Genomic DNA, 72,089 nt, shown 5'->3' on the forward strand with positions numbered 1-72,089 from the left:
TGTTACCATCCGATAACGGATATATGACAAATACAAGACACAGTGTAAGTAATTTATTGTACCAACTTAGTTTGTGGGAAAAGGGGGGGTATGTTTTTTTTTTCAATTTGTAATGACATTTCTAATTTTTCAACAATTTTAATTGAATCAAAGAAATATTCAGAAATATTGTCTTTTTTATAGCAATACATTTTTTAAACAGATAATCAGGATACAGTCATATACCCCCCCACCCGACACTATTGTGAGTTACGTGAATGATTTTCAATAGAATATAAGAATTTCTTATTAGTTGATCAACTGATAGAGTAAAACATTTAAAAAGGTAAACATAAATTTAAAAAAGTTAAGAACTGACACGAAGACGAATATAGATACATGTAAGTCACAGCATGATTTCCGTTTCAGTGTGTATCGTCCTCAACATGTAAGAAATATTTCCCACTGGACGTAAAGCACAATCAACCAACAATCATCCTATCGAGTGTGACTCAATAAGATTTCAAAATCTTACACACGAATATTTTAAATCTGGATTTATTTTATGAAAGTCTACATTAAAATTCATCCCACTCATATGAAAATGTTTCTGTATTGTAGCGATCAATTAACAAAACTTCACGTTATATTTGTTTTTAAAATCAAAATGCGGGCAAAGACGTTCCTAAAGCGGTAACAATAAATTATCAGACGAATATAATTTTGATGTAAACTATAGATTGCTTTTTATCAAGGATAATAATCCTCACACATGTCCTTATGTTATGCCTTGGAGCATATTTCATTGAAACATGGTATTGTCCGGGTTGATTCTGAAAAAGAATGGCCTATGGTTCTGAAAGGAAATACATGTAACTTCATATAACTTGGTTTATAACATTAAAATTAAGGTTACATTGACGTTCTAGATTTCGACCTTTACTTTTTCCTCATACATTGTATGCATACAAGATAATGCAATGGGACTTTTTACATTAGGTGTTAAGCCATTTTTGTACTAAATTAATATCAAAGTATATAGAACCATATATTTTTGGAATCAGTGTCAAGTAAACATTCCAATCATACCGGAAGAAACAAATTATCTTCCTTATATGAAAAATGAACCAACAATTGTTTTTTAATTGTAATGTGTATTTTAAGCTTACACATAGATGAATTTTCAATTACATCTAATACAAGCAATGTTGTTTAATACGTTTATGCGCGCTTAACACTCCCATCACATGCGAAAATGGAAGAAATGCACAACATGATAACCTAATAATACCACTTTGGAGGAACGATCAATGTTCGGCTGTTATCTGTTCTATGGTCGGGTTGTTGTCCCTTTGACATATTCCTCAAGTCCATTCTTAATTTTATTTATTGATACATACTGTCGTTCTTCAAATTGTCTTTATGTTTGAGTTGATTACGTCAAAAGGGTTCCCCTTCGATTTGGTTTATTATTAACAGAAGAATTAGGAAACGTTCTATGTATTGAATGTTGTTTTTCGTTTTTGTTTAATTTGTCAAAATATTGAAACGAGTTTTTTTCATTTGTTAATGATATACAAACAAGAAGATGTAGTATGGTTGCTAAGAAGAAAATGCAAGACATGAAACCAAAAAGACATTAATATCGATACGTCACATTTCGGCTTTCAACAAAGTAAAACCATACCTTTCAGGCAGCTATAAAAGGCCCAAAAATGACAAGTGTTAAACTATATTTATGTTCATGACATATTTTTATTATAACATTTCAAGATAGGTAATTATTTTATTCCTGTTGTTATGAACATGTCAAAACAATGTTTTTTCTTTGATCTAGGTGTTTTTTTTCCACTTTGTCAAGAATGAAAAAAGCCGTCGTCATTCTATGATTGGGCACAAGTTCGAATAATTGTTTGTAAAAGATATGGATTCATATGATGGTGATAATGACGCTTTTATTCTGACTTAAATTATTATTTAAACTAGACGTTTATTTATAATGAATTTATCAAAATACGTCTGCTTCATTCCAAATAAATTATGACCGATTACCTCCATGACAATTGTGTTGAAATATTTAAATTAGATTGAATTAAACCAATTTTGTGTTGTTGTATCAACGGTAAAATCAAGATTTTGTGGATTGATAATGTGAATTACAATTAAAATTACTGGTTTAAAGTAAATAAAATAATTTTGTGCACGATACTTGTCATTGACATTACATAATATATGTACAGTTTCGTATGAAATAACGCATATAGTACAGCTGACAGTGTTCTAACAATCCATATAACAAATTACACGATAATTGCCATGGTTTTACGAAAGCGGGCATGAACTGGATATAAGACCGCCATATACCTATCATTGGCGATAAAAGTTAAAGATAAAACACTGACATTCACGGATAAATTGTTAACGGAGCCACATTACAAATAAAGTTAGCAACAACCCAACGCTGCAAGACTGCTATTTGAAACTGAAATGGTATAACAAATATCCCTAAGGCAACGTCTGATCATGCTATATTGGCAATAATTATGTTAGTGAAAGTTTGCATATTATTTTTTGTGAGTACCACTAATATCACTATGCCATTTCCTAACACAGCAACAAGTGAAATAAGTCCATACAGAATTGCCAACAAAAAAAACCACAAAATCCGATGATGCGGATTCTATATTTGTTTTGTTCTTTAGGTTTTGGAATATTTCTTCAATGTTCTCTTCAGAAAAATTGAAATGTTGCTTAAAACTGTCAGAGTCCGAGAAGGCTATTTTCAGTCTTATTTACCAATAGTTACTAACAAAAATCACACAATTACACGTGTTATGCATTATCCAATAGTATTTCAAAGGCCTTCAATCGACATCATGTCTCAGTCTAATACTTTAATAAATCCAATAGAAAACCATATAATCAAGTGCCTTATGTATTACCAAAAGCCTGTTTATCTTATGTCATTAAGAAAACATTTACAAATAATTTCATAGTAGAAGTAGCTCATAGATTGGAATAATTGCAATAATGAGGTGTACAATGTTTGCTTTTAAGGCGAAGTGTACGCAATTAAACTACACAATGGATTTTTTTTAAATTTCACATATGAATTCTCCTCGCAAAATGACACCAGAAAATAAAATAAAAAAGGGGGTAACCGTTTTCGTTTGTTGAGATACGAGCCATTGAAATTAATAGCATGATACGCGAAAAATGCATAGGATATATATAGGGAAAATCATCAAAATTAGCAGATATTTTTACCTTATCAAGATTTTCTAATTTGTTGGTCAACAGAATTTAAAAAAAAATTGATATACGATTCAAAAATAATAGACGAATCCAACGGTAAAAAGAAAGTCCTTAGCAACCGTGCTAGTTTTTACGCTACTTTTGGTGAAGTTTTTTTTTTGGCAGGAACATTAAATTATCGGGCGACGTCATGGTCTACAGTAACGTCGCCACAACTTCTACGTCGTAACTCTATTATACCGTACAATGTCGTAGCAATGTCGTGTGGGTGTATTATCCATCTTCCTATGTATTGCAAATGATCTAGCGTTGTAAATTGATAAGAAAATAAACTAACTAATTTTAAAGAATATTTCTGTCGCCAAAAATTTAATTTACCGCAATTGAAAGAAAGTTCCCGTAGATTTTATTGTTTTCTATATAAGAGTGGTTTCCACACCTTTTTAATGCTTGCATGGATTGTAATTTTTTTATGAATCAAATATCGAGTTTGAATTTGTCCCGGTTAACACAGTGTTGTCAGAATGGATTGATCGGATCAGGATAGGGTATACACCTCGTTTTCCATCAGACTTCTGCATGTTTGTATTTAAAAAAGAAGACCTATTTTCTGCATATATTCATCTTCGTCATTTCTGCATGGTGTTATTCTGAGGATTTGCACACAATATAATTATTTTACATTATAAACCTATTTCATTAGTCATGTTTACACACATGCTCTGCAAAAAAAAATCTCATTTTACAAAATTTTCCGTCGTGATCACTTTCCATTTCCTTTGACTAATGACAAAGAATGATGTAATGTTTGCTGAATGGAGTTTCAGTAACATAAGAAAATATTTGTTTGTTCATTGTTTTATGTGTTAAAAATCCACATACACGGATTTAAACAATAAGCATAATGCATACTATGGCTCTTCAACTATTTCCGATCGGTTCTTATACATCCATGGCTTTCAAATGTTCGGCCTTTATTTTTCTATATCACGGTTAATCCAGAAAAATCTTGCTTTGACCCTTTCTAAAATATAAGCTTTCTATGTGAAGTAAGCAAATGCTCTTTGTTGAATACCATATAAGTTAATTACCTATACTTGCAAACATTAAATATTTTTTTTATGGAGAGTTGTCTGGTCATTAGCTCATTGGCAATCATTCCACATCTTCTTATTTTCAAATGTATATGTACACTAAACATGCTGAAAAGCTAAGAACTTTCATGACATTCAGCATAATTTTTTTTTAAAAGATCAAACTAGATTAGATATAACGGTTGAATAACCTGATAAACATTGTAGCTCGATCATTTTGATTAAGCTACCCATTCATAGATCCTGACTACACATGTACCAACAAGTGAGCAAGTAAACAGTAGGACAGTATTTATTACATGTACATGAATGTAAATGTTCTGAGTGTACATGTAAATGCACACAAAGTACTATGTATGGTTTCTATATTGTTTTATATCTTTTCTTCCATTAACTTTGAATATGGCAATTGAATTTCCAACAATCAGAACACAATTGTGGAAATTATAAGATCTTGGGATACACTGTCAATAAAATTGGCTTACAAAATGATTTTTTTAGCAGGAATTTTCTTATTTTCTCCAAGTGTGATATTTTTATCCTGTTTTTTTGTGACTCAGTTGTTAATCCTGCTTTCTTTACTCAAAACTCTTGCCCTGCTTATTTCTAATTTCATTCTAACCTCCCCCTTTTTTTACAAATCAAATGGTAACTCCATTATTTGGACATCAATGACAAAAAAGATACAACCATTTATGAAAATATAATTATTCCTAAAACTCTGAAATAACCTACCTGATCCTATTGGCAAGAATGTTCCTCCCTGTGAAATCAGAGCGTAGTTGGTTCTGTATGATATCGGTCTATCCCCTTTACTCTTTCCAGTATGGCCAGGAAACACACATGATGTTTTCCTCTTCCAGTTCAACCCCAAAGATGACCGATGATAAGGGCAAACAGTGAAATGTGGCATTAAACGAAATATACCAACACGTAAGCATATAAGAAGACCTTCTGTCAAAATGTTCTCATCGTATGAAATGTTTAATGAACGTAAGTGATTTGATACTGACTTCTTACATTCTTTTAAATGAATTAACTTTGAAGGATTTTCTGAGGTTGAAACAAGTGAACATGGGGTCTTAGAAAAGTGAGAAAGGCTGCATAAATGTGTAGTCTGCTCTGAGATGTCTACTTCCTCAGCCATATTGTTACTATACAACTGTAGGGCAATTGTATTTCTACACTGGAGAGCCACGAAAGGGGAGATAATTTGAAGCTACCATTAGCAACCAATACACTGTTTACTATACAAATTTCTTTAAATTTTAGCAAATTAATTTATTTATTTCCAAATCATTTTTTTTCAAAATTGGATTGTAAAACAATTATCTTTCAGATTTTATAAAGATTTCTAATGAATGTAACCGATAAAAGATTTTATTTCAATTTAAAAATGCAAAATTTATAAAGGAAACAACAGTGCAATTCTTCAAAATACATGTACTGAATGATCTGATAAAAACCAAATCGACCCATATCAGTAGGAATTATTCAGTTTAATGATACTATTATATGTTTTTCTTGATATTACAGCCCTTTTCAGTAAAATATGTGATAATGGGTCTGCCGCTAATTTTTGATTTTGCATGATTCTTAGGCAGACAGCTACTTAAAACGTGTTGATTTCATGTAATCTTCAGAACTTTTTAGGCCGTAATGAGGTTAAAAAGAAGGACTCCCTAATACATTTTAACAAAATAGAAAAGATCAGTGCAATTACGACCGGAACATACTTAGTACTGTTATACAATAACATTGTGTATAGGGAAATGCTTTAGCAATGTATATAGTGTAATGGTTTTGATTAACTGGTGTAAAATTAATGATATAGAAGAATTACCAAAGGTGATCTTATGAGAATATATCATGTTCGATGCTTTGAAAATTTACCTAATAAATTTTATAAGAATTGACTTAGTGTATTTATTCATAATGTACTGCTACACGGGTTTAACTATAGTGTTGTGCCGTACACATATTGTCTCTGCATAATGCAAATGCATAGCTTCCCTACTTATATAATATAAAAAAATAAGGAGATTTGGTATGACTTCCAATGAGACAACTATCCGCCACTGGTTAAATCAAGTCGATGTAAGCAAAAACTATAAACAACCATACTGTTTTCAACAATTGAAGGAAAAAACATATTGTGTATGCCACAAAAGACTCAGCTAACAAAATCAACGGCCTTATATAAAAATATTTACAGAAAGCAAATACCATGTTGTGAAGTAACAGAATTAAACCAAATGGAATTACAACAGACTCTATGTTTTCACCTAGTTCATGATCATACAAGAATTGAATAGCCTGTGGTGTAGTCTTATAATATAACTAAATATGGACTTCATACCATTTACATTCAACGTTTTATCGAAGTTATTTTTAGAGGGGAAAGTGGTGGGGTTCAACCTTGATAATAAAAAAGAAATATTCGATAAAAAAAGTTGAATCTAAATGATATGAACTCCAAAGTCTTATAAATGATAAATCCCGACATTCCGAAGGGGTCAATCTCGAAATCCCGAGTTTAAAAACACCCGATCCCGGAGTCCCGATTAAGGTCTTATCCCCCCTCGTAATACTATATTCTATTCATTCATAATCTTGAATTGAGACTTGTTACTTAAAAACTACATACTATAATTTTGAATGATGCACATAGGAACAATAAAAGAAAGCAGATTTCGCTATATATCTCTTCGAAATTGGAATTTGATAAAGAAGAAATGACATGTTATATTTTATCTTACATGTGTACTTTCAATTTCAATTTGGTTATAAATTTAGATTTAGATTTAGTTTTCCCATCAGTTGCGGACGGAATAGAAGACACCTGTTTCTTTTCTGCACATGTAGAAAAAGTTGAAACTGGGAGTTGAATCACATAGTTTTTACTTATTATAAGATAAAAGTTAGAGTGAGACAACTTTTAAGTTTCTGAGTAATTTTTTGGGCCTAATTTGTTTATTTTTTGTTTGTTTTCCGTCTTTGTTCTTCCGACTTGTAAGTGTTGCACTAGTGGTCAAATTAATCTCTTGGTATTGTCTTATTTTTAATATGAATATAAATCACACAAAATACGAACATGTCGACGTCTTTTTAATTCAACAATCAAATGTACACGTCTTTAGTTAACTATTTGTAACCTGTTATAAAACTTTATTTGGAGTACTGTGTTTTTCATTCAAGACTACGGCTTTTTAAAACGATATTGTTGGGTCAATTCAGATTTTATTTTAAATAATTTGATATCAATATAAGTAAAATTGTTACATGTTTATTTGTTTATTTGTTGATAATTTTGTTGTGATGCGTTTTTTCTTTCTGTTGATATCATAAACACGAAATGCCTTTTCCGGCGCGTCTAAAACAAAACAAAGCAGTGGTTTAAAGTCAGGCTGCACATAAAACAACCTACAGAATGCTTTGATTTCTAACTGGAGATAATTTCTATGAGGTTTTAAGACAGCACAGGCGTGCTTGTTGGATTCATGATAGACCACAAAAAGGAGTTTCTCTTTCGTGCGTCCTTTCTTGGAGTAAGGGAGATAACTTGCGTAACTTACGACGAACGTTTTTATTCCTGTATTCCGCTAGAGGCGTGCAATTATGTACACTTCGTTTTAATATATTATTCGCTGGTGGAATTAAATTCATGTTATTTTAAAATTTTCAACATGTTTATGACTCAAAATGTATACTACTGTCAATATTAGGTATTACAACGGAATTGTGTCACAACGTATAAACCACACATTCTTAAGAACATAACAAACCTACTTTTTTGATTTTGTCATCTGATTAGGGACTTTTCGTTTTGAAATCCCCTTTAGATCACGGTATCTTTTTAATTTCACTTTTTTAGTGGTTTTGAACAGGAGCAGTTTATCTCAAATTATTTACGTGCATATGTATTAAAATCAAGACAGCCGTAGTGTAATGGTTAGGGCATCGGACTACTAACACAAAGGTTCCTGGTTCGATTCCCATTTCATTTTCAGCTCTCCCTTGACACCATTTGCGAGTATGGTCTTGAGGAAACGATGATAGTCCGTCGGAAGGGGACGATAAATGGCTGACCCGTGTTAAGAGATAGCCATATCTCTTGCACGTTAAAGGCGACCTTGTAGATTTCTAAAACGAGCAGGCTGATGCCGCTACAAGGCAGCACTTGCACTCGCAAAGTGGAAAGGGATAAATATAAGTTTCCAAACTTGTTTCCCAATCCACTATAAATAAAAATGTTTAAACTAAACTAAACTAAAATTGATAGTTATTACACTGATTCCGCGCAATACAAGTATACACAAAAATGCTTAGATATCACATGAAAATGTCATTTAACACACATTTTACTGTCTTTCAATATGCTATATGAGCCGAAGCCTTACAGCAAAATATATCTACCCAAGTTTATATCTTTTAAAAAAGACATTTGTTTAATATTATGTTTATCGTGTGAGATATGACCTCATAGGTACATCTAGACTGAATGTCATGTTGTTTTGTTGATGATTATGCAGGATACTTTAATATCTCAGTTATTTACTAAATGAATTGTGTTAAATAATGTGACTATCTATTAATACATGTGTTGCTTGCAAATGGTATATGTTTGAAAGGTACATGTATACTATACTGTTAATTTTTTGCAACAAGATGACACAAGTGGATTTAATAAACCGTATGCATTTCAAAATCTATTATAATTATGTATCATGTGTTTGCTAAAATGAAATAATTATTTTTGAATAAGATGAGTTTGATCATTTGAAAGTTGATTGTACTTAATATTTCAAACATAATCATTTAGGAATATAAACTTTATCGTAAATTAAGTATATGTACTCATTTCATAATGAGGTTTGAATGACATTGAAAATAACACGTGGACAATCAAAATACATTAGTCGATAATATACATCAATTGAACATAAACACTCTACAATTGTCTGCTAATAATAATTTAAAAAAAATGAAACAATTTATACGTAATGGTCATAAAAATCTTATGTAATATTATATAAAGTATAAAACTGGATATCACTAAATGTCAAAAATGCAATCAAGAGGAGATGACTTTTTGGTAACGTTAACGGATGACGAACCCTTATGTATGAGAATAAAGAGGTGGGAAAGTTACAAGAGGGACATACAAAGTCATAAATTGAAGATATATGTAAACGTCATGGCTGAAAACAAAGAGACAAACACACAAACAATAGTTCATAAAATACAACATAGGAAACTAAAGACGAATTAATACACAACCCACCAAAAACTAGCTTCCTTATAACAGATGTAAAATATAACATAGCAACCATAATTCATCTCTTTGGACAAAAAAAAACAAAGACAAATAATAAGTAATAACGCATTTTAGATAACATTTTTTACATTATCATAACTTGTGGTGATAGTTCAAATTAATCTACCCTTTGACGACCATTTTTGATAATAAATAGTTATAATTTATACAGGTAGTCATTTCATGTATACATTAGCTTATTTGTTATCTCATATTTAATTTGAATCGAAAGTCAAGTAGTTAAGCAGAATATAAACATAATAGTAAGCCGAAATGTTTGATTAAAATTGTTAAAATAGGTTATAACAATGTCTAGCAAATTGCCTGCTGGTATATGTATGTTTAAATTACCTCGTTAATTACCACGAATCGTATGTCGTCAAACTGAAACAATATAAATGCAACTTATTGTCAACTTGAAGGCCAACAAGGCTGTTTTAATGAGTTCTTCCAGATATATTTGGCCAGGGTATTGAACTGACAGGAACCGTGTTAACCTAATATTTATTACTCTACAATTCGTTTGATCATTAAAATGTATGATGTAGAACTAAATGATTAATTCTTATTTTAGAATTGTCAGCTAATTAACAGTCATTATCAAATTCCTTTACTAGCAGTTGTACGACATTTATTTTTTTTAAATTACACAACAATGGTTTTTTATAAATGTTTTGGTTTAAAATGACGTGACCATGACAAGAAAATACAGAACAAAACTCACGAAGGGGTCTACTTCAATGCAACTATATTTATGTATACTATGTTAAAACATAATTATTCTTTATTCAAACAACATGAACAAATCACTCATCTGTTGAATCCGTAGACGAACAAGTCGGTAAACATTTCAAACAGATGACGATAATAACATGAATAAGTATTGACAAGAGTTATATTTTATAAGTGGAAAAACTGTTTGACATTTACTTCGAATAGTTTGATTTAATCGTTTTTCTTTAAATTTTTTTGAATTTGTAATTTCAAGTTGTGTAATGATTGATATGTGATACGGGTTTTCTTCATGCATTGATGAAGGGCTTACGGTGACACAAAGTTGCTAACATATTCATACATTTTCACTTATAAAAAGTTTTTAAATTACCAAGTATTTTAATACGTTCAATTATAAAAATGCGTCAATTTACACAATACATTATGTTTATCGCAGGCGGACGTGGAAAATGGGTAATCTACGGTGATAAAGTCTAAATAAAAAATCTTTTTAACTGTACAGAAGAGTTGAGCGCCTTTGTGATTTTTTCCCGCAAAGCGATCGCAATTAATCATATAAACTGCAGTAGTACTGTTTAACTCCAATTATATAGTTCTATCAAAAGTAGGTCAGTAGTTCAGAAAACGTGTATGAGTGTTTGGTAAAAGTCAAATTTTGTTTTCAAATCTACAATTCAAATAAAAAAAAAATCATTTATCGTAATACTTGATATATTGTTAGAACATTTTCGTTATAGATGTCATTTTTAATTTTCATTTAATAAATCAAAGCTACTTGGCAATAGACACTAATTGGACATTTGATTTGATTTTGAATTTTAATAACGTACATGTAGGTTTAATCACAGAAGACATATACGTGTGTTTGGTACTTAATTTTTCTGTGTTCTTCTTTGGCTTATCCACTTTTAATGTCCACAATTCCTAAAAGGCTTTTCGGTAGGATACAAAAACGGTAAAATATGAAAAATACCAAAGTAAAGGCTAAGCTAGCTTTAAAACTAGGTTCATGCCATATTTTCTACCTTAATAAGTGCTTGTACCAACTCAGAAATAGGACAGTTGTTTTCCATTTGTTTGATGTGTTTACACATTTGATTATGTCATTGAATAAGGGACTTTTGTTTGTTAAATATTTTTTTGATTTGGTAATTTTTGTTACTCTCTTTACATCTAAAAAGATTTCTGTGTAACAACTTTAACAGAATAATGGACGGAAAATGGATAGTGTATACAGCATGTACAGTTAGACAGAAAAAAAAACTATTGTCAGCACAACCGGAAAATAAAAAGTAAAAGTAGAACAAAATGAGATTTAAGTCAATGAGATATAATTCGAATCCGAACTGCCTACATTTCGCTTATCAATGAGTAGCAGAAAATTGTAAACTGATTCCTAATAAAAATAGACTAATTATCCGTACTTGACTTACAAATTTATTCATTACATGGGAATTACAATTGTCTTGGTTAAGATGATCATATTATAAAAAATATAGATTTATCATTAACGTCATTACAAAAATTAAAAACGCTTGTAATGTCATGTCATATGAAAGACTAAAATAAATAGAGAAAATCAAGTAAAGTTTTCACACAATATACTTATATTGTGATGACTGAAGGCAGATTTGTTCGGTATTTGATATTCCCACCGAACAAACACCTATATAGTATATCATGCAAAAGAGAAACCCTTATACTATAATGATGTGGCTGTCCTAAGGATCTGATAAAGTCACATTTTTAACTCGAAATCTTAACGACTTTTTTCACTTTTGTCACCGCACCATTACAAGTATGTGTTGATGACAAGCATATTGCATATAAAATGTTATAAAACATGACTTCCTGACTTCAAAGTTGAGACTGTCAGCTGCCATACTTAAATATGAATTATGGTACTTGATACAATAATTAGTGAACACACGATGTACTTCTCACTATTTTCAAGTAGAATCAATTTCGAATATAATGTTTTTGATGTTGATTATTTGCTTGTATAAATTTTTTTCTCATCACATACCAGTGGCAATTTTGTATTATAGTTTATCAAAACATCTCTCAAACAATTTTCTTTTTTTTTCGGTTATAAATGTTCAAGAAAACACTGTTCCTTTCAACTTAGAATGTTTACTGTTATACTGAGGGGTCTTAACGAATTGTGATACCATACGCACATTTCTAGCCACTTTTTGACAAAGAAATGACCATATGCTTTTGCATTCTCTTATCACATAACTGAAAGTTATTTTAACAGTTTTGTCTTGCATCAACAGTTTTCTGTTCATGATCAGAAATTAACATAATGCTGTCACAAACAAAACGCATGCATTTATATCAACATTTCAGTGTATAAAGTTGCATATTGTTCAAATGCATTACTATTTTGATAATATTTGATATACTACATGTAGTTCAATTCGAAAACAAGTTCCCCTCAAATTTAAGAATGTTTAATTCGTAACCTTTATGGTCTGAATACGCTATTAATCTCTTGGATGTTCTGAAGGCATATGAAAAGAAGTCTAGACAAATATAAACTCTTTATTCAACTACCCTTGTATAATTGTAAGCGTGTTTTTTTCTTCATACATTTAATATACACCAAAGCTACTAGAACACAAGAATAAACAATTTGGAAAGGAAGTCAACTCGATTTATATATCCGCCTTTTAATATAACATTGCAAACAATTACTTAGTCAGATGCGAATATATACAAATCATTATTACTACTTTTTCAAATTTGTCTTGCATCTTGACATTTTCATTAAGTTACTGCACAGCGCAACATCAATTATTTATAACGAACACTGGCATAATACATATATACTTTGGTAGTGAAATTCCAGAACTGATATATAATTTAAATTCTTCATAGTTATCCAAATTTGATAACTGATTGTTGAGTATGATCTTGTTAATGCTTAGTGTTGATATATCTAGCAAATGAACTTTTAAAATTAGTGTAACAATTCGGGATTGACTTCCACATGTTACACATGCAATTAGTTATCTATGGTCTTACAAATGATAAAATTAAGTACCTTAAACATCTCAAGTGTCTGTTATGAGTGATATGACTGCTTTATTTCAGATCTTATAACGACATTATAATAACGGGAAATTAATATAGCATAATAAAAATATAGGATATTGCAATTTAATGAAACTCGGATATATTTATTGCTTAATGATAACGGGATATAATTATACATACAAATGCATTGATAAAACGAAATTTTAAAGCAGTTTTTCTTCACATGTAAAACATGTTCTTACATATCTTTGACAACATTCGTTGCACAGTTTTTAATGCGTTTTTGTTTGTCATTTCGTAACCAAGTTAAAGTATAGTCGCCTAGTTACAACTGGAATTTCTATTTTCATAAATGTCATTAGGCAAAAGAAATATATACTGAAACACTTTTAAATGATTTTTTAACAATTACTTCCATTTTAATTTATTTATAGTTTCTTGCTCTATTGAATACTCATTTGTGGCCTTCTGCTGTTGTCTGCATTTTGGTTAGGTTGTTGTCTCTTTGACACATTCCCAATTTCCATTCTCAAATGTTTTACTGTAAGATCATTGCTTTTTAAAATGGAAACAATCAAATTATTTATGATAGAAAAGAATACACAAATATGGAAACATCAACCCATACCGAGTACTAACAGTCGGAAACCAGGTTGAAATAGAACAAAAGAATCGAAGCTCTTTGTTAGAGAAGGCGATAAATGTTTACTGTCTTGTTTACTATAGTGACAAAAGTTTTAAAAGTTAATAGAAACAAACAAAATTGCAATTTTCTTCTCAATTACGAGGTGTTTTATTTTAAAAACACCATTTGCATAAGTTTTCAATTTATCTAGTTCATAGTTAAGCATAACAATTAGATATCAAGTCGACGACATGAGTATCTTTCAAGTTGGATGACAAAAATGCATAACCTGCGATTTTTTTTAAAAATTACCACGGACGGAAACCATATCAATCTATTACTTCAGTAATTTTTGTGTCTGCCCTTCCATTATGTGACTGAAGAAAAAATTAAAAAAATAGGTAATAATTGTATCGAAAAGAGAAAATCGAGTGCACCGTTTTATGTTAGGGCGTGTTTGAGTTGAGTATGTTGTCTTGATATCGTACAAAGCAAGACTATTTCATACATCGTCTCGCTTCAAATTCTGTCATTTTTATACATTAAAGCTACAGGTTGACGTTGTAACACAAAACAATCACAGTACTAAAAGATGAAATATATAGGTCAAGTGAAATACCTATCTAATGAGTCACAAAAACAGAGAAGGTGTGTTCGAATAGCTATTTTTTTTACTGAAAGTACTTGACGACAGTCTTTCAAGTTGGATGATGAGTGATAACTAGACTTTATAGTCTTCATTCACTAAAAAAATATAGTCTGCCCTTCCACGAAAAATGTATTTAGAATTTTTTTAAATGTTTATGAATTTTCAAAAATTCCACCTGACAACCGATCAGACAATAGTTTTAAGTTGAATCAATGCAGACAAGATTATTAACTGATGCTCATTAGCTAGTTGATACATTTGTCTTTAAAAAACAACTGACATATAAGGATCGTAATGGTGCAATATGGATAAATTTATCGGTTTTCAAGAGCAAAATTGGTAGCGCGTCATCCCTATAATGGCTTCCGTTTCTACGATTGTGAAAATGAACTGGCGTAATGGGGAAATAAACGAAGTAGGATCCTGACTGCTAATACATAACACAAGGTTAACATAAGTAGTGTGATGATGGTTATCATTTGTTTGTTTTAAACAGAGTATACATTGTATCCATTCAAGCTTATTGAATTTGTTTATTATATTTTCAAATATTTGTAAAAGAATATAACATTCCTTTCAATTGCTTCCTTCATCAGTTGACACAGGCAGCTGATTTGTTTAATATCGAATTAAATGTTTCTGCGCAAATTTATGAACATACCTTATAGGGACAAATCAACCAAAAGTGTATAAAAAGTAAAATTACATTTGAGACATACATATTGTCAGTCATGGTCGATAAAACACACGCATCATCAACAGACATACAACACATTTGACTAAAAAAGATAACGAAATTCCAGTTCAAAAAATACATTTATGATTAAGATTAAAACAAATATGTCGCTGTAAACTTGTATTTCTATTTCAACTTTAAAAAACTGTTTTCGAAGCGCTTTACTAGATTTATCTTCATTATGAACGCTCAAAGCCTAATACAAATAATTGAAAGCCAAAGATGAATGAGATCCGAAACAGTTGAAGAGCTATATTATCGACAATGACTTAATAAATTGCCTTACAAATCTTCAAAAAGATCATTGATGTAACCTAGCTACATATCAAAACTAACACATATATAAAAAGTGAGAAAAAATTCTATGACATATTTTTGTTTTGTTTTTGATTTGTAGATACTGATATACTAACCACTGAATTAGTCAGGTACACGATATCTCCAAATTGCAGTTTTCTTCTGATATACTATATGATATAGTTGATTAATCAAGTTATGGAAGTCATCCTACCCGAATGACTAATTCCATCTTGAAGCGCATAAGTGTATATCCTATTTTCACTATGGACCTGAGTTTAATATTAACATTGTCTTTATAAAAACTTTGATTTAAATTGCTTTATTCATTTTTCTAACGTTTTATATACAATATATGCATGTTTTTCTTATTTTGTAGATGCTATTGGATTCAAGTTAAGGAGGCTCGAGGGTATAAAAATTTCAGAAAAAAATCAAACAATTGTTTTTCATTACAAATTCTATTTATTTCCTTTTGTAGTTGTTACTTTATCATATGGTACAAAAATCATTCAAAACAATCAATTCGTGTTGGCCCCAGATGACTTTCAAAATGTATACATCATTGAAAAAGTTCCAAATTATCTCCCTTTGGTGCAAAAATGCAATTTTTTGGCTCTAAAATTGAAATATCTTTTTCAACTCATCGGTGACCTATCTTTTTTAATATAATTTCCATATAAGCTGAACTTAAATTAAACTATTGTGAAATTTTAGCGATTTTCTGTAATACATTCTTTTTTTTTCTCTCGATATTACCTTTATCCCTCCTATTACTTCAACAGAAAAAAAAACGCCTTTACAAAAATGTATGCTGCTTTCGAAGGCAAATTGTGAGCGCAAATGAACGGTGACCCCACTTTTTTATTTTATTTTTCTATTAACTATAAGATAAAGTTCATTTATAGAAAACTATAGAGAAATCCTATATAAATGATTTAGACCCGCGAACCCCCTTAATAACATATTTATTGTTCACTCTCCTTTTTAATGTTATATCGACTTGTAAATAACGCTCCTTAATTTCCTTAGGGTTTCCATTAATTAGCTACATTATTGCAATCTTTTGACTATTGTTATAACCGGAAACCATTCCTATCATCAGTTTGTGATTTAAAGTAAATGAGTCGAAAGATTACAAATCCCTTTAAGATATATATATTAGGCTGCTTTGTTTTGTCATGGTTTCTTCTCAAAAGAAAACAATATAGACGTGATAAATACATTTATTTGAATATGACAGATGACATTACAAATATCTCTTTAGAGGTTTTCATGTCTCAATTTCAGTTTAAAAATCATTTTTTCTGGAAAGAAGGGCAAATAAGAAGGGAACAAAAATCATGACTGAAATTGGGATAACTTCAATGAACTGAGTCATTGACCATATCAAACATTATCCAAGAAAAGATTGTCAAGATGGTCGCCTAATTTTATTATGATAAATTACTTGTCCAAATTTGAGTGGTATATTTAATAGCTGCGTATTCAGAATGACAAATGTGATAGACATGGTATTCATTTTAACAGCAATAGTGCAATAAATCAGATTTTAGATTAAAAAAAAAGTGGTGATTGTGACCCTTTTTCGGGGATGTTATCTTTCTTTATATACATCATATAATCCCTCTGAATTTGTTTGCACTTGTTCCAAGTCAGGAACCCGTTGTTCAGTGTTGTCTGTTGATGTGGTTTAAAAGTGTTTTCCATATCTTGTTTGTCATATATAAAAGGTAGCTACCATTTTATTTTTATGGGAGTAGTGGATAATTTAAAAGAAAAGGCAAGTCAGGAGTTTTGAGTTAAAATAAATTGATAGGATGCGACACTTGGTAAAAACAAAAATGCAGGATGACAATATAAATATACAAAAAAGATATAGGAAGGACAGAATAGAGGGAAAAATGAAAAGACAGGACAGGGATTACAACTTTAAAATAATTAAGGACAAATTGCTTTCGGTTGTTTTGAAGTAAACTAGCCATTATATGATTTACAATGACTATATTTGATTTTAATCGTGCGTTTTAAATACTGCTAGTTGACAGTTGGCAGCCTATGCTATAGGATGACATTTCGGTGTTGACATGAATATCAATAAAGTGTGGTCATTGTTATGAATTTCCTGTTTACAAAACTTTGAATTTTACGAAAAACTACGGATTTTCTTATCCCAGGCATAGATTACCTTAACCGTATTTGGCACCACGTTTTGGAATTTTGGATCCTCAATGCTTTTCAACTTTTTACTTGTTTGGCTTTATAAATATTTTAATATGAGCGTCACTGATGAGTCTTATGTAGACGAAACCCGCGTCTGGCGTAGAAAATTATTATCCTGGTACCTTTGATAGCTATTTGCACCACTGGGTCGATGCAACTGCTAGTGGACGTTTCGTTCCCGAGGGTATCACCAGCCCTGTAGTTAACATTTCGGTGTTGACATGAATATCAATAATGTTGTCATTTTTATAAATTTTCTGTTTACAAAACTTTGAATTTTACAAAAATCTAAAACTTTTCTTATCCCAGGCATAAATTACCTTCGCCGTATTTGGCACCACGTTTTGGAATTTTGGATCCTCAATGCTTTTCAACTTTGTACTTGTTTGGCTTTATAAATATTTTTATATGAGCGTCACTGATGAGTCTTATGTAGACGAACGCGCGTCTGGCGTACAAAACTACAATCCTGGCACCTTTGATAACTTTTTACACCACTGGGTCGATGCCACTGCTGGTGGACGTTTTGTCCCCGAGGGTATCACCAGCCCAGTAGTCAACATTTCGGTGTTGACATGAATATCAATAATGTTGTCATTTTTATTAATTTCCTGTTTGCAAAACTTTGAATTTTACCATATTCGAGTATATTCTAATATAAGAAATCAGATGATGATTGATGTTGAAACTTCAAAATTGATTTTGTACATCAGAACAATCTCGTTCGTGTTAGATCCTAGTTTAAAGTTTTCCATCATTTTTGTTATTAAGTTTCCTTTCTAAATTCCCAGCACAGTGTTATTTTCAAGTTCAGGTACTTGACATTATCTATTGAGTTGTATACCATTATTTTTGTAATTATGAATTTGCTATTTGATAACTGTTCTGTTGAATATTATATATACATATATGTTGGATAAAAAATAAAAATATAAAAACTATTCATAAATGTCAATATATGGAAAACGATACATGGACTTTCTTCAACATCGAAATTATTTTACATCAGTGGCTTTTATCAGAAAACAAAAATGTATGTATATAGATAAAATTATATTTTGTCTACAACGTTGGTATGCTGTATGAATATATAGATAGATTAATAATATGATAGTTCATTATAGGAGCTTTTTGTCACTCGTTTGCATTTCTCCAACAAATGAGATTAAATTATAATGAGGGAACCATCTCGTTGGTGCAATGGACAATTTTAGGTTAACGTATCTCGTGAATATTAAAAAAAATGGTTTTGAATTGGAAAAAAATTACAATTTTGATATGAAGCAGTTTATTTATAGATATAAAAAGATATGGTATGAGTGCCAATGACGCATCTCTCCAGTTAAGTCACAATTTATAAAAGCAAATGATTATAGTTCAAAGTACGATATGGGCTCACACCGAACAGCAAACTACACAGGGCCCGAATATGAAAGGGTAAAAGCATTCAAACGGGAAAACCAATGGTGTAATCTATAAAACAAACAGAAAATCTTATAAAGCACATCAACAAACGATTACTATTGGACATGCTATATTTCAAGATCGCTGGATTATATAACATAAAGGCACTATGACTGTCATACAAGTCAGAGGTGAAGCTAGCTATAAATCCAGGTTTAATCCACCATTTTCTACCTAAGAAAAAAAAGCATGTACCAAGTCAGGAACATGACAGCTGTTGTTTATTCTTTTGATGTGTTTGAGCTTTTGATTTAGCCCTTTGATTATGGACTTTCCGTTTCGAATTTTCCTTAGAATTCACTGTTTTTTCGGTTTTTCTTTTTTTACAGCTGTTCTGTTCTTTGGTCGGGTTGATGTCTTATTTACACATTTCTGATTTCAACTCGCAGTTTTAACTTTTACTCATTAATATCATCTCAATCAAGAATGATGCATTTGCATCAGAGCCATTTGTAATTGATTCCCGTATGTCATTCAATGTCAAATGAGTTAAAAAGAGTCAAAATATTAAAACGCATAAGTTGAAAATAAACCGATAACGCCATGGCAAAAGACGAAAAATACTCCCAGATAAACAACTGAACACAAAACACCAAAACACAACATAGAAACCAAAGGCTGAGCAACACAAACGTCACCAATTAAATGTGTAATATATTTCATCGGCTTTTCAAATTGTTTATATACGTTATACTCGATAGCCATAGCTGAACCAAGCAAGGCCAACAGTTTAAGATCCGTACCTTTTTTCAAATTCCCTTCTTTTTTAAACATAGAACGTCATGAATGTTGTGATTTGGATAATTTGTGATGGTCCTATTATTGCTATTTATAATATACAATGTTGTGTTTGCAAGGGTACTTTGTAGTTTTTGAAAACTATATATTCTTGGTTCAAATGAAAAAAATGTTATGAGATCTACTAACAATAGAAATATGAAATATGACTGGTGCAACACGTGAAGCAAGATCTGCTAACCTTTTCAAGACACCTCACATCAAACCCTTTTAAGTCTTTAGTTATCTTTGTTGTATATTGTATGTAGTTATTTTTCAGGTTTTTTTAAGCTATAACGTTGTCATTTTATTTTCGACTTATAAGTTGGAACGTCCATCTGATATCTTTCGCCTCCCTTTAAAATGAATTAGATACAATGAAGTGCCTGATTATTGTATATGAGTTTGCTCTTTGGTGATATTTGATATCAGTGTTTAATTTCTTGAAGCTGTCACTGGAATCTGTTTGCACTTCTAATTGTCGTTATTTTGTTGCAGATAAGCAATTGTTACGGTCATGCAGTTTTTAACATCCTCTCAATTGATAAACTAGACGTGACAATGTGGACGTTTGTGATCCCTGTCATCGACTGTTTTGAACTTTATTACAATTGTAAAATAAATTACATTGACACGATCTCATTTTTGACAATTGAATCATCTTTATTCTTGTCACCTCCGAGATTGAATGTTTTGTTGCAGATAAGCAATTTTTACGGTCATGCAGTTTTTAACATCCTTTCAATTGATAAACTAGACGTGACAATGTTGACGTTTGTGATCCCTGTCATCGACTGTTTTGAACTTTATTACAATTGTAAAATAAATTACATTGACACGATCTCATTGTTGACAATTGAATCATCTTTATTCTTGTCACCTCCGAGATTGATGTTAGTGGTTTGCACACTCACTTATTACTTATATAACATTTAAACTAATTATTTTTTATTGGAAGTTATCTCTCTCATGATACAAAAGGAATTTCATGTAAAGAAATGCTTGGCCTGTGTTACAAATGTAATTTAGAAATGAAATTGAAAATATTTAACAAAAGACACGAATTGGTTAGGAGATAGTCGAATTTAACGATAGTTGAAAATTGGCACACGCAGTACTCCATATCTAAAAAACAGAGACGATTCCGAAGTAAACATTTGTTCCTTGTAGTGTTTTAATTAAATGATTGATTGATTGATATGTGTTTCCAACCACTTTTATAATTTTTTTCCAAAACAATATTTTAGATTATAATAGTGTGACTAAAATTCCATATCAAAAGCATAGAAACCATAACCTTAAATGACTCCAGTACGGCATATTGGAAAGCATTGGACGCCGACATGCAAATTAAAAACTTGGTTTTTGTACGGCGTCTTTCTATATATTGAAATATGAATATTACATCAATAGATATATATATAAACGTTAGGGGGATATGACATACATAGCAATGCGTTACCGGATTACATACTAGTGATTGCGAAAAAAAACTATCCTTTAATATTTTGACCTTATCATCAATAATACATTCGTATGTCTATATGCTACTTACAGCTGCTGTCTTATTTTTAAGACGAATTTCCGAAGTTCAATATAACACCGACCATTCATCTTTAGTTAAGGGGAAGTGGACGAATGGTCTAAGTAGTTTCTCTTGTAAAATGTGTTATCACAAGCCAGTCAAAACTGAGATTGTGAGTTTAAATCCCGCTGGTGTGGATGCGCTTGACTAAGGTTGTCAATTTCTCACTCCGGCTGCTTCTACCATGACTGGCCTCCACGAAACATCCCCTTGGTGGCGCTTAAAAGTGGCGTTTGAACACCAAAAATTAATCAATCTTTAGTGGGAAAGTTTCTTTACATATATAATGATTACTTTTAAACGTCTTGCATTTATAATTTGTTCATTTATCATGTTTAGAAGACTATTGATAAAACACTTTATTTGCATTGAAAGTTTGTGGGTAGGGGGAAGTTATTACTCATTGCGATTTGTTATGATTTCAAATTACTGTTTGTTATCGAGAGAAACAAAGAATCAATCGTGTCCATTAGCCCTATTAAAAAGTTGAATCAAATGGTCTGTTCATCCCTTAATACACGTTTTAAGCTTGACCTATATATATAAGATTTATTTAACCCCCTGACATATTAAAACTTTGAATCTTTAGCTAGTCTTATGTTATAAGAAGAAAGACGTGAAGGCTGTACACAATCTACTTTTTCACGATAATACATTACCGATTTAAAAATCCTATTCAACCTGTATCCAATAAACTCATCATAGATACCAGGACTAAATTTTGTATATACGCCAGACGTCTACAAAAGACTCATCAGTGACGCTCGAATCCAAAAAAGTTAAAAAGGCCAAATAAAGTACCAAGTTGAAGTGCATTGAGGACCAAAATTCCTAAAAGTTTTGCCAAATCCAGCTAAGTTAACCTATGCCTGAGGTAGAAAAGCCTTAGTATTTCAAAACTTTCAAATTTTGTAAGTAGTTAATTAATTTATAAATATAACCATATCGATGATAATTCATGTCAGCACAAAAAGTGCTGACTACTGGGCTGGTGATACTCTCGGGGAAATAAATGTCCACCAGCAGTGGCATTGACCCAGTGGTTGTGAATAAACTCATCATGGATACCAGGACTAAACTTTGTATATACGCCAGACGCGCGCAGGGCAGATATTTAAATCAACGGGGGGCAAACTCGTTGGCAAAGTGGTTTAAAAAGTCGACCTTATAAATCACTGGACTGACTGAAAACACTGTGTTAGTAAATTTTGTGACAAGTTTTTGATATTGAAAATGACATGTATGGTGTAATAGTTTTCAGTAATACATATATTTCGTTCGTCAAAATTAACACTGTAACACACACAAGCAGATCGAACAGGTTGAGAAAAAACACGGACAATTAACAATAGCAAATGGAAAGTCATTCTTTTTGCCGTACATTTTGTTATTAATATTCCCGTTAAAACTTAGATGTCAGCATCCGTGTTTATAGCTTGTATTATCTATAATACAGTCTGTTCAGCAGGATTGACATCTTCATTCTCGCGTTGAAACCAATGCAATGTCTGACGGAAAAGTCCTCAATCAAATATCATGATAAGAAGCTTAAACACTTTAAACAAAAAGAAACAAACTGTCCTGACTTGGTACTGGTATTTCCATATATAGAAACATTTTCTTAGGTGTTCAAAAATGACTATGGAGAACTTTATTTCACTCAAATAATATCTTAGAACTATGTTTAAATCGGTCAAATAACAAAATAAGGTCGTACTGACCATGGATGAAATAATATTTTTCTTAATGGTTCGATAATGACCACGAAGAAATCATGTTACTAAACGAAATGGGGTAATAATACGTTAGAACTATTGCAATCGGTCAAATCACAAAACAAGCATGAAATATTAGCCCTTGGAGATTAAACAATCAATAATAAATCAATCATGCACACAACACGGTCCATATATGGCATACACTACACCATGTCGTAAACACAGGCACACGCTTAACAAAGAGTTAACCATGGTAATTAAAAGACATGACATCTATAACTATTTTGTAAAGTTTGTTTAACTTTACAGAGTAATCTAATGCACCTTTGTTTGATTTATTGCCAATTGATTAATTGTGTTCACTGCTGAAAATTGTACGATAACATATTTCATTAAGACTGGTAGCTTCAGAGGTAATCAACTTATTTCTTTGACGTCATACCAATTCCGACCAATCTCACACCATAAATATTTGCACGCACATTCATTTAAAAATTTCAATCTAGAAATTAGTCTTTATATATGTTATATCTTGGTGTTTTGGTATTATGAAATACTTTTTTTTTCGGGCTTATTTCAATGACTTTAATTGAATAAATACAATAGGATTATGTAATACCCCATATGTAGGTTTCGCGATTAAATATGTTCTTTCTGCAGAAAGCAAGTATGTTTGTTATGTAGAATTTATACTTTATTTCAAATTTAAAATATATTTAATTGAATTTCGGTATATTGCTGTATCATGAGAATAGGTTCGTTATAGGTGCTGTTTCAAATTTGCTTTTTACCCGAATGTAATAGAACATTAATCAGAACTACAAGGTATTTTCAAAAGTACTTGATCAAATTATATAATTACATGTACTCAGATTTTGGTTGATTAATGTTAACAATTGCAATTACCCCAACCTGTTTTGGGATTTTCAGTAATGAAATCATTAACCTATCATTGAACTGGATTTTGAACTTTCATCTTGGAGGATTTATCATTGAAGACATCTACATGTGATTGTTAAAACACATCTTTTGTTCCATTTTTTTGTGCTGTTCTCGATGAAATCAAATCAAAATAGACGTTTCAGAAGCTTTAACATGTCAATGGTTAATTACAGTATTTGAGTCATTGACAGGGTAAACATACACACGGTGTCCATAACAGGGAAAACCATCTGTCGCTGGAACAAATATTATTTTTACCAAACTTTTGCGTTTATGTTTTAAAACGTGACCTACTGGTGCCCATTTTTTCGACTAATATAAGGTATACCTGTAGTGTGAATTAATTGCAAGTTACTATTTCATCTCATTAAAAACCTTTTACTAATACATCGTTGAGTTACTAGGTGTATTCTACGGGGAAAATCTAAGCGTATTAGTTTTACAAGGGGAACTCAACACTGAAATGTACGACAAAAGAAACGATTTTTCTTTCCCATTTTTGTTTAAGTGTTGTTTCTTTTGGCACTTTCTTGCGTTATTTATATAGCATAACTCGTTTGTTGTGACATGCCAGTGTCTGTTGTGACGTTTTTGATTTCAATGAACGTAATTCGTGTGATACTGGTAAATTATATTATATCATATTAGTTATAATTTATTACCACAGATAATAGCGTAAATATAAAAATAGAAAGATTAGAAAATGTGGTATGATTGTCAATTAAACAACTGACACATAATATAAAAAACGATACCGGATGGTCACAGACTCACCGTATGGCTTTCAACAATGAGAATAGTACATAACACGGATCCATAAGTAGTGTTTTTGTCGTGGGAATGTATAAGTAAATTTTCACGTCCACTCTGTGTTTTAAAGGTGAATTTCTGCATTGTATCAAGTTAAACCATTTTCGACTTACATATAGTTTGTCTTATGTTGTAATGTTACTGTCCAGGTAAGTTGAAGGTAGGCGTGTCGTCAAACAAGATCAACTTCGCCACATATTGAATGTGCCTCTCTCAATTCTGAAGCCTTTAACTCATCGGTTGTCGTTTGTTGCTGTACATGTATGCTATATTTTTTCGTTCATTAATTTTTGATTGAATCAAGCCGTTATTTTTCTCGTTTGAATAGTTTTTACATTTGACATTGCGGAACCTTTTATAACGAATTACTCTTAGCATTATGTGTTGATTCTGCTTATTGATGAAGACCGATCCGTGATCTATTATTGGTAATTTCCGAATCATCTTGAAGAGGGTTGTCTCAATAGCAATCATACCACATCTTTTTATTCTTATATTATGAATGGTTGAAAAGAAGAAAAACATAAAATATTGGAATACGGATTGAAGTGTCACTCGATATCCCCTCTCCCGGAGTATAAGTGATAACAAGATTTTTTATTCGTATATTTTGTCCGCATATATCCTTTTAAAATTTAGTTGTTTGTCTGAGCACAATTTTTTTATAAATCTACGGTATATTTAGATTAGGATAATATCTGTTGTGTTTGAATTTCATCTGTTATAAAAATGGCTTATCTTTCTTGATTTGCTAATTCTGAGTTTTGAATTTTGAATTATGAATGATACTTTTCAGCTTTCGTACATACAATTGCCTGCTTTCATACAAACTAAGGCAATATTTCAAATGCCTATTAATGTTGTGAGTGCAATTTAAATTTTACAACTCTTACTATTAAAAATGTACAAATGTAGTTTATATATTTCGCCATTTAGTTATGCATTGTTTATTTCTCTGTTATGCATAGTAATTTTTGTCATCTTTATGTTGTTATACTTCGATATATTGGCATCGTCCTATTTACTGTTCTGCATTGTGTCAACGTCCAACGTCCTGTTGACAAGTCCACTTTAATGTATTGCGCCGGTTTTTTTACCTTCTACTCGTCACTGACCAGTAGTTCTTTTGTTTTTACTTTATATATACGTGTATAACATGTTGGTTGGCATGGGTGCATAATAAGTACACGTACTTATTCGTGTTATTGGTGTACCGATTGTTTGGTTGGATTATCTTTTCACCTAATAGTATTATATTGTCTGTGGAGCATTTGCTGTACCCCTTTTTTGGACAATTTTACCTATTATATCTGTTTTATTTTAATAAGTTAGATGAAGCATTAGCTTATAGTTCTAATGTTTGAGATATTCTCTTACTTTTATAGAATGAAGCAAAAACCATCAATGATAAAAATAGAGAAAAATAAATAGATTGTGAATTCGAATGTATTGAACAGTTGAACGCAAATGTTTTGTATGTAAGGTCCAGAAAGGGTACAAGTAGTAAAGCAGAAAGTAAAAGTCAACTTGAAGGACGTATTTGCACTACCTGTTTTTTACCAGCAACCTGACATAGATTTTGGACATTATTTTCGAAGACAATTTTTCATTTGATGTTTTTTTTTTTGGTATCCTAAAACATTTACAGACATATGCATCTTTGGTGTACGTTCCCTTTTACACTGGTGAGAGGTTCAATTTAAATATGATACATTGTTTACTTCATTATTGAAATGCACTGCTGACTAATTATTAGCTGCTGTCAATTGCCTAATGTTTCCACCAATCAAAAATTTTCATTTAATGGCAATTGTTATCACCTGCATGCATTTCTATCATCATTTTGTGTTATACAGTTTTCTTACTAAATGTTGTTAAGTAATTAAGTTGAAAGAAAATAATTCCCGCTTGTATATTTATCGGTTTATTGTATTGTAGTATGGATTCTTAACAAATAAAAAACAATGTGTTGATGTATTAACTACAATAATTTCATCGACAGATTCAGTTACAAACATCTCATGAGAGCATTCATGTCTCAGCCTGAGTAAAACAATTTTTTCTGGAAATGATTTAAGACACTTATTTGCGGAAATAACATATATTTAGGATTGGTGATGAATAGAGAAGATTGAGTTACTTAAACGTCGGTTATGCATTACAACATGACTAGTTTTATATAAACAATGTCAATTGGATTTTAGGACTGGCATACACTTAAAAAATAATATATGTCCTGGGATACATAATATATCCATGAGTAAGAAGGAAGTATTTGTAGTCCAAAGTATTATAAAATTGCCGGTCATTGTCAAGACAATTGTCAATAAATTACAATACTTTTTCTGTAATACATACTATTAAAAGGGACCCTTTGTAGCTTTATGTTCGCTAAGAGCCTAGGTTCCGTGTTGAAAACCGTACCTCGACCTATAATGGTTTACTTTTATAAATTGTGACTTGGATGGAAAGTTGTCTCATTGGCACTCATACCACCTCTTCCTTTATCTATATACCCATATGTTAGAAGGAAGTATTTAAAACATAACTTAAAAATGTCCGTTGTCTGAAGCAAGTTTATGCATTAGTTACTGTTATTGCTTCATTATTTCAAGCGATGAAATATAAAATTTCTATGAAAATGATCTATAAATTTAAATATTTTCTGTTTGACAACATCAAATATCATGTCACGCCTAACAAGCTTACAATAATCATTGCAATGAACAGATGCGCCTCCGGGTCACCTGAGTTTTCAACATTCATGTATTTATTTGTGATGATTCTGTTATAATTTCGGTTTGATAATGTGGTTTGTCTTATAATTGGTAGTCCAATGTATCATAAAATTGCATTTTAAAAGAATCTTTGTCATTAACATTATTTGGATTGGTATTCTGAAAATAAATGTAAAAAGTTCGAGGTGCGTCACTGCGTTCTTTGTCTTGTGGTGTCGTTGATGGACGATGTTCGTTGTTCGGTTTGCATGTTGTTTCGACTATCATATATTATTTGTTGTTACGTTACCATGTGATGAATGTTCTTGCGTGTTTGTGTGAGTTGTATTTCTGTCAAGGTTAGGGTTAGGGTAAAAATGATTTACTATACGACTATAAAGATTCACATAATAAAGTGCAAATATGGTCAGTTTTGATAAACGAGTCAGCCTGAAGTATCAACACTACTGATTTTATTTTTATGATTCAATATAAATCAGAATAAAAAGAGGACATGCTGGAACTAAAAATTTATGCAGACAACATTTTGCAATAATTTTTATTATACAATCGATCCTGACATAGACATATTAACGATTCAGTATGAGGCTATATAGATTTACATACTAAAGTGATAATATGATCCAAATTGTCCTGTAATATTTGAGTCAGTGCGAGATGTGAAAACTGCTGTATTTTGAATTTATTATTTGAATTAAGAAGGAGATGCTTGAACTGTTTATTTGTTCAGAGGAAGAATATACTATGTTCAATTTTCATTGATTATAGGGTATTAATAATATTAACAAATCGTCAATATGTCCCTTATCATTTGTTTTGTAAGGTCAGTGTAACCACGATGACAAGCTGCGTTAACGCGTGTTTACTACAAACAGTAAACGTGCGTTTACTGTTTACATTTGTACCAAAACAGAGCGAAAGTAAACCCCCATTTACTCTTTACTCTTAACAAAATAAGAAGACACAACATTTTGCGTTAACTCGGAGGTAATCACGAATGTAAACGACAGTTTTCATTTCTACTGAAATTTCTGAGTTAACGCACATTTAACGAGGGGTTTACAGGAAGGGCACGCTAATAATCACCGCGTTAAATTTTTCGGCCTATCTACATGTAATGCTTGTTCTTTACCCAACTGTAGTGTTATCATTTTAGCGATAGATATTTTTTTTAACATTTTCATATATGCAAGAGGTTTGGCTAACCATGAAAATTAGTCCAATCCACCCTTGTTTTACCATGTTGTGTACCAGGTTATGCAGTTCTTTGTTAATGTTGTCTCTTTGTTTTCCTCTTTCATTTGATGTGCTTTCACCGGTTTAATCATATAACACGAATGTGGATGTGTGATCTCTCAATCATTGTTTTTTTACTTTTGAACACCGATATGGTACTGTTTTATTTACTTATTCATCCAACATTTTTGTGTTGATCAGTCTTTAATTTCTAATGGTGTACTTTGTAAATTGTCTCAAATTTTTGTTTTTGGTTTGTAATCGTTTTTTGCAGTGGTATTGTCAGATTGTTTTCTATCTAGATATTTGCTTGTTTTATACAAACATCAGAACGATCAGTCTTATATTGTTTGTTTTCATCTTCGATTTCGCTGTTCATGAAGGTGTTATATTTCAAATATTGTATTAAGAACGGTTTGATTTTCAGGAAGGGAAACAAATATTTAGTCAACCATCAAGGAAAGTTATTCTTGTGTTCATTATATTTCCTTACGTCAAGTGTATGAACTATCTTGGAAATAATTCAATAGCGTGCAAAATCTTCACATTGAAATAGAGTCGTAGTGGAGTAGTGAGCGCATCAGACAAGTTTCCTTGTGCGATCATCGTTCTTGGGAAAAAAGTTCAGGAAATGTATTTTTGGCTCTCCCTTGACCCCATTTGCGAGTATGGTCTTGAGAAACGATGATAGTCCGTCGGAAGGGAACGATAAATGGCTGACCCACGTTAAGAGAGAGACTTATCTCTTGCACGTAAAAGACAGCCTTGTAGATTTCTAAAAAGAGCAAGCTAATGCTGCTACATAGCAGCACTCACACCCTTAGTTAAAAGGATTAATATATGTTGCAATAACTTGTTTCCAAATCTACTATAAATAGATATGTAAAAATTTATCAGTTTTTATCCTCGATAACTTAAATATTCGGGGAAAAAATTCGCTAACCATAAAATTCAACTATAAAGGTTCTTTTATCTCTATCATCAGTTGCAAATCAGAAGCATCAGTTATGTACCAATTTTTACATTACATCTATCAAATCATGACAGGCACACTTGAAACCAGCATCGGAAGTGACCATTTACATTTATATAAACAGTCAAGCGTCATTAATATAACAGTAAAATATTCTGTTCGAGAAAAAATGTTCATTCACTTTAACTTACAACTAAATAAATCTTGTATCCATATTTTGTTATGTAGCAGTCATAACACCATTATTTTATTTCAGATGTACAGTGAACATGATTCGGTTGTTTTTTTGTTGTGTTTTTACACTACGTTTTAGCACCGCAGTTATACTATTCAATAGTTTTTAATAGTGGAGGAGGCCGGAGTGCCCGGAAAAAAACACCGACCTTCGATAGGAAAACAGACAATCTTAGTCAATTAAGATTAGAGTCGAGTGCACCCACACGAGCGGTGTTCGAACTCACAACCTCAGTGTTGACTTGCTAGTAATTACAACAATATCTACTTCTACAACTCGGCCAATGAGACCCCAGTACGAACATGATTTGTGCTGATGTTAAAATGAATTTGAACTATCACGTAAGTTCTCCTGTTTAATAAGCAATCAATTTGCCTTGCTTAATCAAAACAAAATGTAACAAGTTGTGATATTTTCTTAAGTTTATTACTTGATTAAATGTGATATATCCACGTTACAATCATTAACAAATATAACACGATTGGTGATGATTACTTTATAAAAAAAATATAGAACTCGTCATAATTACTGGTTGTAAACTTATCGGCTAGAAATATGCTTCACCGATGAATATGTTAGCAAAAAGATGACGGTTACAGTGATAATAATGATGATAATTATACAATGTTATATGATAACGAAGATTAATGAAATTATCAAAAGGTTGAAACAACATACCTGGGTTTATACATAATTATACATAAAGGAATCGAAAAAAATAATATATATCGGAAAATAATGTTTTCCTGATTATCATATTAACATAGTTTATATCTGGACAAAACGTTTATGTCTGGGAAATAGTATTTAGCTAAGACTTCTTGAACTATTTCCTCGAATTGCCATTTCTGTGTAACAACTTCGTTGTCCAATTGAATTCTTTCGATACTGCTTACAACAACATGCACATGTTGTCAACAAATTCTTGAACTCCTTTTTAAACTTCTCCTGCAAAAGAAAAAAAGTCATATAAACCCGTAAATCTATTCAAAATTGTAAGCCCCCTTTTAGTTCTTCACTATATTTTAATGCATCTGTTATATGTATGTTTAGGGGCCAGCTGAAGGACGCCTCCGGGTGCAGGAATTTCTCGCTACATTGAAGACCTTTTAGTGACCTTCTGCTGTTGTTATTTCTATGGTCGGATTGTTGTCTCTTTGACACATTCCTCATTTCCATTCTCAATTCTATGTAGTTAACGTGTTTTAACAAAGTGAGTATGTTATCCATTAAATTTACTCAAAAACGATTTTTTTTTATGTTTCACTCCAATGTGATCCATGAGATTTTTTGAAAGCTGTTCGACAAGACAGTATAAACAACCCATGAAAAGCGATGTGTAAAAATGTTGAGTTAAGTTATTATGAAAAATAAGTCAACCTTTTACCAAGGGTAAAACGAAGTTAAATAAGAAATATCAACATGATTAAAGAAGTTTCATCGTTCTTATTACGCCGTAGCTGGTATTGACGTTCACAAATATTAGAGTATATATATCGTTCCCATTACGTCTAGTTTGCAATGACATCCACAAATGTAAGGATAAGACATATCGTTCTTATTACGCCCTAGTGTCAATATTTTAGGTCTAGTTTTAATGTCTAGTTTTACGCGTTCTAATCTTGACCTAGATTTACAAGAAAAGGGGCATATAATATTTGTAAATGTCTTTAAAAATCATTTATATTGGAAGCCTTTCACGTCCGTTATCATTTGTTTTTCTTTTCTTTCAGCTATGAAACATAACAGGTATCATGTCACTGCTGAAGAAACATTTATGTTATCATTATTTTATTTAGCGATAGATATCTTTTACAATACTAGAAAACCAATTGGGAAATTGACTTCGATGATTGTCTTAATGCGCACAATTATTGTGTACTAAACTAGTCACACCAAGGTGACTCGTCATACACGTATTGCTATAAATGCACAATAACTGAAATTATTTGGAGATATATAACTTTTAATTTACTATTATTTGTCTGTTTGTCTTTAACTTTTTTTTTAATTTCCCTCTGGTATCTTTCGACCCTCTTTTGGAATACTTAAAAACCACCAAAAGGTTCACTTCGATGATTATTTTAATGCACACAATTATTGTGAACTAAACTAGTCATCTCAAGGTGTCATTTTATGCACGTATTGCAATAAATGTGCAATAAGTGAAATTACCTAATGACATGTTGGTGCAGATATCAGTAATAAACATGATTATTCCTTTGATGATAACATTAATTTTCAATTATAGACGTAATTATACCTGTATATCAATAATGATTTAATTTCGAGAAGACTATTTAAGGAATATCACAGGAAGACCGAAATGATAAATTAGTGATTATACAATTCCATATTCTTTCTTACTATTATATTTTGAAAAACGTTTATTTCCATTTTCTGTTAAAATACTACTCCACCTTATAGAAGTACCATCTAACCATTATTTAACATAGATACATATAAGTTTATTCATAATTGCACCCTTTCCAATTTCAAAACGTTTTATATTTGTATCTATGTTGGTGGAATGAAATTTATAAATAATGTTTAAAGGTGTGATCATTTTTGCAAAAACTCGGTCTTTCCCTATACAAATTTGTGCGATTCCATTCATTTTTGTGGGTAACCTGTATTCCTCTGATTTGATTAAAGCATATAAGAATCGGTATCAACTGTGACCTATATCAATTCTTACAAAATATATAGCCCTCACAGCTAGATTTGTGAATAACTGAAACCGACACACATTATTTTTGAATTTTTGAATGATTGACCGATATGATCATGATGATATGTCTGTGTTTCAAAATATATTTGGAAACCCAAAATGTTGTGTAATTGGAACTGGAATCTATGACCAAATGGTCTAAAAGTAAGGTAACAAAAATACTGAAAATTGAGGAAAACTCAAAACGAAATGTCCGTAATCAAATCGTTCTAGCTTTTGTATCATTCGCATTCCAAGAGGTTCTGAGTTTGAATCTCAAAATTATCGGGTAAACGGACTCCGAACTCAAATATATAGGACTATCAGTTTTCGAACCGAATGTCAAAGATTCTCTCTAGCCACTTTTGCTTCCGCAAACAACGAAGACTGATTATAACAGTGCTGGCTTTGAATACAATTAGTATATAGACCAATTCAAATAGAAAGTTACAATTTGTGTCTTATTGCCAATTTTGATATTTTTACTAAGAAAGGATTCGCATGTTTGGAGCTCGTTTGGATCCCTCAGTTTCTTTGAATTGATAAGTTTGGGAGAGCAGTGCGGAATGTCATAGTTATTATTGAAAAACAATTGCAAATGTCGCCTACAATATATCATTATAACATCACCGCTCGTGGAGAAACGTTCTGCGAGTTTTTATAATTAGTTAAAGATAGTAAATGTAATAGATATGTGATTACAAACAATATAGTGTTTTGTAATTACATAGTTTACCCCTTGATCTTTTCACTTTTGGCCCTTAAAGTAAATGATCTTTGTGTATGCACTTGGTTAGGTTACTCCGAAGATATGAAAGTAATGTGAGAGCTTTCATCATTACATATTTTTCTGTTTATAACAATTTAATTGGTCGTCATGTCAGTCATTGATTGAAGGGCACTGTCCATTACAGTTAAACTGAAGAGGAAGTAATCCTTTATAAACCTCCGCACGGCATCAAACGATCAAAAACATACTGATAAGTCGGAATTAAAGGGTCCAGTCATGAACAATATTAAACAAATCATTTAAGAAAATAGACTTTTTATTTATATCAAAACAGTTTATAAAAAAACAATAATGATAGATCTAGACACGAACAACCGCAAACCACTGACCTACAGGCTACTGGCTTTGGTCAAGCTCATACAGGATATGTGTTTGTTAGAGTTCAGTTATTCTCTAACCTCGGACAGTTGTACATCAGCATAACATAAGAACATGAAGAACAAACTATAAAAATCTGTTGAAAGAGGCGTAACTTATCAGATTGACACTAAGGGAAAAAAAAAGGAAAATATCAAAAATACAGAACTCCGTGAAAAAATTAAAACAGAAAGTCAGTAATCAAATAGCAAAGTTAAAAGCTTAAACATGTCAAACGAATGTAATCGTTGATAATCAAAACACATATAGAACATGTCAGTGTATTTACCGATCCTTAATGTCTAACATAAAAAAGACACTAAGTACATATCTGTGAGTATTCAAATGAATTGACGTGATCAAAATAACGGTTTCTGTTGTTTAATTTATCAATTAAATGGAAATAAGCCGGTTATATACTGAGTGTTGCCATGCAATGTAATTCACAACAGCACAGAATAAGTCTGTTATTATAGCGACTCAATTGGTAGACAAAGAAGTTTCTCTAATTTTTGTGCTATTTTTACATTTCCTGACTGGTGTGAGAAAAATATTTCTCCTCACTAGTGAAAAATCTGTTCTCGGCAAATGATTAGTCGAAATTGGATTATGACGTCAAAATGTTTTGTTTTCTTCTCAATTTTCCTATTGTAACGTCATGAAAAAAGGCGACCTTGCCTGATGACGTTGCATATAAAGAACACAAGTTTCTGAAAACCTTTGAAAAAGAATGATTAAAGTCATCAGAGAAATAGATTCCGACACTCTAACTCGTGTATTACGATATTTCTCCACTCTCGACAGTTAAATTTAATTATTTAAAATGCTCGGCAAGCCTCGCGCTTTAAATAATAAAATTAAACTGTCTCGAGTGGAGAAATATCGTAATACACTTGTTGCAGTGTAGGAATCTATATATCTACAACATGTACAACCTGTCGATACATTATCTTGCTAAAACGTTCAAATCAAACGGTTTAGAAACACCACACGAATCAACTTCGTGTCCTTTACTTTCAATATTTGGTCTATGATTAAAGTCCTTGCAACTCGTTACCTCAAGATGCTTTTATGTATGGCAGATATAACAGATAAGACATTTTTGATAATGCAATATCAATATATCCAACAAATAATAACGCCGTTGAATAGCCTGTCAAATAACAAGAAAACCACAACAAACAAGACTCAACAGAATTGAACCAAATGTTTCCAAAATTAAGCTTTAAACTAAATGAAATTGAGAATCGCAATAAAGAAAGTGTCAAAAGGACAACAACACGATAAAGAGAAGAAAACAGCACAAGGCCATCAATAGATCTTCAACACAGACGTAGGTTGGTTTTATGATGGTAGTTCCGTCTCAACTTTTAACTTCCGTCGGGCTTTCCTTTTTGATAGACCAATCGTCTTATGATCAACGCATACCAGTAATTAATCACCAAGATATTTGCAATGAACGTCTGCTGAACTTTGCATACAACAACGGAATATTGGAAAAAACATACTTGTTCAAATGTATAAAGTAAAAAAAAAACACTCACGTTTAGTAATCCGTAAATGAATGGATTATAACAAGCATTGCTCATCGCTAGCCAATTAAAGCACAACCAAATGATGTTGATATATTCAAATCTACAAAATAAAACATTACACCTCATGGTTATTAGAAGCATTTTCTTATATGAAAGTTATGTTCAATTCACTTTTGAGATTTATTCATAAAATGTTTCCATTAGAAGTACTAGTATGTGCGTAGAAATAGTTGTTACATTTTTTAATGACATATCTAAAATCACTCTGATTCAAACCCAAAATTGTCTGAAACTGACATTATCAAGATGCTTGATTTGTTCATTAACATATTTGTTACGTTTGCAGGAGGTGTTTTTTTACAGACTGTCGGAATTCCAATGGGAATCAATTGTGCCACTCTTCTTGGAGATAAAGGAAATTACAGATACAGCTAAGTCTGCCTCATATCTTAACTTAAATCTAGAAACTGACAATGAGGGTTGGTTGAAAACAATACTTTACGACAAAAGAGATAATTTCAGCTTCCCAATTGTAAAAGTTGAAATCATCCCTTCGTAAACTTTACGGACGCCATCACGAGTTAGTTGACCGTTATGAAATAACCGTTTCACAGATGATATCGAATATGTTCCTTATGTCGTAACTACGATACTCTTTACCTTGACCTACCGAAATATACTATCTACCGGATTTGTAATAACATAAGCAACACAACGGGTGCAACATGTGGAACAGGATCTTCTTACCCTTCCGAGGCACCTGATATCACCCCCAGTTTATGTAGGGGTTCGTGCTGCTTAGTCTTTAGTTTTCTATGTTGTGTTTTCTGTACTATCATTTGTATGTTTGTCGTTTTTTTTTGCCATGGCGTTATCAGTTTATTTTCTATCTATGTGTTTAACTGTCCCTCATGTATCTTTCGTCACTCTCTTATCTAATCTATGGGTCTGAAATCAAATTGTGATTATACTTTTTAACATGTACATGTACATATGCCATACTTACTTGTTAACTTTGTCTTTGTATATAACTAACAGTAAGTTGTAGATCTGAACAGGTAGCCAACAAAACGCAAATAAACATACCACTATAATAAGCATCTTTACGACCTACAAGAAATATGTAAGTTATGTCTTTATTATTAAAATATAAATAACAAAATCTGGTTTTGCCAATTAACAATTTTTATTGTTATAGTTATGATCGTTTTATTCACTTTTTTAGTTATGTATCAATTTTGTTAAATTATTGAACATTTATTGTTAAAAGGCAATTGTTGAGTTATCTATCACAGCGTTCTTGTCATTATATGTCAAGTACATATCTTGCAAATAATAATTAATCTTCAAAATATTACAACGATTCTATTTTTCGACATATTACAAGAAAATCGATTCATTTATTCTTATTGTCAGATTATATAGGGATATTAGCATGCATTTACTGAACACCAAATTATTTATCCAGATGCTTAACATAGTGCGTATGCCTTTGTGTGGTTTAACAAAGTCTAAATTAACCAGTTTTCGGTTAACACTTGAACTCATAGTATAAGTTATAGCTGGCATCATTGATTACTTTTTATTAAAGCTTAAAAATTGAATGTTTAGCAAAAGGTTGCAGCATTTGTTTTGCGTTGATGAATAATTGAATATACGTGTATCTAAAATAATTTCGTCTCCTTGACATATTTATGTCAAACGATTTGAAACAAGAGAGCTACTTGTGTGATGAATAGTTTAATAAAAAAAAACAGGATGGTAATCAAGCTCTATGATAAACTTAGCATTAATCAACAATCTTATTTTGATTGCATTTTTTTTTTCAATTACGGGGTTTAAGACCTTAAAGGGGTACTAGCTACGAGATATATAAAAAATCTAAAGTATGATTTGTTTTGTTCAATCATTAATGAAAGTGAAATAGTGAAATAATAATTCGCTTTTAGCAGCTAAAATGGTTCAATTTTGTCAAATTAAGCTAATAACAATTGAAAATGAATTATTCACTTGCAAGTGAATATTTTGACCTCATTAAATCCTTATTCATGTGACCTCCAATTTAACCCAGTTAAAAGATAGAATAACGCATGCATTGTTCGTGTACGGTCATTTAAAGAAAAAGAATATCAACATTGAAAGTGAAACAAAGGTAAGTAATTTGATTGACTGATTCGATCCACAAAAAGATCATTTTTACGAAGGAAAATAAACGACGATGAACCAATTTTTAATCTTTAATACAAAATCTAACAGACATATAAAAATCCAATTGCATAAGTTGCTTAATCTATTTATAACGATGATTATGTTAACATCGCTAATTAGACTATTAACCGGATTTGTAATCACATAAGCAACACGACGGGTGCCACATGTGAAGCAGGATCTGCTTACCCTTCCGGAGCACCTGAGATCACCTCTAGTTTTTGGTGGGGTTCGTGTTGTTTATTCTTTAGTTTTCTATGTTGTGTTATGTGTACTATTGTTTTTCTGTTTGTCTTTTTTCATTTTTAGCCATGGCGTTGTCAGTTTGTTTTAGATTTATGAGTTTGACTGTCCCTTTGGTATCTTTCGTCCCTCTTTCATATGGTCATAGAAGGTCAACTCGAAAGTTAATAAGTGGCGTCTAGGCTAAAATTCACACGAAACAAAGCTAAATCTTACTGAGACCATGGCCTGTAAATTGTTTTTTTTATACTTTTGATAGTTTGGAAAAATGTTTTACATTGTTATAAATAAAATATGAGAATTTGAGTCAAATTGGTGAACATGAATTTAACAGCTAGTGCCCATTTAAGACCTGTGTGCCAATTGAATGATTGATTAGACACGTATATCAATGATGTTATCCCAAACTAAAAGATTGACAATTTTATCATTTTCAACATTTTTGTAAATGAATTTTAGTGTGAATGGCCATTTTGTACTTAAAAGTAAAGATTACAGAGAGTGACAAACATAAACAAAGTATAGACTGTTATTTTATTTGTTCTTGGTCAAAAACTTGGTAAATGATTGAAACATCCCTATATATTTATAGGGTAAAGGGATTTAAGAAAATATTTATTATATCGAACATATTTGCAGAGATATTTACGCTTTGAAAGCTTTGAATGAGGTTATTGCTCGTATTCACAGGCCAGGAGGGTATTGCTTTTATTCACTAGCCAGGAGGCTATTGCTCGTATTCACTGATCAGGTGGGGATTACTCGTATTTACTGACCATAGGAATTTTGCTTGTATTCACGGTCAGAGGGGTATAGCTCGAATTGAATAGCCAGTTCCTAATATTCACTGACCTGGAGGCTATTGATTGTATTCACTGGCCAGGTGATTATTACTTGTATTCATTGGCGAGGAGGCTATTGCTCGTATTCACTGGTCATAAGGGTATTGGTATTGATTGTTGTCGTTGGCCAAGATGCTATTGCTCGTATTCACTGGCTAGTAGCTAATTGCTCGTATTCACTGACCAGGAGGCTATTGATTGTATTCACTGACCAGGAAGCTATTGATTGTATTAACTGGCCAGGAGGCTATTGATTGTATGCACTTGCCAGGTGGTTATTACTCGGATTCATTGGCCAGGAGGATATTGCTCGTATTCACTGGCCATGAAGCTATTGATCGTATTCATTAGCCAGAAGGGTATCGATTGTTTTCATTGGCCACGAGGCTTTTGTTCTATTTTTCACTGGCCAGGACGTAATTGTTTGTATTCACTGGCCGTGAGGATATTATTCGTATTCACTGGCAAGTAGGTTATTGCTTTTTTTTCACTGCATGCTTATATTGTGTCAAATCAAAATGATTGCATGTATTCATTTGTCATGAGATCATTGGTCGTATTCACGAGCCAGGAGATCATTCCATCAAATATTTATTATAATTTGTTACCACATTTAGGGATTGCCCAGAAAAAATATTGATGGTCTCAGATTCAAATATATTATCATACAAAAAGAAATCGTCACTTCACGTACTTTGGATATAGAATTTCTACAATGCTTTTTGAAATGAAAAGTTTTCTTTTTCCATTAGTACAGTGATCTCATTTGGGAATAAGTGGGTTATTAAATGAAACCCGTTTGCATAGACTAAGCATAAAAACAAACGACAGGAACAGGAAAAAAATAGTTTCCAGTATTATGTTACTAATGACAGCTTAATGCTATACGGATATTCGTTTTCAGAGAGTTCTAAGATACATTTAATTTTCACAATGAGTTGTATTGAATAACGGAACCCTGATGTGGTTTTTGAAGTCTGAATCAATTAGTATGGTTAAAATGATTAGTTTCAGTATATATTTTCTGTTGATGTGCATATGGGGATGACGCCACAAACATTATACAAATTGCTATCTGGTATAAGTTACACGCACTGAATTACAGTTACATAAATTTTAACACACGACTTTAATCAGTTTTTTTTTTAATGTATTTGGGATAAAAAAAAAAGATATGAAGTTATTCACGACAGCCTGGTTTAAATAATAGTTCAAGTCAGAACAAAATTGACATACTCAACACTATATAAATCTATATTTTATTCAAACAACTAATTGAAATATTTCCTCAATCAAAGAACAACGAATATTTATATTCTTAACTGAGTTCAACATTTTCAGCAGAACTAGATCAAATTAAAACACATTGTTTTAACATGTTTATAACAACAGGAATAAACAAAAATGCTTATCTTGGAATGTTATCACGCAGAATAATGTTAAATTTATCATGAACTATAATATATATTAATATTTGGCTTTTATAGCTGACTTAGCGCTTTGGGGACAGTACTTGCAACCATATGCATTGTAGTTTGACGTAAACATTGACTAAAAGGTGAATGATCGGTGACCACTGATTGATCGCTGAAATAGTTACGACTTAGGTTGCAAGTACCGTATACATTAACATAATACATCTTCATAAATACTAACACTCGTTTCAATATATTGACCCAGGAAAATAACAACATTCAACAACAGATATTTTCTAATTAATCTATAAATATAAAATCAAACCGAATTGGAGTAATCAACTCACATAAAGACGTTACAAAAAAACACCCCCTCAAGAACAAACGACAATATCAACAAAACATTGATAGTCCTCCCCAATTAATTATAGTTTGTTATCATGTTGTGTGTTTCTAACATATGATGGGACTGTTAAGTGCTCATAAACAGCATTTCCTGTAAAAGGTCTAATTAATAACTCATCGTTGTTTAAGCTTGTAAAACACATTACTATTAGTAACATGAACATTTATATATATTCAGCAGCATTTAAGGAATATAACTAGTCAATTTGTTATATGTCTGCTTCATCCCAAATAAATTATAACCAATTACCTCCATGAATAGTGTTGTTAAAATATTTAAATTAGATTGAATTAAACTCATTTATTTTGTTGTATCAACAGTAAAACCAAGATTTTGGATTGATAGTATGAATTTACAATTTAAATAACCAGTATAAAGTAAATACAAAAATTTTGTGCCAGATGCTTGTTATTCCCTATATATAACTTAATATGTAGTTTTTATTTATAAACTTGTAAACCAGGACCAACACATGCAATATATTTGAAGAATTTGCAAATGAAAATTAACTCAACATAGATACTAGGACTGAATATTTGTAAAAGACGCATCAGTGTTGCTCGAATAAGAAAAGTTAAAAAAGGCGAACAACTATGAAGTTGAAGAGCATGAAATGTAAGAACTTATTTAGGCAAAATTTATAGTAAGTGTGCATTCGAAAATTTTACATACCCCATCACGAGTTGATTGAATGTTATGGAATATCAGTTTCACAGATGATAGGGGTTGTTTTCCTAATGTCGTAACTGAAAAACCGTCTCTTCGTTTACGAATGTGACCTATTGAATGAGACGTATTACAAGGTTCGTATTTTATATTCATTAGGACGAGTTCCACACGTGGAGCAAGATAGGCCTACCCTCCTAGAGCACCTAAAAGCATCCCCCCCCCCAGTTTTAGATGCGGTTCGATTTGCTAATTTTTTTAGTTTACTATGTTGTATTTGTGTATTTTAGTTCAAAATTTTGTATATTTTTCTTTGTTAGCTTTGGCGTTGTCAGTTTGTATTTAACTTATGATTTTAAATGTAACTTTGGTGTCTTCGGTCTCTCTTTTTACAGTTAAATGGTCAGATTTTTGTTTTACTATGTGTATAGCTCAAGCATGTGAAACGTAAAAATAAAAATCGACAAAAATACGTTTTTCTTATGTTGGTCTTGAATACAAAAGGAAAAAAGAAAGGTAGGGAGAACACTTGCACAAAAATCGTCCAATTTCTTTAATTTGTCAAAACATCAACACTGTAAGGCTATTGACACATAATTGCTGTTAAATACATAAAAATAAAAACAAACCTGTAATTTGGAATACATATTATTCGAATAACTAAAATTATTAAAGAGCTTATTTCTTAAGTGATGTATACGAAAGAGAAAACAGTTTTTACCTTCAAGATAAAACATTTACTTGTACTATGATTGCTTGCATAATAGCTTGATGTTGACTTATGGCTTTGACCTACATTCCAAATGTATCTTTATCGAATTTAATCAAACATCCTTTTTCCTTTGTGTTCTGCCTGGATTAGAATGCTACTATGATACTCTACGTTATTGAAACGGTTATTATTCTGACACAAACATAGCAAAACTAAACGATAATAACATTGACAGTTATTTTATTTCACTTCTCACGATAAGAAAATGTTACAACGTTCTGAAGTATCAGATTATAAAAATAATGTTATGCATAATCTTTAAAGTTGATGTAAGATCATTATGTTTTTTCTGTGGAAATTGATTTATTCCACTTAAACAGAAGATTAATATGATACAGCAGGGTGAAGGGTTTCGGTTTTATTTTAAGTGGAGACCTCATAAAACAATTACAAATCATTTATATTCAAAAAGAAAGATGGAAATAAAAAACAATGCGATACAATCTCTTCTCATTTACACGATAACAACCACCTTGACGAAAACCACAAAATGACATCCCTGACTTTTCGTTTTTTTCTTCATTTTTCTTTTGAGCGCAACATACTAAATAAGTTTCAAATAGTAAGCAAGTACGTAAGTAAATTGTTTGTAATAGTGACATGTGTAAATCAGCATAAAACATAAATTTGTACAAAATATAATTACATATAAAATACACCCAGCCAAATGGACCAATAAGTCACCTTTTACTTTTATATTATATATATAATTAGAAGCTTGTGTTCACAGTCTGGGTTGCGCCTTTTACTACATACATGTACGTTTGATTATTAAGGTATTAGCTCAAACTGTTTAAAATCTATATGAAAAATATGTTAGCACGCTGCAATCGGGATTTAGTAGTATTATCTTTTTAGGAAGAAACGGGAAACTATCGTTCAAATAAAATCTAAGTTGTAGACAAGACTCTCAATTTATAATAAATTGAGGGTTAAAGCAGATATCAGTTTTTGATTATAGATTATTCTTTTTTTTAAGGAATAAAAGGGGAATTATTGTTCAAATAAAATCTAAGTTGTAGACAATACTCTCATTTTATTATAAATGGAGGTTTTAAGCAGATAGCAGTTTTTGATTATAGGTTATTCTTCAATATTTTTTTTGTGTCAACTACACGTACCAAAAATGATTGCCTACCTTTTTCCGGTTGTTGTTCCTTGCTCTGCCTCTTGGTAAGCACGTTTCGTTCCCTGGCAGTGTATTTCCCCATATACGACACGTAATACGTATATATGAGAATGTTATTATACTTAAAGGGACAACATATTGAAGTAGAATCAAGTATGCACCGTACAATATACGGAAATTTTCTGATGGCCATTTTACTACGCACATTTTCCTCTCCGGTAAGTCCTTTAATTTAAACATAATTTCAATTGTATGAAATAACGCATATGGTACAGCTGATAGTGTACTAACAAGCCATATTATTAATAACACAACAATTGCCACGGTTTTGTGAAAGCCGGCATGAAGTGGATGTAAGACAGCCATATACCTATCAATGGCGATCAAAGTTAAGGATAAAACACTGACATTCACGGATAAATTTTTAACAAACGGAGCCATATTGCACATAAATTCAGCAACAACCCAGCGCTGCAAAATTGCTGTTTGAAATTGAAATGGTATAACAAATATTCCTAAGGCAACATCTGAACATGCCAAATTGGCAATGAATATGTTAGTTAAAGTTTGCATATTATTTTTTGTTAGTACCACTAATATCACTAAGCCATTCCCCAACACAGCAACAAGTGAAATAAGTCCATACAGAAGTGCCAAAAACAACCACAATTTCCGGAGATGCAGTTGCTATATTAGATTTGTTCTTTAAGTTTTGATATATATTTTCAATATCCTTTTCAGTTAAATTGAAATGTTGCTTAAAACTGTCATAGTCAGAAAAGGCCATTGTCAGTCTTATTTACCAATAGTTACTAAAACAATTATACAGTTTCACGCGTTATACATTATCCAATAGTTTTTCAAAAGCATTTAATTCCACACGACGTCTCTAATACTTTACTCAATCCAATAGAAAACCATACAATCGGCTGCCTTGTGAATTACTAACAGTCTGTATATGATTGTATCATTAAGAAATCATTGACAAGTAATTTTCCAGCTCATAGTAGATTCGATTGGTGTAGTTACAATAATGAGAGGAACAAGGATGACTTTAAATATAAAATGTGCAAATTGTGTTGAATGTTTGACTTTTCATTTTAATGAATCAAACTTTTATATCAATTTTAATATCTTCTTAATTTTCAGGGGAAATATGTCACTGCGTGTTATTTGACATTTTAGTGATTTTAGACAGGGGCAACTAACCTCAAATGATTCACGTATATATGTCCTAAATAGAAATTTATAACCCTGATAATGTACTAAACAAGCATGTTAAAAGTGCTTAGATTCACTGTTTGCAAAAGTATGAATTATTCGAAATACAATGAAATTCTAAGGGTTTTCTTATTCCAGGCATACATTGTGATTGTTTGGCTTTCTAACTCATTAGAGCTGAACATCACTGATGAGTTGTATGTAGACAAAACGCCCGTCTGGCGTTTCAAATTATTATCCTGGTACCGTTAATTACTATTTACACCACTAGTTTGATGCCGCTGATGGTGGACATTTTGTCCCTGATGATAGCATCAGCCCTGCAGTCAGCAATTTGTGTTGACATGAATATCAATTATATGGTTATTAGAATAAATTTACTGTTTGCAAAAGTATGAACTATTCGAAATACTAGGATTTTCTTATCCCAGGCCATTTTCGCACAACTTTTTGAGAATTTGGGGCCATCAATGCTCTTGAACTTCAACGTAGACATTCACAATACATTAGTCGAAGTTGTACATCAATTTAACATAAACAATCTACTATTGTCTGCATACAACACTTTTAAAAAGTAAACAATTTATACTTAATGGTTATAAAATCTTATTTAATATTATATAAAGTATTGAATTATGCATATTAAGTCGGTAAACTGTAATTTTATTTTGATTTGAAGATTATTTATCTATTTTTTAAGTCTATTCCTTTTATTGAAACATGTAATCTAGAACAAGTGCAACTTCAAACACGTTTTGTTTTTAGTACCTCTCATTGATTTTATTTTGCTTGCCAAAAGAATTCAGTAGCGATTATTTTATTTTACATCTGATCAACTAACATGGTATAATGAACTTTGTATTGCCAGAATGGACGTAGGGTTTGAAATAATGTTAAACAAGATACCATCATTATTGATTGTTTGTTATACAAGAATTGGACATACTGTTCTGCCTTAACCAAGTTGTATTTAGGTCAGTGATGTTTTAAAAGTTTGAAATATGACGTTTGCTTAAATATTTTAGTTTTAGAATCATTTAATTTGAAACATTTAAGATCACTAGTGACGACTTCTTATCTCTGAAATGACTTACTCAAACTTTTACAAAAATGTATAATATATCAGAAAACAGAAGAAACAAAATTATTTTGACAGAAACGACTAATTAATGAAATTTCAAAACCAAATAACAAGAACTCATCAGGAAAATACTTTTAATATCATGAGCTGCATTTTCGTAATTTACAGCTCGAGTTTGTTAATACCCTTCTTTTTCGAGACAAAAATAAAATACTTGCCATATTGAATGTAATCCTTTCGTAATTATTTAACATACACATCAATTATAATGTTGTCTAAACATATATGAAGTACTGATATAACATTATCACATACATGTCTTGTGTCTTTTTCAATATTCGCCTACCGTGACAAGGTTACACTACGAATATTGGAGTTTTATTTTTTAAAGCGGATCTACGGCTATATAGCGGATGTGGTCAAGTGGTCCAGAGCTCTGGACATAACGCTAAGCGACTGGTGATGTATGGTATCAATGGTGTGATTTCGAATCCCGTATATGTATACAAACATCTGTTTTCTATGTGTTTTAGTGTAAAGACAAGAATTACACTTACAGTTACACTAACTAGTTTACAACATTTTCATACGATCAATGAAACTAGCTACATTCTTTGTACTGGATAATATTTAATGCAGTGGATAGGACTTTTAAGAAAAGAAAACGGACGACGAGCGCCAATTTATGAGAGTAGGAACGTGGGAAAGATACCAGAGGGACTTTCAAAGTCATACTCGAAGATATCTGAAAACAACATGTCTGAAAAACAAAGAGACAAACACACAAACAATAGTTCATAAAATACAACATAGGAAACTAAAGACGAATTAATACACAACCCACCAAAAACTAGCTCCCTTAAAACAGATGTAGAATATAACATACCAACCACCAACATCCATACAAAAATACAAGAGGGACATTCAAAGTCACATACAATAGTTAATTAAATACAACATAGGAAACTAAAGACGAAGCAATACGAAACCCACCAAAAACTAGCTACCTTAAGGGGGCTCGCGGGTCTAAATGATTTTTTTTTATCTAATATAGGATTTCGCTACATTTTTCTATAAATGAACGTTATCTTATCCGTAATAGAAAAATGAACTACAAAAATGGGGTCACCGTTCATTTACGCTCACAATCTGCCTTTGAAAGAAGCATACATTTTTGTTAATGTCCTTTTTTCTGCTGAACTAATAGTAGAAATAGCGGTAATATCGAAATAAAAAAAGAACTTAATTACAGAAATCGCTTAAATTTTACAATTTATAGTGTATGTACAGCTTATTCGAAAACAACAATAAAAAATATAGGTCACCGATGAGTTAAAAAAGTGTTTCAAAATTAAAGCCATAAAATGGCATTTTTGCACCAAAAGGGAGATAATTTAGAGCTTTTTAAATGAAATCGACATTTTAAAAGTCACCTGGGGTCAACACGAATTAATGTTTTGGAATGATGTTTGTACCATATGATAAAGTAACAACTACTAAAAGTAATTAAAAAAATTTGTAATGTAAAATAAAAGGTTATTTTTTTTCTAAAAATCTTATACCCGCGAGCCTCCTTAAAACAGATGTAGAATATAACATATACCAACCACCAACAATCGTCTCTTTGGACAATACCACAAAGACAAATGACAAGAAAAAACACAATTTAGATAACCTTAATTTGTACATTCACATAACAAGTGGAGGTAGTACAAGTTTAACATTTCTCTACCCTTTTTAAGATTATTTTCGTTTATAAATTGACAAATCTAATAGTTCGATATAAATCAAAAGGCTTTTACTTGCAGTCGTATCACATCTCTTATTCTTGAATTAATTTCAAATATAGTGGATATAATTGTTTTCTTTAAAAACAAATGACGTGATCATACATTACATTGAAGAGCACTGAGTACCATACATTTCATAAAACCGAACTCAAACCTGATAACAAGCCGATATGTTTGATAAAAGAGGAACGAAAGACACCAAAGGGACAGTCAAACTCATCAATCTAAAACAAACTGACAACGCCATGGCTAAAAATGAAAAAAGACAAACAGAAAAACAATAGTACACATGACACAACATAGACAACCAAAGAAAAAACAACACGAACCCCGACAAAAACTAGGGGTGATCTCAGGTGCTCCGGAAGGGTAAGCAGATCCTGCTCCACATGTGGCACCCGTCGTGTTGCTTATGTGCTTACAAATCCGGTAAATAGTCTAATTCGGTAGGTCACATTCATGAAAGGGAAGTGGATTGTAGTTACGACCTAAACTTTCCGTACTTAATTTCCCGTTTTTCTTCTTTGACTTTTCCAATTTCCAATGACAGCAAATCTTAAAAGACTCGTCGGTAGCATACAGGAATGTGCCCATAATATACAGATGCCCAACTCGCACTATCATTTTCTATGTTCAAAGATCATACCATAGGGAACATGTACTATGTTTTAAATGAATTGGACTTCAATTTCATCAAAAACTACCTTACCCAAAAACTCTAACCTGAAGTTGGACATACGTCCGGACGGACGTCCGGACGAACGAACGAACGAACGAACGAACAAAAGGATGGACGAACGGTACGACGTAAGGCCATACAAACGGATGAACAGACGCACAGACCAGAAAACATAATGTCCCTATATTATCGTAGGTGGGGCATAAAAAGTAAAGTAACAAAAAGACAAGACTAGAAGTTGAGCTAGATATGAAACAAGATTTAATGTACCATTTTCTTCTTTAAGATGTTTGAAAAATATGCGTACTAAGTCCGAAACATGTCAGCAGTTTTGATTTTGTCGTTTTAGGGGTTTGTAATTTTCTTGTTGACATCTTAATAAGTTTCGGTTTAACATCTATCATGTCTATAACAGAAAGAAAAGACTTGAAAAAGATAGACATTCTTTTAATTAAGTAAAGATCAAAACTATTGTAATTATAAGTCAAAAATAAGAGGTAGATTTAGAACGAAGAAGACTTTTTAAATTCAATAAGATATAATCTGAATCTGAACAACCTACATTTTGTTTATCAATTTTTCAAATGATCCATACAGAAAAGAAACAAAATATTTTTACAAATCTTCATATATATCATGGGAATTAAAAATTGATTTTTAGATTATGATATTATATAAAATAATACACTATTATAAATAAAGTAATTACAAAAAATTAAAAACGCTGGTAATGAAATATTTATATAAAAGATTAAGACAGATGTATTAAATTGATCTCGTAAAGTGTTTTACACAATATACTAAAAGTAGATTAGCAATTACTAGTACCTTACTTGATGACAAACATATTGGATATACAATGTTATAAAATATAACGTCCTGGCTTCAAAGTTGAAACTGTCGGCTGCCATACTTAAATATGAATTATGTTACTTGAAACAATAATCAGTTAATAAACTTCTAACTGTTTGGTAGTGTTATTCATTTTGAACATAATTCATTTTATCTTTTTGCTTCTTGCCTATATAACTGGTTCAATAAGTTTAAACAATTTCTATTTTGTTATACATTGTTGAACAAATAAAAGCAAACACGGTTTATTTCAAATTAACGTGTATACTGTTATATTGAGTCTTATATAAGAATTGTGATATAACACGTATACTTCTACTTATATAAACAAAAAGTAAAATCACAAAAATACTGAACTCCGAGGAAAAATCAAAATGAAAAGTTTCTTATCAAATGCATATGGCAAATTCAAAAGCTCAAACACATCAGACAAAATGACCATATGCTTTTGAATTTCTTTAACATTTGCCTAAATGTTACTTTGGCAGTATTGTCTTGCATCAACGTTTTTCAGTTCATGATCATAAATGTGCAATAATGTTCGAATTCAAATCCGACTTTGTTAAAAAAAAAATCAACAGAGGATGTGGAGGTGGAGTAGCAATTTTGGTAATACTTGTTGATGATATATCTAGCAAGGTGGTCTTTATCTGAGTTTAGTATCTTTGTGATTTTACCTTTTAGATAGATATATAAGAATCTACAGATTCTTTTAAAGATTTCTTTATAGGGCAAAACTATTAAATAGATAATGATCTAAGTCAAATTATTTTACGTAAATTCATTTCTTTCAAATAAGAAGTAATGTATGTCAAATGAACTGTCTTCTTTTTAACTAGATCACTAGCTTTTAACTGTGTTTCTTAATAAATAAAAACAACAACAACAACAACAAAACAGCAAATATACTATACCGGAATCTCTGCTGGTGGACAATCTGTCCCCGAGGATTCTACCCGTCCGGTAGCCTAACAGCATGAAAACTAGGAGTTGTCCATGGATTTATGAGTTTGAACATCGGTATACTACTGTTGCCTTTATTTGCTCATTGTATGATAGAATATGTACATTTTTGGATATAGTTGGAAATGTGATTTATCCTAGCCTTATTAGTTATAATTATATTCTGGTATCATGTAGCAGTTAAATATCTGAAAAAAAAGCCTTCAGATCATCCATAATTTTAGAGTGAGGATATTCAAGTTATCATTTCAAATTTTTTTCATAACATTAGCTATTAATTGTACATGTAAGTAACTCGTGAACCTTTGATTATATCATCTTTTACCTCGTATACAGCTTAACATTGTTATTAAGTGTTTATAAGTCACGTGGACGGAGTTTGTAGACTGATTGTTAGTTGTTTTAAGTCTGTCAAGAGTGGTATCATATATTAAATAAAAGCAACCATAGTATACGGCTGTAACACATCGATTGTGATAAAACCAATCCAGCTTTAAAATTAAAACCGAGGGGGACATACCAACTATAAGAGGAAACTTCACTAAAATAACAGCTATATGGTTTAACAAACATTGACTATGATTGGGTGAACTAACGTAATTGAACAAAAATCAACAAAAAAGTTCGGTCGTTTTGTTGTTTTAAATTTTATTCATCAGACACACATTGTTGCAGTTGCACCAGCATATGGAGTATATTTGTCTCAATTGATACGTTACTCTAGAACTAGCTCAACGTATGTTGCTTTTGTTGAACGAGGAATACTACTTTCTCAAAAGTTGTTAAGACAGGGCTATGAATCAATCAAATTAAAGTCATCACTCAAGAAATTTTACGGTCGCTATTATGAGCTGATTGGCCATTTTGACAAAAGTGGTGCAGGAAATGCTTACCCTTCCGGAGCACCTGATTTCACTCCCGGTTTTCAGTGGAGTTCGTGTTGTTTCTTAATTATTGTTTATAACTGTTGATGTAAATGTCCTTTGGTTTTGTGAATCTTTGTTTACTCCTTGGTTTTGATTGTTATTGTCTTGCATGCATTGCTGACATAAATAATTTTTTATTTACTTTTAACCACAGTGTATAGAAATATATGCTGTCAATGTTATGATTCCTTTGTGAAAATATGTCAATTATTACTTTTGAATGTACTGTAATACATATATAACTCTATTGAAGTCATTATTTTGCATATAACATACACATTTACATTATTGCGATGGGGAATTCATATCTCAATCTCGGTAATATATAAACGGTTCTACCAGACAGAAACTTGTTTGTACATTGATATAAATGAGCAGAGGGAATTGTTGATTGGTAAACTTCTCTGATGAAGGCATCGTACTATACAAAATACAGAAATTTACAGATCTTTGGAAGGTTACAAAAACTAGTTGTTATGAAAATAGTAAATACAAATATAATTGAAGAGGTGTTCAGCGAACTTTAGCCTTATATGCCAACCGACATGAAGAGTATTAGTTAGTTAGTCAGAGAAACTAAGTTCATCAGTACCGTTGAAGAGGTAAACATATATAAATATAATTATGACTGTCCTGATCACATGAGAACGCAATACCAAACAAAATTGGTCACAGCCAAATTTTTTTCTTAATGTATGCTTGTGTGATCAAGACAGTCATAATTATATTTATTTTATAATCTTATATTTTTTATTATAAAAAAGAAACACAAACAATGAATGATCAACCCACACCCTAATTCAAATACATTACACCAGGTTAACATCAGCAGTTTGAATATGTTTACTCTACTTGTTTTTATTTTAACATAGTTTCTCCATTCAAGCTAATTGAATCTGTTTGTCATATTTTTTTTATCATTTTACAAAACAATAATACTTATTCAACTCTTTCTGTAACCAGTAGACAGAGGTAGCTGATTTGTTGAATATCAAGTTATAGTTATATGTCTCTTCGCAAAGTAATGAAAAGCAAGAACAAGTATTACGAAAAGACAAATTTAATAAACGGCAGTAAACAACAAATAAAAAACTCAATTAGCGAACACGTGAAACACAAATGTTATATAATGCCTGACTGGGTATTGGCATTTTCCGAAGAACATTGTGGGTTAAACCTGATTTGATTGTGAGCAAAATTTCCCACCTATACGACAGGCGTTTTATACAGGTGGGAATTGTTCCGTTATATCCATAGAAATCGGGAAAGCAACCCAATTAGACAATAAAGGTAAATGTGACACTTATTGGGACAAAACTGTAAAAAAAAAAAAAAATACATTTGAGACATACATAAAGCCAGACATTGTCGTTGAAAGCGTCCATCATCGTCAGACATACAACACATCTGACTACATGATTTACATGATTTAAAAGAAGAAAAACATATGTCGCTGATAACTAGTATTTTTCATTTCTTGCGTGCAAAGCGCCTTGTTAGATTTATCATCATTTGGAAAGCTCAAAGACTAATAATAAGTATTGAAAGCTAAAGATGTACAGTACTAGCATGGTGTAAACTTCCCGCTAACACCATACACCATTTCATCATACATATTGTGCTATCACACCATACACGTTACACATTTGCACCATACACCTTACACCATAATGCAATTTAGTTTTAAAGAAAGCGTGCATTTATTTGAAAAAACGAATTTTGATCACAATATTGTAAATTAATGTATAAAAATCAGTTCTTATCAATATTTTGCATTGTTTTAAATGTCGTGCACCAGTCATTTACACAATTCCTGATCTCACGTTACACCACTACACCATTTTCCTTACACCATACCATCATGCACCTAATATCATTGCACCAAATGCCAGACACCATTACACCATACACTTTATTGGGGGAAGTTTACATCATCCAAGGGCTGTATAAGAACCGAAACAGTGGAAAAGTTATATAATTACCGATAATGAAACAATTAATACCTTTCACGTTGATTATATTAGAGACAAATTCAGCTGATCTTCAAATATTTTTTTTCGTATATTGTCTTTGCACAATTCTATTCCAGATTTATCTTTATTTATTTTTAATTTTTATAAAATGATATACTAACCACTGAATTATTAAGGAACAATATCAAAATACAGTTTTCTTCTCAAATAATATACTACATAGTTTATGAATCAAATTATGGAAGTCTTCCTACCCGAATGACTAGTTTTATTTAATACACTATCAGTTATTACTTTGTGATATGGTTCAAAATCAACCAAAAAAATCGATTCTGATTGGCCCCAGATGACTTTTAGAATGTTTTTATGTAAAAACATAAAACATTTTTTAACCTGTTATCTTTGGATGGCCATCATTCGTTTGTTTCTCTGTAATATATTTTTTCCTATTTATTTATTGTAACCCTGTCGTGTAATGTTGTAATTTAAATGTAATTTAATTAACACTACCATTAAAGCGGGAGGTTTGGCATGCCACAAAATCAGGTTCAACCCACCATTTGTTCATAAAATGCCCTGTACTAAGTCAGGAAAATGGTCATTGTTACATTATAGTTTGTTTCTCTGTATATTACGTTTCGGTGGTGTGTCTCTGTTGTGTGTAGTTCTCTTATATTAGATAAGTTTCCCTCAGTTTTAGTTTGTAACCCAGATTTGTTTTTTTCTCTATCGATTTATCAATTTTGAACAGCGGTATACTACTGTTGCCTTAATTTATCATTGAAAAAGCTCCAAATTATCTTCTTTTGGTGCAAAAATGCCATTTTTTTGGCATTAAAATTGAAATATCTTCTTTAACTCATCGGTGACCTATATTTTTTTATTATTGTTTTCAAATAAGCTTTACATTAACTAAATAATTGTAAATTTTTGCAAAGTTCTTTTTTCATTTCGATATAACCTTTATTTCTCCAATTAGTTCAACAGAAAAAAGGACAATAACAAGAATTTATGCTTCTTTCGGAGGCAGATTGTGAGCCTAAATGAACGGTGACCCCATTTTTTTATTTCATTTTTCTATTAAGTAACTATATGATTAACTTTATTTATGAAAAGAAATTGAGAAATCCTATATTAGAAAAAACAAATGATTTAGACCCGCGAGCCCCCTTGAGTGTATATCCTATTTTTACTACGGACACGAGTTTACAATGTTATATTGATACTGTTTTCTTTTAATTGCGCCATTATTTTTCTACGTTTTTCATATACTAGTTGTTTCGTGTTTGTATTTTTTTTTTTATTTCTATTGCACTGTAAAATGATTCAAATAATTCAAGATACATTTTAATTATAATATCCTCTTAAAATGTATTATCGATTGGTAAAAAGCTCTTCCTATTTCCCTTATGGTTTGCATCAATTAGCTGGGTGAATATATCGACAATTGGAAGCATTACTATCATCGTTGTGTGATTAACAGTTTCCTAACAAATAATAAAACTCAAATGAGTAAAAAAGATAACAACTCCCTGATGTATATATATTGTTTTTGAACACAAAATGTTTATGTGTCAATCATTTGAATATGACAGACAACATTACAATTAACTCTTAATAGGTTGCATGTCTTAATTTTGGTTTTCTGTAAATAAGAATGTTGGCAAAAGCAAAAGTCATGGCTGAAATAGAGATCCTACAAAAAACTAAATTAATGAACATATCCAACATAACCAAAATAATCGCCTCATTTTTTAATGTATGTTACTCACTAGTATTAAAGTGATAACAGTAACTGGAAGTAGGACTATCCCAATATGGAGATTGCAGATATAGGTAAAATCTTTACATTCATTTTTCTCAAATGTAGTATACTTTTGTCAATAGTTACTAACTAGCTGCTAGGTTTTTCTTTACATCATATTTGAATTGTAACGATGCACTGGAGCGCTTTGGAAATTGCCGTTGAAAAATTCGGGATGATAACTGCAACTCGGAAAAAAGATAATCGTAATTATGGTATTAAAAAATGAGACGATAATCGTTACTGGATAGTGTTGTATTGACATTGACATTAAAATAGTATAAATCTGATAGCAGATGATTAAATTATGGTAATGAATTAATCACGAAAACGTTTTAACATCTTATGACACTTCATTTTGTGTAAATATTTTTAATAAGTCTTATAAAAACAGCTACATGTACATACTAGTATATTATAAAATTGGAGGGATGAACAAGCTTCAAGAAAGGAGTAGGTTCAGTAAGACCTCTTTTGGGCCCCAAAATATAGCAGTTTTACAAAATTGTGAAAATGTAATCTTTTAGCTATTTACTGGAAAGTAGAATGCTTCTGCTTCATAAACATGGGCTGTTTTTAACAATACAATGCACATATATCGTGTACTAGCATCATTAAGTCATCCTAAATTACTGAAATCTTCACAATTTTAGCATTTTAGTTATATTTAAACAGTTACCGTCTTAAATGAAAGTGGTCGCATTCGTGTTCATTCATAATATTGAAATTTAAGTTGTATTTGATGACATATATAAAGATTGAGGATGAACACGGGTGCGGCCACTTTCATTTTGGACAAAAACCATCTGAAAAGTGACGTTTTTGGCATATTTGATATATTTTTTCATATTTATGCTTGAATCGGAGCGTTTTTAATGACTATATCAGTTAGAATCTTTCACATAAACTAATTGACACTTCTTTTTGTGCATATTTTATTAATAGTTCTTATAAAAACAGCTACATACTAGTATATTATAAAATTGGAGGGATGGACAAGCTTTAAGAAATTTGGAATTAAGGGCAACATGAACTATGTTAAAATACAGAAAAACTCCAACAACTAGGAATGTCACCAAATATGGGAATTAGCTAAGAGGCAATTTTAAAGGAAGTTATGATATATGGCAATAATTGTCGTGCGAAACGCACGTGTCACCCTACATCAGGTCATGAAATAATTGGGTATTTGATCAAAACATTTGAATCTAATTTTTAATATCATATAATATATCAGTATAAAACAAAACAAAAAGTGAATCCACGGGAAAAAATATGAACGGCTTTTTTTAACCGGAATTGTATATTTCACTCCAAAATTAAACTATATTCATTTTTATTGAAAAATGAAAACTCATATCCACCGATAAGAGTATCAACTGTTAAATCCGATAATGCAGTTATAAAGTTTATAATGGAAACTTTTGTTCATTTCGCGCAGAATTTTGAGTATGAACGTGATATTGGAGGCAAAACATATGGCAAATTAAAATGTGGTATACTGGACTTTCATGTTGAGCAATGCATTGAAAGGATTACACTTTTAGGATATGGGATATTGCTAATCCCCCTCCCCCTTTCTCCCAAACAAAATCCATTAAACGCGCAAACAACATTGAAACTTTGAAAGAAATTACTGACTCGCCAACAACTTCATTTTCGATATTTTTAACAGGTACATGTATATATTCAAAGGTTATGCATATTGTTGTCATTTATAAATCGAGATATATAAGTAAATTTGTTCTAGATATTAACCTGTAAGTTTCTTCTTTTATTTCTATTTTGCGTTAATGCCATCGTTTTAACTGGACATTTGCATTTAAACACACAAAATACCATTGAAATGCTGAAAGACAAATTTATTATTTTTCAGTTACAATTATCCGATAAAGAAATTACGATTATCAATCAGGAAAAATGCATAAGAGTTACGATTATCATCCCGAATTTTACAACGGCAATTTTCAAAGCGCTTAGACAATTCCTGTGCACCGTTACGATTCAAATATGATGTAATGGTATAAAAAAAATCTTGCAGCTGCGTAACAATTGACAAAAACATGCTAAATTTGAGAAAAATAACTGTAAAGATTTTACCTATACCTGCAATTGCCATATTGGGATAGTCGTATTTCAGTGACGGTTATCACATTAATACCCTTACTGGACAACCTTTGAGTGGTATCTTTAATAGCTGCAAATTCAGAATAAGACACAAACGTGTTGATTCTGACTTTTGTCGGGGAAGTGATTTTTGCTATACAGCTTTTAAATCCTCTGCTTTTGTTTGCACCTGTACAAATCAGGAACCTGTTGTCCAGTTGTTGTCGTTTGTTGTTGTGATACATAAAATTATGTTCGTACCTTGTTTGTCAAATAGACTAGACTGTTGTTGGTTTTCCTCTTCGAATGATTTTTAATATATGATAAATTGTGTAAGCAATTGCCCTCGAAAAGATTTTGAACTAAGTTTCAAAGATAAAATGATACAAAAAGAACTCGTCACTTCAATTACTTTTGATATAGATTTTTAACAATGCTTTTTGAAAGCAAAAGTTTTGTTTTCAATTAGTACGGCAATCTCAATTAGAAGTTAATGGGTTATTATATCAAAGACGCTTGCATAGACTAAGTATGAAAACAAACAACACTAACAGAGAAAAAACTAATTTCCTTTAATATGTAACTAATGACAGCTTAATGCTATATGGAGATTTGTTTTCAGAAAGATCAAAGATACATTACATTTTCTCAATCACTTGTTGTAATGAATAACAGAACACTGATGTGGTTTTCGAAATCTAAAAAAATGAGTATTTTAAAAAAATCGTTTCAGCATATATTTCTGTTCATGTGCATATGATGATGACGCCAAAAACATTATACCAATTGCTAGCTGGTTTAATTAAATAGGTTACACTCAATAAATTACTGTTGAATTAATTTTAAACATATGATGCAAATCTCAAAATCTGTTAAGACTGAACACATTTTCCGACTTTTTGCGTTTTAAATGATTTTGATAACTTAATTGTCAAGTTTGTGTCGACTTTGACACAGTTTACTTGATTCAATTGACATACGGACAAGAAGGTATGCATTCGAGTTATAAAGATTATTGAAACAATTGAATACGACAGTCATTTGTGCTACAAAATGATCTTAAATACCATTTAAGGTGGTATGGGTGTCTTCCTCCATCTTGGATTGTAAAAAACAGAGAACCAAAGGTCCATATTTTTTATCAATTTAGCAAATTGTGATGCAGGAATGCAGATATTTAATGTGATTTTCATTTAAAAGAACAAATCTATAAGATCATAACTTACAAATATTAATATTTTTGCAAATGTTGATAAGTTTTTATTGTTTTAAAAGAAAATTAAATTGGCATTTCAAGGGGAGGTAACTCTTAAACAATACATTTTCTGAAGGATTCTACATGAAATATTTTCTTTTTTGTATTTTAGCCGGATAAAACGTATGGTGACCCTATCTTTTCTTTTGATATTCTCAAAGCATTGTCTGAAAGCCATCTTTTCCTTAAGTATTTAACCATTCTATCATTTTGTTTAGTTTCTAATCACAAAATGGTGTTTTTTCCTGTATAATCCATACAAAATGTGTCATTTTGTCACGTCCTGTAGCTTGAGAAAATGCACGGTGACCTATCATTTTTATTATATTTTTCAACATATATCAATAGATACTACGTTTTGGCAAAGTATGAACGAATTCTATCATTTTTATTTTAGACTCCCATACCACCTTAAAGGGGGCTGGCGGGTCCAAATCAACTTTTTTTTTCTAATAGAGGATTTTGCTATTTTTCTATGATTAAACTTTATCTTATACCTAATAGAAATATAGAATAAAAATACAGGGTCACCGTTCATTTAATCTCACAATCTGCCTCCGAAAGAAGCATGCATTTTTGTTAATGTCCTTTTTTTCTGTTGAACTATTAGGAGAAATATTGGCAATATCGAAAAAAAAGAACTAAATTAGAGAAATCTCTTAAATTTTACAATTATTTAGTTTATGTAGAGCTTATTCGAAAACAACAATAAAAATATAGGTCACCGATAAGTTAAAAAAAATATTTCAATTTTAATGCCAAAAAATGGTATGTTTGAACCAAAGGGAGATAATTTGGAGCTTTGTCATTAAAAGTCACCTGGGGCCAACATGAATTGATTTTTTGAAATGATTTTTGTACCATATGATAAAGTGACAACTACTTCAAGTAATAAATACAATTTCTATTGTAAAATGAATGTTTGATTTTTTTCCTGAAAATCTTATACCCGCAAGCCTCCTTAAACGCCATTTAAGTCATTTAGTTTCCATTGAAACCAATAGTTCACTGTGTTACATGCAATAAACAGAACTATTTTTTTTCTACTTTAATCGAAATCAACCTCCTAACAGGTTCACCTACATATCAATTTAAACATGATAAACGTTACAGATTAGCAAGATGAAAATATTTTAATTATATTATTTACGTTTAACGGAATTATACATTATAAAGAGACAAATTCTTAAAACAAGAGCATCAACGACTTCATAAGAAGTCATTGAATATAAAACAAATGACTCACGTCAACGTTTTAGCTCAACTCAACAGTAATTGATAAGTTATATGTTTTAAATTCTGCTGAATATAAATTATTTTTCATATTAATACTCGTAATGTGATTTTCAAGCTTGAACATAGATAAATTATTAATTAGAACTCATACAGGAAATGCTGTTTATACGTTTATTATGAGTGCTTAACACTCTAATCACATGCAACAAAGGTAAAAACACTCAACATGATAACAAAATATAATCACTTAAGAAGGACTATCAATGTTTTGTTGATAATGTCTGTTGTTCGTGAGGTCTGTTTTAATTTGTTTATAGATATAGGAAAATGTGGTTTGAGTGCAAATGAGACAACTCTACATCCAAATAACAATTCATAAAAGTAAACCATTATAGGTCAATGTACGGCCGTCAACACGGAGCCTTGGCTCACACCGAACAAAAAGCTATGCAGGGCCCCAAAATTACTAGTGTAAAACCATTCAAACGGGAAAACCAACGGTCTCATCTATATAAAAAAACGTGTAGTCTTTATGAGTGAGTTGATTATTTCCAAAGGTCTCCCCTTCGGTTTGGTTTAATATATGTAGATGAATAAGGACATTTTTTAAATGTTGAATGGTTTTTTTTTTATTTTAATGTAAAAATATTGAAACGAGTGTTTATATTTGTGATTTATATACAGATAAGAAGATGTGGTATAGTAGCCAATAAGACAACACCAGACAAGAGACCAAACTGACAGAAATAATAATATCAATATGTCACAGTTCGGCTTTCAACAATGAGTTAAACTTATACCGCTTTGTCTGCTACTAAAGGCTCAGAAATGACAATTATTGTTAATCTTTAATGATCATTTTTACATTATTTTGCCTCATAAGATTCCTAAATAGACATTTATTGAATTTCTGTTGTTATAAACATGTTAAAACACAGTTTGTTTTTAAATTGATCTAGTTTTTTGTTGTTGTTAAGAATGACAATAGCTGTCATTCTAAGAGTGAGGACAAGTTCGAAAAGGTGTCGTAGAAAATACGGATTCATACAGGGGTGATTATGTCGACTTTTTTCTGACTATACTTTATTATATAAAAAAACTAGACATTCAATAATAATTTGAATTTATCAAAATATATCTACTTCATTCCAAATAAATTAGGACCAATTTCCTTTGTGGATAATTTTGTTAAAATATTTAAATTAGATTGAATTAAGCCCATTTATTCTGTTGTATCAACGGTAAAATCAAGATATTGGATCGATAGTGTGAATTACCAATTAAATTACTGATTTAAAGTCATACAAAAAATTTTAGCACGATACTTCGCATTGAAATTATATAACATATATACATACATTTGTTTGTAAACTTGTAAACCAGGACATACACATGCAACATATTTGAAGAATTTGCTATTTAAACTAAACTCATCATAGAAACCAGGATTGAAAATTTGTATTTGCGCTAGACGCACGTTTCGTCTACAAAAAACTCATCAGTGACGCTCGAATATAAAAGAATATAAAAGGCTGAAGTTAAAGAAATTGAAATGACAGTTGTTCTTTAGGCAAAGGTAATATTAAGTTGGCCAACAGATATTTTTCCCTAAATTTCACAAACCTGGGAAATATCTGAAATCCCTGAAAAAGAGAAATATTTGCTATTTCTAGAAGATTGTAATATCAATATGCAAAAAAACTTTTTCACAGTTTTTGTTTTATTTTTGTAAAACAAAATGTAAATCCGTTTCACCTTTTTTATGAATAACTTAAGGCAGAATCAGTTATAACCGCCATCTTCCTATCATTTATCGTACACTAGCAGTACATAAACTGTCCAGTTCGTTGCTTTAATCTGCAAATTCTGAGACAGATTTGCATTTTATGTGCAAGGACGTTTACTCAATTAAGTGATTTATGGCATAATACAGAGAGATTTCAAAACAGTGCAGTACTGGTACACCAAAAGTAAACATTGTATACTTTAATAATAGTGAGATTACCCTTTTGTACCTGTTCAAATGTAGCTTGAATACAAATTCGTTGACACCCGTTTTTTTATTAATATTATCAAAGTATATTATAAAACCTACCTTATCAAGACTCTTTCTCATTGATTTTTTTTTATTTTAAAACAGGTGTGTTACGCATGAGCAAGTTATGAAAATTTTGAAAAATCCAATTGTACGAGTTCGCTTTCTGTTGATATTTCTATCTATATTTATGTTTATATCGCTAATATGACAATCGGAGATGTTCGGAGGTCAACTCTATAGTAAATTAGATGGCGTTAAAACTCCAATACACACGTAAAAAACTACATATAATCGAGTCCATGCCTTGCTAATTGTTTATTTCAGACTTATTATCATTCGAATATATGTTTTGCATGGTTATAAATCAAATATGACGAAAATCACAAAATGACATTCCTGAATATTCGGTCAGGATGAATGATTACATCAGTTCAAAAGTAAATAACTAACTGAATGACATATGAGATGCTATTAGACATTGTCACTCATCGTGTTTTATATTAGATACCTACTTTCGTCGTGAAAAGTAAGAAAAAAATAAATTACAACGTTTCTTTTTGTTTGTTAACTTAGCAACATCGAAAGCTTTAAGGTACATGAGGCGATAAGATACTAATGTTCAAAATCCGCGTTGTATCTCAATCTCTTATTTTACTTACATGATTGTGTTTTATACTTCTGTCAATGACTGTGTCCTTTTTAAATATACCTTAGATGATTAAAGTATTGGCCCAAACTGTTTAAAATTTATACGAAAATCATGTCACCACGCTGCAATCGGGATTTAGTAATATTCATTCAGAAGAAAGTGGAGCTATCGTTCAAATATAATCAAGGTTGTAGACAAGATTCTCAATTTGAAATCAAAATTCTTATTTTAAATCGAGGGTTAAAGCAGATAGCCGTTTTTGATTATAGTTTCATTGTTGATTCATACACTGCCTCTTGGTAAACACGTTTTATTCCCTGGCAGTGTATTACCCCATAAACGACACGTAATACGTATATATGCAAATGATATTATACTTAACATTTTAGATTATAATTTTGAATATTAATATTTTGTCAAGTGTTGATTATTTCTGCTTGATATTTAATATTTTTGAATTGGCATTTTAAGGGAAGGTAACTCTGAAATAGATAATTTTCTGAAAGAATCTACATGGAATTTTGCTATTTTTTATAGTATCTGGTAAAAACGCACGATGACCTTATCTTTTCATTTGATATTCTCAAAGTATTTTCTAACAGCTATCTTTACGTATTTTATTTTACAATTCTATCAAATTGTTTAGTTTCTAATCACATAATGATGTTTTTCCTGTATAATTCATACATAATGTGTCATTTTGTCGCAGACTGTAGCTTGAGAAAATAAACGGCGACCTATTCTTTTTCTTACATTTTTTAACATATATCAATAAATACTACGTTTTGCAAAGCACGAACTAATTATATTATCTTAAATTTAAACTCCCATTCCACATGTTCCACCTTAACAGAAACGTACAATTAGTGAAATTTCATGGTCATTAACTAGGTACTCATCATAAAAATCTTTTAAATATCATCAGCGGCATATTCGTAATTTACCATTCGAGATTATTAGCATCCTTATTTTTCGATAAAGATATCTAATACTTTTCACATTGAGCGTAATCCTGTTTGCAATTATGTAACATACACATCAGTTATTATATATCATAATATAACATATTAACACACTTTAAACATATGTCTGGTGTCTATCTCTCTATTCTCCTTCCGTGACTAGCTAACACTACGATTATTGAAGCTATATTTTTTATTGCGGATGTGGTCGGGTCGAGTGGTCTTGCTCTGTACAGCAGGCTAAGCGACTGGTGCTGTGGTGCATCAAAGGTGTGGGTTCGGATCCCGTATATGTATATAAACATCAGTGTTCGATATGTTTCAGTTTTAAGACAAGAACTACTATCAAAGTTACACTTACTGGCTTATATTACCTTAGCAGTATTTGGCTAAATTTTTCGGGATTGTGTTCCTCAATGCTCTTTAACTTTGTAATTTATTTGGCCTTTTTAACTTTTTTAGATTCCAGCTTCACTGATGTGTCTTTGGAAAACGAAACGCGCATCTAGCGTAAATACAAAATTTAATCCTGGTTTCTGTGATGCTTTTTTTTTTTATAACACTTTCAAACGATGTTTGAAAATAGCTAGATTCGCCATATTATTAAATGTCAAAAACGGCGAGGAAGAGGAGATGACTTACGGAAAAGTTAACGGATGACGTATGCCAATGTATGAAAAAAGAGGGGTGGGAACGATACAAGAGGGACATTCAAACTCGTTAATCGAAGATATCTGAAAACGCAATGGCTAAAAAAAAACCAAACAAACAATCAAACAAATAGACAGACAAAGAAACAATTGTCCATAAAATACAGCATACAAAACTAAAGACTAAGCAATACTAACCGCACCATAAAATAACTTCCTTTACCAAATCAGATGTAGAATAAATCATATCAATCCCCAACATTCTATTCTTCGGACAAAACAAAAAAGACAAGTAACAAGTAAAAAGTCAGTTTAGATAACTTTATTTTGTACAGTCACATAGCTTGTGGAGGTATACAAGTTTTAAATTACTTTACATCTCTTAAAATATTTTGTATTACACATAGTCAGTCATAAACAGTTAGATAATGACATTTCTTTTATGCATTACCTTATTTCTTATCACATATTCTTCTTTGATGGAATGTCAAGTAGTTCAGAAGAATATAAATCTGAGAGCAAGCCGAAATGATTGATTAAGATTCTTTAAATAGTTCATAACAATGCCTTGTCATTGCCTGATGATATATTTATGTTTAAATTACCTCGTTAATTGTGTCAGATCGTATGAATATGTCTTCAAACTGAAACAATATAACTGAAACTTATTTTCAACTTGAACGGCAACGAGATTATTTTAATTAGTTCCTTCCAGATATATTCTTTCAGTTAAGTGAACTGGCATGAAACGAGTTAACCTGATATATCTTACTTTACGATCCGTTTGATCATAGAAATGTCTGGTGTAGAATACAAACTGAATTATTAATTCTTTTTAAGGATTGTCAGCTAGTTAACAATCATTGACAAATCTGATATTTTGATATAAACAAAAAATTCTGTCACTGCTAGTCGTACCACATCTATAATTCTTAGATTACACAAAAATGGTCATTATAATTATTTTGCTTTAAAATGTCGTTACCATGACACAAATAACTACTTGAACAAAACTCAGGAAGGAGTCTACTTCAGTGCAACTTTATTTGTGTATAAAGAGTTGTTAATGATTATTGTGTTGAGTCACTATGGTAAACTATAATTATTTTTTTATTAAAACAAATCACTTATCCGTTGAATCCATAGACGAGCAAGGCGTTGAACATTGCAAAAAAGATAACGATGATAAGTATTGACAATAGTCATATCTCATAAGTGAAAATATAGTGTTAAATTTACTTTCAATAGCTTGTTTAAACTGTTCTCCTTGATGTTTGAATTTGTAATTTCAGGTTTTGTAATGATTGCTATGTGTTACGGGTTTTCCTCATTGTTGAAGGACTTATTGTGAGATATAGCTGCTAACATATTCATTCGTTTTCACTGATGAAAATAATTCCACTTATAAGTTTTTCAAATTTACAATTCTAACACACGTCAATTTACATAATACATTATGTTTATCCCAGGCAAACGAGGATAATAAGGATTTTACGGTGATAAACTTTAAACAATAAATCTTTATCTGTACAGAACAATTGAGCGCCTTTGTGTGTTATTTCGCCAATAGATTAATCATGTAAAGTGCAGAAACTATAAAATACAGTATTTCACCAAGAATTTTAGCTTGAAATCAAGTTATATCTGTCAAACTAGACAAATAACACTATGCCTATCTTCATGCTTTTTCATTAAGATTTAATTTTTCAATCCAGAAGCTGACCTGCTTGATGTATATCTGGATGGATTGATCCTTTTGAACATGTTGAATCATATTTAAATTTGTGTCTTTTCTACGCAATTGGAAATGAACGAACGCTGGAATTCTGTTTAACTGAAATTGTGCAGTTCTATCAAAACTAGTTCAAAATTTCAGGAAGCATATATCATGTATATGTTTTTTGGAGAATTTTTTTTTTCAAATCTTCTCTACAAATTTAAAACATTTCATTAACCGTGATAATGCTTATATAGAAAGAACATTATCGCGATTGCTGCCATTTTTAATATTCATTTGTAAAATCAATGTTTCTTGGAAATATACCTTTATTGAGTATTTAATTTTTTTTTTTATTTTATTTTGAATTTCAACCACGAAAGATTTATTATACACGTGTTTTGGAACTGATTTAAAGCTGCCCTTCCTTGATATTTCCAATTTCTAATGAAAGCAAAACATAAAAGACTTTTCGACATCATTCACAAAAAGTCGAATGAAAGAAAATCAAATCAAAGGTTTAACAAGCTATACAAAATGTTTAATGCACCATTTTTCTACTTTGAGAAATGTATACCAAGCAAGAAATATGAAAATTATTTTCCTTTCGTTTGATGAAAATTTTCTTGAATTTTAATTTTTTTTTTTTCCTGTGTAACAACGTTAACTGTAGCAGAAAAAAAAGAAAAGATAATAGACATTGTTTAAAGTGAGACAGAACAAAAAGTATTGTTATCAGAACCGAAACATAAAAGGTAGAAGTAGAAAAGTAAACTGTAAGTCAATGAGATGGAACTCGAATCCGAAATAAAATGTACATACATTTCGTTCAATAATTAAAAGCTGAAGTTTTAAATCAAATCCTTATAAAACGAAACGTATCATTTGTGCACATGTACTTGAGTTACATCTCCATCTCTTACATGGGAAATTCAATTGATTTGGTACAGATTATTATATTTCAAAAAAGAGTTTTCTTTACGATAAAATCAAAAATTACTGCTGCTTGAACTGAACAGTATCAATTAAGGAGGTAAGCAATTACCTACATGTTGTATTGATGGCAAACATATTTAAAATGTTATAAAACATAAATTCCTTACTTCAAAGTTTATACTGTCGTCTGCCATACTTACATATGAACTATGGTACTTGATGCAGTAATTAGTGAACATACTTCACAATCAATGTAAAAATAAGCGCTATAGAACCAGGTTTAATCCACCATTTTCTACATTTGAAAATGCCTGTACCAAGTCAGGAATATGACAGTTCTTGTCCATTCGTTTTTGATGCGTTTTGTTATTTGATTTTGCCATGTGATTATGGACTTTCCCACTTGATCTTCCTCTAAGTTCAGTATTTTTGTGATTTTACTTTATACTATGTACCTTTTACTGTTTGCTAGTGTAATCACTTTTGAATATAATCCTGTTTGACGTTTGGCTCGTCGTTTTATAATTGTGTTATTTTTCTCATCAAACCACCATGCTGTGGTGGGTAATTTTGTATAATTTATTTCAAACAAATATTTCACAATATACTTTTGCATTCCCTTAATATTTGAAAATATTTCAGTTTTGTCTTGCATCAATATGTTTTTAGTTTGTGATCAGAAGTGTGCAATAATGTTCTCTTCATTGTCGCAAACGCATTTCATACATGTTCATCCAAATGTTATCAGACTTCAGTAAATGAAGTAGCATAATGTTCAAATGCATAACTGTTTGATATTATTATTATAAAACATGTAGTTCAATAACAAAATAAATATGTTCCATCGAGTTTGAGAACGTGGCACTCGTGACAGTTATGGTCTGAGTATTCAATAAAGCTCTTATATGTTCTTAAAGCATGTCAAAAGACGTCTTGACAAATTTTAAGGCATTACTCAACTCTCCTTGTATATATTAAGTGGTTTATTGTCCATGTTATTCTTGACACTGAATATACGTCAAAGCTACTAAATGCACAAGAATAAAAAAAATTGAAAGAGAAATAAACCGTATTGATAATTTCGCATTTTAACATAATATTGCACATAACTACTTAGTCAGATGCGAAAATACACATATTCTCACTCGAATGTTATGGATGATCTGATGGCTTTTTTTTTAGATAAATTAACTGCTTATTAGTGATAACGGAATAACTAATTTCATTTGCTAATTGAAAATTAAGCGGAATAAAATAATTTAAGACAGCAGAGAAGATAATTCTGTTTTAATTTGTTATTTTTAACCGACTTAAATAAAAGAGTGAGCTATTAATACTATAAATGTATTATGTCTCTAGTCTGGTTAAAGGGTCAGAGTGTCCTACTTATTTAAACGATAAATTGTTGAAATTAGATAACATGTTTTCACGTGCAGAGAAATTACACTTATGACCAATGCATGATTTGATATCATCTTTCTTATTGGGTAATGATCTTGCGGGTCAGTACGAGTTCACGTGTAAGTGTATTGTGGTCACTTCCTTTTATCATCAGCATTTGATGTGTTAACATGTGATTCTTATCAAACAATTTGTTCAAAGTTCCCACCCACATACCGCCCTTAATGTTATCTTTTGAAGTAGATATGTATATATGTTTATTTATGGGGCAGATTTTTCTCCCCACCTTTGCTATTCTTTGTCATTTATTCAATTGACATGATTTTAGTTGATGTAATTTCGTATTAATTATGTATTATTATTTCATATTAAATATAAACTTTTATGTCAAATGTTTTATTTGCAAAATATATTTTTTGCATTTTATGATTTTGAATAAATGACCTTTTTTCGTCAGTTTAGTTTTTATATCATATAGCAAATCAAGCTCAGACTCTGGCATGTGTATACATAGTATGTTTATGGTATCTAGCTGTCTGTCTTAAAAAATGGTATCTACCAAACATGAACATATTTTATCATACAGTGAACAAAACTTTCAGTATATATTTTGTTGGTTTTTTGTTTGATATTTTTTTAATTTAGAAACAGATGGTTGTCTAGTTAAAGGAAGACTGTTCATTCGACATGAATAACTCCTTTTTTTAAAGGAATGATTTGATTTCAAATAATCTTACTGAGAGACATTATCTATTGGACAGTTTTCTCTATACTTTAATCTTTAAAAGAATATGTAGATTCTTATATATCTATATAAATAGTAAAATCAAAATAAAACTGAACTCAGAGTAAGACCACCTTTGCTAGATATATCAACAACAAGTTTTACCAAATATTCTATTTAAACAAAGTCAGTATGAATTTGAAAATGAATTATTGAAATCTTTAATAAATCCTAGAATATACTAACCTTACATGTCTTATGTCAATGTTTTTTTTATAAATGAGTAATGCTGCACTGTGCAGTTACTCAATGCTCAAGTCGGGATGTAAGACACATTAAGTTTGTAAAAGTAGTAATGATGATTTTCAATCTATCAACTCCAATAGAGTTTTAAACATCAGCTATATTAATTGCACATGAAAGTAAATCGTGAATACTAAGGAGTTTCTTATCCCAAGCATTGATAACCTAAGTCATATTTGGCATAACACTGAACTTTGTACTTGTTTGGCTTTCTAACTATTTCGATCAGAGCGTCAGGATAACATGTGTACATTCAAAATACATTAGTCAAAGTTATACAACAAATGAACATAAACAATTTACCATTGTCTGCAAATAATCCTTTTGAAAATGAAACAATTTATACGTAATAGTCACACAATCTTTTGTTATATTATATAAAGTATTCAATTGGGCATATTAAGGATGTAAACTGTCATTTTATTTTGATTTGCAGATTATTTAGTCATTTTGTAGATATATCTTCTTGATTGCAAAAAATGTAATCTAGAACAATTGCAATTTCAAACACTTTTGTTTTTAGTCCCGCTAACTGATTTTATTTTGCTTGCCAAAAACATCTAGTAGTAATGTACGATTATTTTGTTTGGCATCTGATCAAATTACAAGATAGCACCACCTATTTAATGGTTGTATGGTTTAGAATAAAATTAAACAAGATATCATCATTATTGATGATTTTTCATACTATACTTTGACATACTGTTCTGCCTTTACCTAGTTTCATTTGGGTCTGTGATGTTTTTAAGTTTCAAATATGACGTTCACTTAATAATTAGTAACGTTGCTTAAATTCAGTTTAATAAGCATGTAATTTAAAACACATAAGAACGCTAGTGACCACTTCTCATTACTGTCATGATTTACTTATACTCTTACAAAAATGTATAATATTTAAAAAAACAGAACTATTTCTTTTGACAGAAACTAACAATGAATACAATTTCAAGACCAAATGATAGGAACTCATCTGGAAAATCCTTTTTATATCATGAGCCGCATATACATAATTTACCACTCGAGTTTATTAATATCCTTCTTTTTCAATACAAATATAAAATACTGTTCACATTTAACGTAATCATGTTTGTAATTGTTTAGCATATACTTCAATTATTATGACGTCTAAGCATATAATGTAGTAATAATATAACATCTGCACACAATTAAAACACATGTCTTATGTATATCTGTAGATTCGCCTTCCGTGACAGGGTAACACGACCAATGACTACGACTATTGGATGCATAGATTTTACGGCGGATTTACGACTATTGGAGTTAAATTGTTTTTATTGCGACCGTGGTAGAGTTCTGAACATCAGGCTAAGCGACTAATGCTGTATAAAACCAAAGGTGTGATTTCGAATCCCGTTTATGTATACAAGCATTTCTTTTCTATATGTTTCAGTTTAAAGGAAGGAAATATACTGAAAGTTACACACTTACTAGTATATACCACACGATTTCACACGATCAATAAAAAGCGCTAGATTCTTCATACTGGATGTTATTTATGTCAAAAACGCAAAGAAGAGTAGATGACTTGTCGGATAAGTTAACGGATGACGTATGCCAATTTATGAGAATAGGGAGGTAGGAACGATGCAAGAGGTACATTCAAAGTCGTATATCGAAGATATCTGCAATGGCGGAAAAATAAAAAGACAAACAAACAATAGTACATAAAACGCAATATAGAAAACTAAAGACTAAACGATACGAAACCCAACACAAACTAGCTTTCTGGACCAAAAATAGATGTAGAATAAACCATATCAACCACCAACATTCATCTTTTTGGAACACAAATAAAGACAAACCCCAAGTAAAAACGCAGTTTAGATTACATGTTGTACAGCCACATATATTGAGAAGGTAGCACAGGTTTAAAAAAAATTACTTCACACTTTTTAAGATCATTTTCGATTATAAATATTTTGTACAATCACATATCGTGAGGTGTATCACAAGTTCTAAATTACTTTTGTATAACACATAGTCAAAAAAGTTAGATAATGGCATTTCATTTATGCATTACCTTATTTGTCATCATATATCTTATTTGGCTGTATTGTAGTTAAACAGAATATAACACTGAAAGCAAGCCGCAATGTTTGATTAAGTTTCTTTAAATAGGTTATGCGTGTAACGTGAACTATGCCGTGGTAATATTTTGTTTAAATTACCTCGTTAATTGTGTCAGATCGTAAGAATATGTCTTCAAAATGAAACAATATAACTGCAACTTATTTTCAACTAGAACGCAAACATGGTTGTTTTAATTAGTACCTTCCAGATATATTTTTACAATGTATTCAACTCGTAGGAACTGTGTTAACCATCCATGTTAACCTGACATTTCTTACTTTACGAATCGTTTGATCTTTGAAATGACTTATTTAAAATACAAACTGAATCAATTATTCTTTTTTTTTTTTGTTTGTCAGCTAGTTAACAGTCATTGACAAATCTGATATTTCGATATAAAACACATTTTATTTTACTGGAAGTACCTCCTCTTTTTTTCTTGAATTACACAAAAATGTTCGTTACAATTGTTTTGCGTAAAATGGTGTGATCATATTAAAAAAACTACATAAAATGGTTCAAGAGCGAATCTGTTTATAAAATGCAACGTAATTTATTTAAACATTTACAAACTGTATATGATGAATATTTTAAATGCGTGTTAAAACATAATTATTGTTCATTCATATTAATCACATGTCTGTTGAATCCGTACACGGAGAAGGCGTTGAACATTGAAAAACAGTTATGATACATCATACATTATGTTCATCGCATACGAACGTGGGTAGTGTGTAATACATAGTGAAAACTTTGCAATAATATATCTTTTAACTGTACAGAACAATTGAGCACCTTTGTGTAATTTTCCACCAATCGAATAATCATGTAAACTGCAGAAACCTGAAGGATAATGTATTTCACAAAGAATAAATAAAACAAAACAAATAGCTTTAAAAGTAATCAACTTATTTCTGTCAATCTAGATCCGACAAATCTCATAATAATTATCTTCGTTCATTTCCATTGAAACCCTATTTTTTCAATCCAAGAAGCTGACCTTCTTGAGTGATATTTGGAAGTTTGTATCGATCAAAACCAGATTAGTCGTTGTGTTTGTTTGGTAGAATTAAAGTCTTTTTAATCTTCTCTACAAATGAAAAACATATTATTTACCGTGATACTTGATATATCGTACGAACCTTTTCGTTATTGCTGCCATTTTTAATTTTCATTTGAGAAATCAATGCTACTTTGGAATAGACACTAATTGGATATTTAATTTGATT

At 30.9% G+C, this 72,089-nt stretch overlaps 1 protein-coding gene across 1 annotated transcript; it reads right to left on the reverse strand.

Moving 5' to 3' along the window:
* Positions 1 to 31,237: 31,237 nt before the first annotated feature.
* LOC139490215 (neuromedin-K receptor-like) lies at positions 31,238 to 45,160 on the reverse strand. Its single transcript, XM_071277064.1, has 5 exons — positions 45,137 to 45,160; positions 43,513 to 44,190; positions 36,829 to 36,932; positions 35,832 to 35,922; positions 31,238 to 31,378 (listed from the first exon to the last, which is right to left on the reverse strand). The coding sequence occupies exons 1-5, from the start codon at positions 45,158 to 45,160 to the stop codon at positions 31,238 to 31,240; spliced, it is 1,038 nt and encodes a 345-aa protein (XP_071133165.1).
* Positions 45,161 to 72,089: the final 26,929 nt, after the last annotated feature.

The sequence above is a fragment of the Mytilus edulis genome, chromosome 9 (assembly GCF_963676685.1).
Source record: "Mytilus edulis chromosome 9, xbMytEdul2.2, whole genome shotgun sequence".
NCBI classification, from domain to species: domain Eukaryota; kingdom Metazoa; phylum Mollusca; class Bivalvia; order Mytilida; family Mytilidae; genus Mytilus; species Mytilus edulis.

Coding starts and splice junctions, on each gene's coding strand:
- LOC139490215 (XM_071277064.1), bottom strand. CDS start 45,160: ATGGCCTGGGATAAGAAAATCCTA. Junction 44,191..45,136: donor CCTGGGATAAGAAAATCCTA/GTATTTCGAATA, acceptor AATCTAATATAG/CAACTGCATCTCCGGAAATT. Junction 36,933..43,512: donor GGAACAACAACCGGAAAAAG/GTAGGCAATCAT, acceptor TATTTCTTGTAG/GTCGTAAAGATGCTTATTAT.